The 72,089-nt window shown below is 38.3% G+C and overlaps 5 protein-coding genes across 5 annotated transcripts; 3 read left to right on the top strand and 2 right to left on the bottom strand.

Moving 5' to 3' along the window:
- The first annotated feature begins 1,695 nt into the window (after positions 1-1,695).
- Positions 1,696-2,960, top strand: LOC104086123 (early nodulin-like protein 5). The gene is made up of 2 exons (XM_009590309.4): positions 1,696-1,990; positions 2,531-2,960. Exons 1-2 carry the CDS (start codon positions 1,810-1,812, stop codon positions 2,878-2,880), a joined length of 531 nt encoding a protein of 176 aa, XP_009588604.1. The 5' UTR covers positions 1,696-1,809; the 3' UTR covers positions 2,881-2,960.
- A 2,897-nt stretch (positions 2,961-5,857) lies between these two features.
- On the top strand, positions 5,858-7,832 carry LOC138908594 (F-box/LRR-repeat protein At3g03360-like). Its single transcript, XM_070199272.1, has 2 exons — positions 5,858-6,808; positions 7,656-7,832. Exons 1-2 carry the CDS (start codon positions 5,858-5,860, stop codon positions 7,830-7,832), a joined length of 1,128 nt encoding a protein of 375 aa, XP_070055373.1.
- Positions 7,833-13,986: 6,154 nt separating this feature from the next.
- On the top strand, positions 13,987-30,616 carry LOC138906897 (uncharacterized). Its single transcript, XM_070196568.1, has 10 exons — positions 13,987-14,134; positions 14,236-14,385; positions 14,800-14,865; positions 15,107-15,229; positions 15,632-15,709; positions 17,710-17,859; positions 18,121-18,189; positions 18,341-18,463; positions 18,632-18,712; positions 30,356-30,616. The coding sequence occupies exons 1-10, from the start codon at positions 14,032-14,034 to the stop codon at positions 30,448-30,450; spliced, it is 1,038 nt and encodes a 345-aa protein (XP_070052669.1). The 5' UTR covers positions 13,987-14,031; the 3' UTR covers positions 30,451-30,616.
- Positions 30,617-61,003: 30,387 nt separating this feature from the next.
- Positions 61,004-63,280, bottom strand: LOC138908595 (uncharacterized). The gene is made up of 5 exons (XM_070199273.1): positions 63,228-63,280; positions 62,414-62,486; positions 62,152-62,311; positions 61,579-61,958; positions 61,004-61,282 (listed from the first exon to the last, which is right to left on the bottom strand). Exons 1-5 carry the CDS (start codon positions 63,278-63,280, stop codon positions 61,004-61,006), a joined length of 945 nt encoding a protein of 314 aa, XP_070055374.1.
- A 226-nt stretch (positions 63,281-63,506) lies between these two features.
- LOC138908596 (uncharacterized) lies at positions 63,507-64,088 on the bottom strand. Its single transcript, XM_070199274.1, has one exon. The coding sequence runs from the start codon at positions 64,086-64,088 to the stop codon at positions 63,507-63,509; it is 582 nt and encodes a 193-aa protein (XP_070055375.1).
- Between the last annotated feature and the right edge of the window lie 8,001 nt (positions 64,089-72,089).

Here is a 72,089-nt window from a genome sequence, read left to right on the forward strand (position 1 = left end):
ATGTAAAACACTTACATACATTAAAATAAAAGTATTAAATGTATTGTCAAAAGATAGCGAGAAGGAAATTACCAAATAATATTCCGATGGTGGATTTTGTTGTCCCTTCTAAAGATAGAAAATTATTCAAAAATTTTGTGGTCGAAAAGTGGTTGGTGCATTTCGTAACTGTAGTATAATTGCTAAAAGATATTTTCAACTCCCTGTGCATAGATAAATAGGTAGAATTAGCAACCTTCGCGTGACCATTTATAATATTTTATAAAAAAGTACTATTTGAATCTTTGTCCACTATAAATTAATTAAAAAATAATTTTAGATTAAATAAAAATAATATGAATAAGTAATAAATTATATCAAAATAAATATACAAAAGAAGTCTACCTCTTCGTCAACAAATGTTAAATGCCAACGGAAACCCTCTCCTTTGCCGTTCTTATATTTTATTATTGGTCCTCTTCAAATAACCAATACCTTAAATTACCCATTCAACATCATAAAATTTAAGGTTATTTATTGGGACATATTTTTTGATTCCATTACGGTGCATGAAATACCTACAATATATAAGTAAAAAGTGCAAAATATTATGTAATAGCTGAAAATTAATATTGTTACACTAACATTAGTTGAAATAACACAAACCATTAATCTCTAACGATATACAATTTAAACATAATACTACGTCAATGTAAAAGATTTTGATATCTAAAACTAAACACTATGCCGAAAAACAAAGAAATACGACACAAAAAACAATTACAATAAAAGCTAAGATGTCATTGTTTTTCTCTCTGATTCATATACACGATCCTAAAGCATTACTCAATTACGAAAAACAAGAACTTACTCAATTACGAAAAACGGAAATAATAGAGAGAACTAATAATAGAAAATTGCTTCGTCATACACCAAAATATTAAGCATTGAACTTACTCAATTACGAAAAACGAGAACAATAGAGAGAACTAATCATACCTTTGGAAAAAATTACTTCGTTCTACACTAACTTTTAGAGAGTAATGAATAATATGGAACAATGACATCTTTTATATAAACAACTGACTTATTCTTTTCCTACATGCATTCGTGCAATTAAGTTGAATTATGTGGGAGAAGATTAAATAAGAAAAAATATTATTGTCAAAAAAGGAAAAGGCTTGCAAAAAAAAGTTGGCGGTGAGGAGAAACTAAATAGGCCATATATTGTCCAACAAAAAGTAGGATAGCAAGAAGAAGTATGCCGCAGAGAAAAAGAATTTGACCCAAAGTCGGCTATGTAGCATTGATGTATGCGTAGTTTAAATGAAAATAAAAATTAGCCTCAGGTAATTTATAATTATATCATTAAATTATACAAATAATTAAGGTTATAAAAGTCAATCAATATTTCAAAGCTATTTTAGTCGTTTAACATTTAACATAAATTATTCGTACTTTTATAATAAATATAGAAAGATAAATATAAATATAGATATAGATAAATATAGATAACCTAGCTAGATAATGATCACGCGAAAAAAATATTTTCACCACCTTGGATTTAAGTTTGAAAAACAGTAATACCGAGTCAAACGAAGAACTACTCCTCAACTGATGCCACAATACATGCACCTCAAAATTCTCCACAACTATTTGCTAAGATCACTCCCCCACAAACTCAAAAACTTAACCAACTTCGAAACAACTTTTCCTTTTTAAACAATCAATCATATCACTATTGTTATCTTTCTTTCTTAGCAAATCATTTCACAACTCACAACAAAGCATACAACTAAGGGCTCCCTTCTTTCTAGTCCAAAAAAAATCATGACTTCCTCTAAAGGTTTTCTCTACTTGGTCTTCGTCTTTTCACTTCATTTCTTCACTGCTCTTTCTACTGAATTCACTGTTGGTGGTGACAAAGGATGGGTTGTACCTCAAGCAAAAGATGATCAAGTATACAACGAGTGGGCTGCGATGAATAGGTTCAAGGTTAATGACACCTTAAGTAAGTACATCTTCATCTTACCACTATTATTAAACTTTAATATGCTTACCCAAAAAAGAGACATCCAACATTTTTACTTAGTAGATACAGTGACAATCGTACCCTTTTTTTTTTTTTTTTTGTTGTGGAAATAGTTTCAGAGTTATAAATATATTTTGAAATTTTCGTACTGCCTGTACCAACATTCTGCTGTCAATAGTCGCAGTTTTTTGATAGATTCCATTATCGATCTATTTTTTTTTTGTTTGAATGAGACTAGGTTCCAGATTTAGTAAGTACTAGCGAAGATAGATTCTCATATCAATATGAAGCGGTGTCATTTGACTCCTAGTCCGCTGATCAACTTGATTGTACAATGTTACACCGTACAAACTATATTTGTTAAAATAATTTCAAAGTTCATATAATTTATTTTAAAGGAAATTTTTATAGTGGATGCACCGACACAGTCCTTTCAATATATTTACACTGTGAATATATATAAATTAAATCAATATGTCACATTTATTATCCAACACTATTGTGGGTTTCTATGAGTAGGGTTTGAGTACAAGAAGGACTCGGTGTTGGTGGTGACTGAAGCAGAGTACGAGAATTGCAAGTCGGCACATCCAATTTTCTTCTCCAACAATGGAACATCCATCTACAAACTGGACCGACCCGGCTTGTTCTACTTCATCAGCGGGGTATCAGGACACTGCGACAAGGGTATGAAAATGATTGTCAAAGTATTAGAAAAACCAGAAACCCCACCTCAGGTTTCTAATCAGACTACTGGTGGAACATCATCACCTACTAAAAGTGGTGCAACTCAGTTGTCTAACGTTGTTGCTTCTCCAAGTTATGTTATGGTGTTTCTGGTTTCATTCTTCGGAACTATTTTTATTTAGTTTATAAATCCTGAAGATTACCATTTGTTTTAAAATTAGGTTATGTAGTGTGATGCAAGGGCGACACTAGTTAGGTTTTTTAACAGATTACCATCGACTCTTGGAACTATTGCCACTTTGATGTTTCGGATAATTATTTTGCTTGGATTGGAATTTTTATATAACATCACCATTTCTCTAGTCTTATGTGATAGCTGCAACTAATTATGAGAGCATCAATACGAGAATCTCGAGCTAGTTGAAATTAGCATGTATATTTACAATAGTATGAGCCCGTTTGGATTAGCTGATTGTAAATAGCTGATAAGCTTGTAGTGCTAAAAAAAAATTTTAATGCTGAAACTGATTTTTAAAATAAGTATTTACGTGTTTGGATAGAAGTGCTGAAACTGATAATAAGCAGTTGATGTGTTTGATTACAAAATACTGATAAGCTATTTTTTGTTAAAATGACTAAAATACCCTTGAATCTTTTTCAAAAGATTATAAATTAAAAATTTCTTTGTAAAGAAAAGAATTAATAACGAATATGGAATGAAGAGAAAGTTAAGAAATTTATTTTGGGAAAAGTATTTTGTGAATTAGAAAATATTATTAAGGATAAACTAGTAAAAGTGTTGGTCAAACTAAAAGTGCTTATAAGTTAAAAAATCATAAGTTGGGGGTGACCGGCTTATAACTTATGGCTGATTTTAGCTTATAAGCACTTGGCTTATAAGCACTTTGAGTGTTTACCAAACGCGTAGATAAGCCAAAATGTGCTTATAAGTTAGTTTGACCAGCTTATAAGCTTAGCCAAACACTCTCTATGACTAGTTAAGTTTTGCAAAGTATTGTGCTGAATATTTTTGGTCGGCCAAAGTGATATCGTGAATGTCCACTTCTTTATAAAGGAAAAATAATTTAAGTTATACTCCTATATACTAAAAAAATGTAAAGATTTTTTAAATAAAATATACCGGTATATTTTGACAAGTTTATACAATCAGGTCATTTAAAAAGCAATTACGGATAACTTTACTTAATAACATTGACCGATAATATTTTATAAATGATAAGTAATTTGTCATATTAGGTTAAATCGTATTGATATGGTATAAACAACTTATTACATTTTCAACGCATGTAATGTAAATTCATAAATAAATAGACCCATTACTTTTTAAATGACATGATGGTGTAATTTTCTTTCACCACTAATGCATAAAACTTTGGGAAGTTTATATAACTACAACTTTATAGATAGTATATTTCATCATGTGTAACTAGTTATTTATTTAATTTTTGTACAATATTGTTATTTTTATTTTATATAATTAATGAATGTTCAAAGTTAAAAGGATCTCTTTTTTGGGGAGGTTTTCACCCTGTGTCCGGTACTCGCATTGAAACTCGACTATATCCAGATTCACATTGCGTAAGGCCCATTTAAAGAGGAAGCGCTCCCTAGTTAACAAAGTTTTTTTTTCATATACAGGGCTCGAACCCGAACAAGATTTTTTCCATATATATACAGGGCTCGAACCCGAGACTTCTGTTTAATGATGGAGGAATTCCAAAATTTTAGCAAATTTAATAGAATCCTTAACATTCCCTACATTTAATCCTAAGCAAATTGACTACAATTTCAAATAATTAAATTTTCTTTAAAATCTCTAATATATTCACCGTATACGTATGTACTAATTAATATACAATTAATTAATGGAATATTAACATACTAGTATAATATATGAAATTGATTGAGTATACTAATATATTATATTTACAAAAAATATATATAATATAGTTCTTTACATATAATAATTGTATATAAAATATACTATAAACATATTGTATGCGGGTGAAATCAAACTCATGGTACATCCCGGTCTACGACAAAATAGGCCAGGCTCGAGACATGGCGGCAAGGGACCGAAATCGAACCAAAGTCCCACTGGGCCAGAACCCGGGGGCATGACGCCTGCCCTCGAGAATATCGAGGCCATGATCCCAGAATCGATCCTAGCCTCGAACGACTTCGAAGAACATTATCAGACAATCCAGCATAGCCAACAAAAATCTAAAATATTCGTGACCGACCGAATATTACGGCGGGGATCTCGACACATATCGATAAGGAACCGGCAATCAGTGAATCGGAAGATTTTTTACCTTTTATAGAGTTGTACCTAAAGTAGGACTGCCATACTATATAAAGGGGGTCTGATAATTCATGAACGGTATTGTAACACACTCTTAAAAGTAATATATTATTATTTTCTCTATCTTTAGCTCTTGTTCTTTTTCATCTGTACCGGTCGTGGTGAGCCCGGCTCGAGAGTGGCTATTTCACTAAGGCTGAAACTATCCAACTCGTGTGGTTTGAATTTATTTTATCTATGTTTATTCAATAGTAACTGAATTTATCGCTTTGTATCAAGTTAATCCGCGTATCCTTAAAACCACTTACAAATTTAATTGTTATCCGATTTTGAGGGGAAACACATATAATATTGGAAGATTAACAATATGTGGGATTATTTAGAATTTAAGAGATTATGTTTTGATTGGCATAATCCCTATTTTCAAGTTCCAAAATGAGATATTTTAGGATATCAAAAGTTGTATTCAATTTAATTTAAAACTTAAAAAATTGTAATAAATTGTATGTAATGTGATTTTTAAAAGTTCTTATAAATAACTCTTTAAATTTTGTATTCTTGGGCCAAGAAATTTGCTTGTTTAGTTTCTTGTGGTGCACTACAAAAGCCCATATAATTAATTGGGCATAACATGAAAGTTAGCTTCGAATATAGAAAGGAAAAGGAAGGAAGGAAGCCCCTTTGTGTCACTTATGATTAAATCACCACCGTACAATGTCGATCTTGACAAGGGCTTTCCTTTTATATTGCGTGTGAAAATTACATACTTTTAGTTTCAGAATTAACCAAAACCTAGATTAGGGTTTTTTTGTTGATGGTTCAGTTCCCACGCCATGGCTGATGAGCTTTGCCGCATGTCTCAAATAGTTGAAGAAATCGTTAAAATGCCAAAAGTTTCTCCTACTAATTATTCCGAGTATCCAACGTTGCGATTGCCGGATCCTCTTCTCCGTTCGATATTTTCCTACCTTAGATGTCGAGACCTAGTTAATGTCAGCCTTGTTTCCAAGAATTGGCATAGTAATACACTTTCATACTTTGCTTTCGACTTTGAAGAGTCCCTTTTCTTCATAAAAACTCGTACAGCCCTCTCCCTTGCAGAAGCACATAACCAGTTCATGGACTGGATCCGTTCTTCTCTTGAGACTTGTAAAAGTAAGCTAATCAAGGCTGAGAAAAGGGTATTGCGCGTTCACTTTAGTTATCATGAGAATATATACGATCTAATGACATTGATGGACGAAAATAATTTTCATGAGGTATATTTGAGATTTGGATCTTTGTACGACTCATTGCCTTATATTTTTCATTCAACACACCTTACTGTTCTTCATCTAACTCATTGCACCATTAATGAAATAATTTTCCATGGTGAAGAAAAATTTGTTTCTTGGCAAGAGTTGAAATTGGATGGCGTTGCGTTATCTGGAGAAACACTATCCAAGTTTATTAGTAAATGCCCTAATATTAGAGAATTGAGTTTGGAGGGATGCAAGGATATAAGCTTTATAGTATTACCTAAATTATACCGTTTGAAGAAGCTGCATACTTATAATAGAATTATCAACATTGAAGTTATTGCCCCGAATTTACAAGTCTTTCATTTTGTTGATCGGAGTGTTAGCAAATTTGCAGTTAAAATGGATATTCGTGCTTGTAGAATGTTGCAGGAATTTCACTTGGATTGTTTGAAATTTCCTACTGGTCTTGACCATGAAAAATTCTGTTCGGATTTTCCTCATCTTGAAACTTTGTTGCTTGGTCCTTGTGAGACAAAGAAGCCTGTCAAAATTTCAAGTCCATCTCTCACAAACTTGAGGTTATGGTTCACACGGCTATATATTTATTCAAGAAAAAGTGTAGTTTTGGCTCCCAATTTATGTTCTTTCGAATATACGGGTAGGACATTTAAACTATCTTTAGCTCCAAGTGATACCTCAAAGCTTTTAGAGACCAGTTGTATTGAATTGGTTCCTCAAATAAAGAAGATCAATAGAGCTTAGTTCCTCAGATTGAGAAGTCAACTTAAAAAAATTAGCAACTGTATTACATTGGCCTTAAGATTTGGTGAAGAGGTACGTGAACACCTATTAAATCTTCTAATTAATCAGCTTTATTTCGCCTCTTTATTTTCATCATATATTTATATATACTGATGAGTCATATTTTTATAATGCATGAATGAGGAAGACAAGTTTTTCTGATTTGGGCAAACATGGAGATCTATGGAGCAATCTAAATGAACGAGCTGCAACTCAGCCGCTACATCATATCAAACATTTGAAGTTAGACTTGACGCAGCTCAAATTTCCACAGGAAAATCATGAAAATATGATGAAATATATAATTGATAGCTTATTTTGGATGGCTCATCCATTGACATTGACTCTATCATTACCGACAACTAGTTTTAATGCTCTTGCATATGTAATGCCCTAATGAAGCATATCTATTTTCATTTCAATTCCTTATTAGACCATTTATAAAAGAAACGTACATTTTTGTATTTGAAAACAATTTTATTTTTAAACTTTTTAAATTTTGTTCTTTATGAGAAACTTTTACGGCAACACAAATGTTATGAGATGTCTAATTTTAGTCCTTTTATCATTTGCTAATTTTTTTGAACAGGGACTCTGCAAGATATTGTTCCGCAGAACGGACGGCTATTGTTGTGCAGATACTACTCAGGACAAGTGCTGGCGCCATTTCCTAAATCAAGTAGTGCTTATGGAAAAATGTGATACTGATGAAAAGGACAAGATGAAGAAGCTCATTTTCGTACTTACTTGGCAATTCATTAGTTAGGTCACTTCTTTTTCGGATTGGTGGAATGTCGTAGCTTTCAATCGAAAAAACTTTTTAGGAACGAGGCCCCTCCCTCTTATGTTGTAAAAGGCCGCCCCTGAATCCACAAGTACTGGCTTGATGCTGAAATTGTGTTTATTTTTATTTTTTATTTAATTTTGCTAGATGAGTTTTGGTCCGCGCTTAGCATGGCCAATATGTGAAAGCTGGAATAATTGCTTATTGTGAGCTTTATGATTATCACTATTTCTGTCCTCTTATCTTCAAATTGCTTTCAGTAATGAACTTCTCTATTGTTGTTGCAGAAGCCAAATGTATATAGTGTGAATGAGTCACAATTACTATACCCAAAATTATGACAATCACTAAATAATAAACAAGACAATAACACAACAATAAAAGAACACTAGAATTTACGAGGTTCGGCCATTTTGCCTACTTCCTCGGACACAATCAATATTTTATTCCACTCAAAAATTACAAGTGAAATAATACTAAAGAGAGAAGATACAAATGCCTTAAGAAGATAAAAAAGGCAAATGAGAGTTGTGTCTAAATCCTAAACATTAGGCCTTCTTTTATAGGATTAAATTCCCATTCAAAATTGTCATCCACCGATGTGAGACTTTTGACAATTTCAACAAATCTCCACCTTTGGCAAAATTCCACATCTTCAATTTTCTCTCAATAACAAATTTTGGTTGTGTCTTCATCTTCAATCTTTAGTGTTCAACAATGTTGATCAAATCTAAACAATGTTGAAACTTGACTGCAGTCACCACTTTTGTCAGCATATCAGCAGGGTTCTCCGTAGTATGAATTTTCTTCACCGTGACTCCACCTTCTTCTATAATTTCTCGTACGAAATGATACCGAACATCAATGTGCTTCGTCCTTGCATGATAAACTTGGTTCTTCGCTAATTGAATAGCACTCTAACTATCACAAAAAATTATAATATTTTTTTTGTTCAATACCAAGCTCCTTTAGCAACCCCTGAAGCCAAATTGCCTCCTTCACAGCCTCTGTAATAGCCATGTACTCTGCCTCTGTTGTAGACAAAGCAACTGTTGACTGCAAAGTAGACTTCCAACTAACTGGTGCCTTTGCAAAAGTAAACACATAACCAGTAGTTGACCTTCGTTTGTCCAGATCACCCGCAAAATCTGAGTCACAATATCCAACTACAGACCGATTGCCTTCCTGCTCAAAAACTAACCCAACATCTACAGTACTATGAATATACCGTAGAATCCATTTCACAGCTTGCCAATGCTCCTTTCCTGGATTATGCATATATCTGCTAATAACTCCAACGGCTTGTGAAATGTCAGGTCTCGTACAAACCATTGCATACATCAAGCTACCAACAACATTTGCGTATGGTACCCTTGACATATACTCCTGTTCAGTTTCATCCTTTGGCGACATAGTAGTACTTAGCTTAAAATGGGGAGCAAGTGGCGTACTAATTGGCTTAGTCTTCTTATCTATGCCAAAACGCTTTAGTACTCTCTTCAAATATTCTTTCTGAGATAAACAGAGTTTCTTTGAACGTCTTTCTCTTATTATCTCCATGCCAAGAATTTTCTTTGCCTCACCCAGATCCTTCATCTCGAACTCCTCCTTCAGTTGAATCTCCAACTTATCAATTTCTTCCGAATTCTTGGAAGTTATCAACATATCATCAACATATAAGAGAAAATATACAAAGGAACCATCATTAAGTTTGCACAAATACACACAATGATCGTATTTGCTTCTCTTGTACCCTTGCCGCAACATAAACTTGTCAAATCGCTTGTACCATTGTCTAGAAGATTGTTTCAATCTGTAAAATAATTTTTCAAGTTTGCATACTATAATTTTTTTTCCAGCAACTTTGAATCCTTCTGGCTGATTCATGTAGATTTCCTCCTCCAAGTTTCCATGTAAAAATGCAGTTTTTACATCCATCTGAACTAGTTCCAAATCCAACTGTGCTACCAAAGCCAACATAATTCTAATGGAGGAATATTTTACAACTGGAGAAAATACTTCATTGTAATCAATTCCCTCCTTCTGAGCATATCCTTTGGCCACCAATCTTGCTTTGTAGCGAACATCTTCTTGGTTAGGAAATCCTTCTTTCTTTGCAAATACCCATTTGCACCCAATTGTTTTCTTTCCCTTCGGGAGATTGGCCAATTTCCATGTATGATTCTGATGAAGGGACTGCATTTCTTCATTCATGGAAATCCTCCACTTATCTTCTTCTGAACTTTGGATTACGTCTTTATAAGTGGTAGGAACACCATCAGCTACAATTGAGGTTGCGCAAGCAACCGTCTCTATGAGATGAACAAGTTTCGTTATTGTCCTTTTTGGCCTGCTGGTTACTATTGATTCAAGTTGTTGTCGAGGTTCCTGAGTTGGAATCTCCCTCTCTACTGGCTCTTCTTCCAGAGGGTAATCTTCATGAGTTTCCTCCTCTGCTTCTTGTGTAGGAAAAATAAATTTTCCCTCAAACTCCACCTGCTTTGATGCACCACCAGTTTGTTTGACATCTTCAACTGTCACCTTATCTGTTATGGCAGATTCATCAAAGGTAACATCTCTGCTGAATATAATATTCCTTGTCTCTGGACACCATAAGCGGTATCCTTTGACTCCAGAAGTAATCCCCATAAATATAGCCTTCTTTGCTCTCGGATCCAATTTTGACTCTTTCACATGATAGTATGCAATTGAGCCAAACACGTGCAAAGAGTCATAATCTACAGCAGGTTTTCCATACCATTTTTCAAATGGTGTCTTGCCATCAATAGCAGCAGATGGTAGACGATTAATGAGGTGGCATGCATATGTAATTGCCTCAGCCCAAAATTCTTTGCCCAAGCCAGCATTGGACAACATACACCGTACCTTCTCCAGTAAAGTCCGGTTCATACGTTCTGCCACTCCATTCTGTTGTGGTGTATTTCTGACAGTGAAGTGTCGGACGATGCCATCATTTTCACAGACCTTATTGAAATGATCATTTTTGTATTCACCTCCATTGTCTGTGCGAATACACTTGATCCTCCTGCATGTTTGATTCTCCACCATCGTCTTCCATTTGAGAAAAATTCCCAACACTTCATCTTTCCTCTTCATTGTATACACCCACTCTTCGGGAAAAATTATCAACAAAGGTTACAAAATAGTATTTCCCACCCAATGAAGGTGTTTTGGAAGAACCCCAAACATCAGAGTATACATAATCCAAAATGCCTTTAGTATTATGGATCGCTGTACCAAATTTAACCCTTGTCTGTTTCCCTTTGACACAATGCTCGCAAAACTCTAAGTTACAAGTCTTTACGCCTTTTAACAATCCTTGATCAGATAGAGCTTTCAAGGATTTTCCTCCAGCATGTCCCAAGCGCATGTGCCATAGCCTGGAGTTGCTTCTGCCTCTTTGTCATCACTGGATGTCACTGTCGCTGTCCCAATAACTGTACTACCATGATAGCGGTACATGTTATTGTTCTTCCGATTGACCTTCATTTCCATTAGTGCACCGGAGCATATTCTCATCACTCCATTTTCTGCAATGATTTTGAACCCTTTTGATTCTAGGGCTCCCACAGAGATGAGATTCTTCTTCAAACCCGGTACATATCGAACATCTGTTAATGTTCTGATCATTCCATCATGGCTTCTTAATCATATTGAACCAATGCCATATGAGGTAAGAGGGATGTTATCCGCTGTGTGGATGACTCCATATTCTCCTTCTTGAAAATTCACGAACCAGTCCTTATTGGGACACATATGATAGCTACAAGCCGAGTCCATCAACCATATGTCTGATGATGTTGATAACTCTGTTGTAACTAATGAGAAATCTGAATCATCACAATCAGCTACATTTGAATCCATAATGGCCTTTCCATTGTTATGTCTGGCCTTATTCTTCAACTTCGGACAGTCTTTCTTCCAGTGCCCCTTTTTTCGACAAAAGGCACATTCATTTTTGCTAGGTCTAGATCTCGAGTTGGATCTTCCCTTCTTAGTCCTCGTTTGATTTTGAGGACGAACCCTCACAATTAGTGTTTCTCCTTCTCCGCCCTTCTGTTTTTCTCCCTTTCTTTGTTCATAGCTGTACAAAGCCGAGCAGACTTCTCTGAGAGAAATTTCATCATTTTCATGGAGTAGAGTAGTTTCAAGGTGCTCGTACTCATTAGGAAGTGACCCCAACAACATCAAGGCCAAGTCACCATCATCAAAAGTTGCATCCATATTTTGCAAATCTGTGACCAACTTATTGAAACTGGTGATATGGTCATTCATTGTGGTACCAGGAACATAGGTGAAGCAAAACAGTCTCTTCTTCATGTACAATTTATTTTGACTGTTTTTCTTCAAAAATTTATCCTCCAGTGCTTTCCATAATTTACTTGCAGAAGTTTCCTTTGTGTATGGATATTTCTGCTCTCTAGCAAGGTAGGATCGAATGGTACCGCAAGCAACACGATTGATAATTTTCCAATCTTCTTCTCCAATAACATCTGGCTTCTTTTCTTCAATGGCAAGATCTAGCCCTTGTTGAAAAAGAACATCTAGAACCTCGCCTTGCCACATCCCAAAATGTCGTGACCCGTCAAAAATTTCTACCGCAAATTTCGCATTTGACACAATTCTTGTCATAAGCGAAGATGCCAACGATGACGTATTATTGACACTTGATGTAGATTCTTCTTGTTTATTGTCTTCCATTTTGACACAAATATTATTTAGTAGCTGACGACACAAATCAAGATTATTTCCTTTCTGGTGTGGAAGATCAGACTAAGCTGCAACCACAGAGCATACTCAGACAGAACCTTGACTCAGTTAGGAAGTAAGATCTTTTCTGATGTGGAAGATCAGACTATGCTGCAACCACAGAGCATACTTAGACAGTACCTTGGCTCTGATACCTATTGTTGCGGAAGCCAAATGTATATAGTGTGAATGAGTCACAACTACTATACCAAAAATTATGACAACCAATAAATAATAAACAAGACAACAATAAAAGAACATCAAAATTTACGAGGTTCGGCCAATTTTGCCTACTTCCTTGAACACAATCAATATTTTATTCCACTCAAAAATTACAAGTGAAATAATACAATAAAAGAACATCAGAATTTACGAGGTTCGGCCAATTTTGCCTACTTCCTTGAACACAATCAATATTTTATTCCACTCAAAAATTACAAGTGAAATAATACTAAAGAGAGAAGATACAAATGCCTTAAGAAGATAAAAAAGGCAAATGAGAGGTGTGTCTAAATCCTAAACATTAGGCCTCCTTTTATAGGGTGAAATTCTCATTCAAAATTGTCATCCACCGATGTGGGACTTTTGACAATTTTAACATCTATTGCATTCAAGTACATAGATATACTTCATTCTTAATATGAGATAGTCTTTATATTTAATCAGTTATTCCCAAAATATGAGAGCCATTAGATATTTATATCTGTTTTGCGTTTTCCATTTTGGTAGATATTTGCTACTACTCCTTGGAATAAGTTTGATTTCATAAGTTCTTTAACAATTAGATTCGATAAAATGAGATGATGACACATAAAATGAATTCAAGGCTAATTTCTAAACCAACTCACGCGCTAACGTCTGAAATACGAAAAGAATTAAAAAGTTTTAAGTTTGAGACGCTCAATTTAATTGGAGGAACAGTCTCTTTTAAACTTACTGTTCTATTAACTTTACGAATTTCCTTGTGGAAAAAGAAAGGGCAAACCTTAATTGTTCCTCGTGTTTGACAAATATCAATGGGTATATTTTGGAGGCAGTGACAATATGAATGAGAAAACAACAAAACGGTGAAGAAAGTAAAGTAAAATTAAGAAAAGTAACTTAGTATCATAAACTGAAAATTTAAGAGGAATATAAATTATGGGACAAATTTCATATCATAAAAAAATACTTCCTTATATCTGAAAAAACAAAAAGTAAAAAAATTAAGGGGGAGAAAATACAAGAATGTAGCTTTCAAATGGGGCAATAAACTAGGCGAGGTTCTCAAAGCCTCAGTGGTCAATCCAATACAACTACAACCTCATGCGGATTATTGGGCCGCTAAATTTTGTTATAAATGTTGGAATTGCTGGTAGAAATAGAAGAAAGTTTGCTGATCAATTTCTGATAGATAGCCCAATTAAAAAGAATGAGAAATTACACTATGGGTTTTACTCTCAATATCGTACTCCTCGGCATTTTCATCTTTATATCCATCTTAAATATTGCAACTACTGCTAATGAATCTGCAGGTATAGATGATATTATTTTGTTATAGTTTATTACAATCCTCTATATATATTGACTAATGATATTAAGCTTGTGAGTCCTTTGTTAATATTTTAATGAATAGATGGAGTATGTGAAAATGTGGACTGTGTAAAAGGAAAATGTGTAGAGGGAGGACGTTTTTTGGGACTGGGATTCGACTGCGTTTGCGATCCTGGTTGGAAGAAAATGGAATTTGGCCCTATTAGTTTTCCAGCATGCACTGTTCCCAACTGTGAGTCTCTTTGCATTTTGATTTAGTACCAAACTTGCAAAATATGTTGTATTTTTGTCACAAGTGTTATGAAACTATAATAGTTTGGATACAAACAACATTCATATGGTTAGGTCATTTAGTTTTCTAAATAAAAACTATTGATAAGAATATTTTTACCTTATCTTTGATTTCTCTTTCCAAGTCAATAAGAGATCATAGTTTTGCAAATAAAAATTATTGATAAGAATATTTTTGCCTTCTACTACTACTTTTGTTTATGGGCCGAGTTTATAGTTTCTCACAGCAGAAATACTGTTACTAATACTCTTAAAAAACACTTTTTATTTTCGGCCAAATACCTAAATCTCCCAAAAAAATACTAGGTGTTTTTATTATCTCAATTACTTGACAATGTGGAGCTGTGACTTGTAGGTACGCTCGATTTCGGTTGTGGAAGTCAGGCACCCTTGCCACCTCCGTCAGCTAATTTTTCAGACCGTAATTTACGTTGTCCCTATCAATTTACATCGTTTCTCTATTATTTCCCCTTAATTAATTGGTACTCATATCATATTAGTAGTACTTTGTAAAATCTGTGCTAATGATAAAGTTAGTAATTTTGTATATTTGCATTTGTTTTTTCGTCAAGAAATAGTAACTTGTTATATGAACACTTGAAGGCGAATAACACAAAGTAATCCGTTTTTTTGTTTGTTTTTATTTTTATTTTTTGTCACAGGGTGCAGTTTAGTATGGTGTGGTAATGGAAAATGTCAAGTTAACGGAACGGGATATTACTGCCAATGTAATAAAGGTTCCACCCAATACTTAAATATGTCTACGCTACCCTGTCTCGATAAATGTAAGTTTCATTTTCCAACCCAATTCTCTCCCTTTTCAAGAATAAAAATTTGAAAATCTTAAATACCAATTTATTTACCATATGAACAATAATTTTTTCCCCAAATAATTAATTTCAAGGAATAAAAAGGCTATGGACTATGGAGATTCAAGCTTTGTGACATAATAATTTATTGTGATTATAGTTTGAAATTGTGATTTCTCAGCCACTGAATTCTTAGAGTACATGATAATTATATCATAATATCAACTCTAAAGAAATGGATGCACCTCTATTCTTTATTGTCAAGTGTCTACCATGTGTTCAACACTACATTTAAAACTAATTTAATTATTTTTTCTTTTTTAACACTTAATATTTGACTATTTGAGTACCTAAAATAAATAGTTCTTAATAGAACAGGCGTTTTCGGACCAGATTGCAAAGGATTGGCGCTGAGTCCCCAGCCAAGCCTTCCACCCCCTCCTTCTCCAGGGCATGGTATGTTAACCTAATGTTCTTTTCTCAATTTTAAGTGATATAAATATGTTTATAACATTTATATTCCTGATAATCATGACAAAACACGAATCTTATTTTAATTAGTATTAATTTGTCTTAGAAACATCGGTCGAATTTAAAAGATAGAAGACAGAAAAAAGAAAAGTTTTGATTCAGTGAAACCGAGGCTCCGTACCCAACCTAAAAGCGTATTGAATAGGAAATGCAACAAAATTGTCTTAGAAAATTCCACTTTGATTTATAAGTTTTACTATAATATGCTTATTTAATGATTAATCTCATTTCTCTTCCCTAAATGGTAAGTCAGACAAGAACTCCTTTTCATACGAATTCATAACTTTTAGTCTAAACTTTAATTTATTTGTGTAAAATCTAATAGAATTGTTGAAATGATTAAATTATAAATCCAAAACTCACACAAGGTGATAAGTTTAGTGTTTCAAACCCTCCCAGTTCTGACTCATAATAGTAAAATTCTCAATCCGACTATATTTATACTAGCTTTAGGGAAGTATTGTAATGCCCAAAACTTCTGTTTTGTTGTGTCACGAAGATTGAAAATGAAAGAAAGACAAAGAAGGGCAAAAGAAAGAGGATCCATTTTATTCTTGTTTAATATTCCTCCTGGCAAATTTCGCCTCCTATTAGGTACGTAGTTTAAAGCTTCACGATGAATTTAAATACTACATCAGCCTTACTATTTGAAAGTCAAATAGAAATTTCATTGATTACAAAATTTTAAAATATTCACAAATACTTTAAGTATGAAATCTTTTGTTGTATTATATATATATATATACTCCAGTTTCTAAATTCTAGAAGTTATTTTGTAATAATTGAGTCACTGATGTCCTACTTCACACAGCATTTGAACTTTGTGTATAATTTAATTCAATCTTTCTTTTTCATACTAAGAGGATAGAAATTTTAAAATAAAAATATTGGTTCTTAAAAAGGCTTGGATCTCATTGGACACTAGTACATGTACTACACGGGCGTTTACTCGATCTAACTTTTTCCTTTTCTTTTAAAAAAAAAACTACTAATTATGTCAATTTATAAGTAGCTCATTACCAAAATTAGTCCATTCATAAAATATTATTAATATTAGCCAAATATTACTAATGTTAGCCAATTAGCTATTTGTAACAAAATAAGGTCAACGTTTTGATTTCTTTTGAGTGAGTGTTGTTATAATAGATTTGGTACATCTTAAGGAGCTTGAATCTCATTTTTTGGGATGATTCGGTGAAGTTTTGAGGTGGTTTGAATTAAAAATTCGAAATAAAAACTGAACATGAAAAAAATGATATGTGTGTCACATTGTGTATCATTTGTGTATCACGTATGTATCATATTTGTATCAATTGTGTATCACATGTATATCTCTGTGTGAGATACATGCATGATACATGTGTCGGAGAAACATTTTTGAACTCGATTTAATTACGAATTTTGATACAAAACCAGTCTAAATCACCTCCAATCTTCCTCAAATTTTGTAAATTGACTTATCTATATGTTTTCAATTAATTTAAACTATACCCATTGAAAAAGTTCTTTTTTTGCTTAGATTTTTGGCAATATTATAATTTTTTTTGTTGTATTCCATCACCTTATTTGCTCCCTCATCCATGAAATTTCCTTTCCGTCTTGCATCTAATGTTGCTAATCACGTTTAAAAATATGGAAGGAGATTTATGCATGTGATTCTTTAAAAGAAATAACCTTATTTATTTGGTTTTTCAATTTTTATATGTGCTTGGCTAGTTTTGATAAGTTTATGACTAATGACTAGAGGTTGGTAAGTTGAGACTTATTTGGGAAGTTTTTGTAAGTTTTCCTTTTTTTAATATATTAACGAACTACGACTATGAAGTCCGATCTAATTTTGATAAGACTATTGAGATTTAAACGTGTACTCTATATGCAATTGAACCTATAATCTTTTTATTATTTGATGAATATATTATATACAGATGGAGCATGTGAACATGTGGACTGTGGAAAAGGGAAGTGCGTAGAGGAAGGAGGTTTTCTGGGACTGGGATTCCAATGCGTTTGTGATCCTGGTTGGACACAAATGAAATTTGGCCCTCTTACTTTTCCTACATGCAATGTTCCCAACTGTGAGCCTCTTTCCATTTAGTATACCTTAATGTTGTTCTAATCAGGCGGAGTCAAAATTCTTAGTTTATGTATTTTTTGGATCACAATTCTTTTTGTTTGCTGGGTTCTAACTGGATTATAAATACATATCCAATAGTTTTTTTAACCAACATACAGATTTCGAGTCAAAACTATTGTGTTTAACTAAACCTATAACTATAACGATAACTCCGTCCCTGATTCCAATATCAGTTAATGATGGGGTTGCTATGAATTTGTAGGTACACTCAATCTAGGTTGTGGGACTCCCTCGCTACCTTCGGCTCCAGCACCCTTTAACATTTCTGACCGTAATTTCCTTTAATCTTCCTATCAACTCTTGGCGTTTTCTTAAATTTTTCCCCATAATAGTCGTATCTCTGTTTGAGGAACTAATCTCAAATTAATGAACACTAAAGATGAACAAAACAAAGTAAATCAATTTTTTGTTTTCTCTCACAGCTTGCAGTTTAGTATGGTGTGCTAATGGTAAATGTGAAATTAACGGAACGCAACACTACTGCCAGTGCAATGAAGGCTCCGAAAATTTGTTTGATATGCCTGCGCTACCTTGTCTCAACGAATGTGAGTTCCCCTCTTAGAACACGGGTCGACTATATCACACTTGAAATTTGAACATGTATTTTCCTTATTTCAAGAGAATTCAAATTTGAATTAAGTAAAATTTATTCCTATCTGTATAGTATAACACCCAAAATTTAAGTACTTAATTAATAATCTTGAGTGAAACAGGTGTCTTTGGAGCAGATTGCAAAGGAGTGGAGCTGGGTGGTCACCAGCCGAACCTTCCATCCTCTCCGCCTCCTGGAGATGGTAAGTTCACTTAATTTTCTTTCTTAATCTTAGATAATGTATGTTTACAACATTTATATTCGTAATTAGTGACAACCCTAATAAATTATCAGAGAGAACCAGTACTTAAGTTGGAAATAAAACCTATTATTCTTCTTTTTGTTTGTTCAGGAGAATTAAGTTTTTTTGGGGGATTCTATGACGTTTTTAAACGTGAACTAATTCTCAAGTCACTTTTCAATATGCGCCTTTACTTGGTCAAGTTTAATTTTTTCATATTTATATATTAACGAATCAATATTAGTAGGTGTATACGGTCGAAATAGTTTCAGTCCTCCGTACGTTTGATCGAGTTCGAATGGTAAACGATCGAAGTGAGAGCTCGAGACGAGTTCCGAGGATAGTACAAACAAGCCTCGAGCTCCAAATCGAACCAGAAGGCAAAGAGAAGGTTGTCGGAGATGCACAGACCGATTGACACTCACCCCGAATGTTGAACTTGAACTCAAGGCCAAGGGCTCGACCCAATACCGAGCTCGAGCCAGTATCGAGCTCGCAGACAGGAGACGTTGCAACCGCACTAGGGGAGAGAATCTTGGCAGGAATCGACGAATAGACAATTCATCACGGGTTCTCCACTATATATTTTTTATTATAAATAAAGTAAGATCCATCTACTATAAAGGGGGAAATCCTTGTAAGCACAAGCAGGTTCACCTATTGTAATAAAAGACTACTTCTATTTATTGAAGAATAAATCTCTTAAGCATATTTTACTGAGTATACTCACTCTTCTAGTTCAATAATTTATATCCCATTTCTATAGCCAAGAATCTAAATATTGCAACTTCTACGTACGACTTATGTCAAGCTATATCACATATCCTTATACTACTTATAAATTCAACTATATCCGATTTTCCGGGTAAACAGTTTGACGCCCACCGTGGTGCTAAGGATAACAGTGGTCGTTTGATACAAATCCACAATACGCACCAGTTTACAACTCCAGATCAACAATGGTAAACCCTTGATTCATGGTTTTACCTATCGACCACGAAGCCGACCTTCAGGATGAAACCAACAACTTGATACCCAAGACCGGAAGACCACTTAACGATGTCACTGAAGCTTGAATCGAAGTACCTGAAATCCACTAGATGTCAATTTACAAGTGGCTATTGAGGCGAACTAACGTTCCGAACCAGAAAAAAATATTCAGAGCACTACTCGATCTGTGGCTCAAGACGCCCATAACATAGAGGAGATCAGAGTCAGCTTACAGATGATCTTCGAGATGTTACAAGCCCAGCAAAAGCGATAGCTTAGTTGCAGAGCCAAACTCAGGTACAAAGCAAGTCGGAGCCCGATCCGCTTCGGGAAATCACCCACAGAACGGAGCCAGCCATAATGAAGTCAAACGAGCAAGAATCGGGGACTACTCCATAAATTACTAAATTGCTCGAGGAACTCACAAAACGAGTCGAAGCCAACGATAAAAAAGTAGAAACATATAATTCTAGGGTCGATCAGATCCCGGGAGCTCTACCAATGATAAAAGGGCTAGATTAGAAGAAATTCATCCAAAAGCCTTTTCCCTCGAGTGCAGCCCCAAAACCAATCCCCAAAAAATTCCGTATGCCCGAAATTCCCAAATATAACGGTACGACCGATCCCAACGAACATGTCACCTCTTACACGTGCGCCATCAAGGGTAACGATTTGGAAGACGACGAGATCGAATCCGTGTTATTGAAAAAATTCGGAGAGACTCTCTCGAAGGGAGCGATGATTTGGTACCATAATTTGCCCCCAAATTCCATCGATTCTTTTGCCATGTTAGCAGATTCGTTTGTAAAGGCACATGCTGGTGCCATAAAGGTTGCAACAAGGAAATTGGACCTCTTCAAAGTAAAGCAAAGCGGTAATGAAATGCTAAGGGAGTTCGTGTCTCGATTTCAAATGGAACGCATGGAATTGCCATCGGTCACAGACGACTAGGCCGTCCAAGATTTCACCCAAGGGTTGAACGAGCAAAGTTCAATAGATTCACGTCAGCTAAAGCAAAATTTGATCGAGTATCCAGCAATAACTTGGGCGGATGTACACAACGTATATCAATCAAAAATCAGGGTCAAAGACGACCAGTTGGGAGCTCCTTCCGGATCCATGCACCAGAACATGGCAGCTATTAAAAACCAGTGGGATATCGACAGAGAACGAAGGTCGAACAGAGACCGATTTCAACCGTACGTCGCAGATCGAATGAACAACGACTCAGTGCGCAATTCCGCTCCGAACAATCGAATGAGTGATTAAGGACAAAATTCTCGGGGAATTCTGAGGAAGAGTGGCTTTGATAAATATGGAAATCCTATAGAGGTACCTCGGCTATCGGAGTATAATTTCTACATCGACGCATCGGGCATTGTATCGGCAATAGGAAGAATCAAAGATACGAGGTGGCCCAGATCCATGCAAACCGACCCTTCCCATAGAAACCTGAGATCGATTGCAAGTATCATGGAACGCATGGCCATAGGATCGAGGATTGCAGAAAATTAAGAGAAGAGGTAGCCCGCCTATTCGATGAGGGCCACCTTTGAGAGTTCCTCACTGACCGAGCCAAGAATCACTTCAGAGAAAGGGACGCCAGCAAAAAGGATAAACAAGAGGAACCTCTGCATATCATTCATATGATCATCGGTGGGGTCCATACTCCACAGGGACCCGTGCTCAAGTACGGCAAGGTACTGGCCACAGGGGGAAAATGAACTCGAGGTTATGTACCTGAGGACACTTTATCATTCGGAATTGAAGAAGCCGAGGGCATCTCTCAACCTCACAACGACGATCTGGTAATTTCTATCATATTAAATAAGGCTCAAGTTAAATGTGTTTTAGTGGATCCAGGTAGCTCTACGAATATCATCTGATCTTGGGTAGTGGAGCAGCTCGGTTTGTAGAATCAAGTCGTGCCCGCAGCTCGGGTCTTGAACGGTTTCAATATGGCAAGTGAAACGAATAAATGAAGATTACTCTGCTAGTGAATGTAACTGGAGCCATCAAAAATACCAAATTCCACGTAATCGAAAGGGATATGAGGTACAATGCCCTACTCGGAAGACCTTGGATCCACAATATGAAGGCAGTGCCTTCGACCCTGCACCAAGTAATGAAATTTCCTACGCCGCACGGCATGAAAACAATATACGGGGAGCAACATGCTGCGAAGGAAATATTTACGGTCGATGAGTTAACACCGATACCAATGCTATCGGTCTCGGAGAGATCGAGCACTAAAGATAGACGAGAAACCAAATAGCAATCACAGCCACCAGTCTCGACCGAACTGGTGGAACAGGAAATAGAGGATGACGAGGAAGAGTTTCTGACACCTCGAGCTTTCATCATCCCCGACGACTCCGACGCCACCAAATCTACAATCGAAGAACTGGACTAGGTTATATTAATCGAATATTTTCCCGAGAGAAAGGTATACCTGGGAACGGGATTGACCCCCGAACTCAGGGAAAAACTCATTCAATTTCTTATCAATAACATAAATTATTTTGCTTGGTCCCATTTAGAAATGGCAGGGATCCCACTGTCGATAGCAACGCGCTGGCTGAGCTTGGACCCTAGGTTCAAACCGGTGAAGCAAAAAAGAAGACCTCAGTCCGAGGTAAAACACGCATTTGTAAAGGATTAGGTAACTAAACTTCTCAAAATAGGGTCAATTCGGGAAGTAAAATATCTCGAGTGGTTAGCCAACGTAATTGTAGTCCCTAAAAAGGGGAACAAACTTAGAATGTGCATAAATTATAAAGATATAAACAAAGCATGCCCCAAAAATTCTTTTCCACTGCCTAGCATCGATCGCATGATCGATGCCATAGTCGGCCATTGGATCCTTACTTTTCTCGACGCCTACTCTGGGTACAATCAAATTCGAATGAACCCGGAGGACCAGAAAAAGACTTCATTTATCACCAAGTACGAAACCTATTGCTATAATGTAATGCCATTCGGGCTAAAAACACAGGAGCTACTTATCAACACCTAGTGAATAAAATGTTCAAAGGACAAATAGGTAAGTCGATGGAAGTGTACATTGATGACATGCTAGTATAGTCCCTGCGCACAGAGGACCATTTGACTCATTTGAAAGAAACATTCAAGATCTTAAGGAAATACAACATGAAGCTCAACCCCGAGAAATGTGCTTTCGGGGTTATTCGGGCAAGTTCCTTGGTTTCATGGTATCGAATAGGGAATCGAGGTCAACCCCGAAAAATTTAAGGCCATAGAAGACATCACCATCGTGGATAGCGTGAAAGCAGGGCAAAGGCTGACCGGGCGGATAGCAGCCTTAGGCCGATTAATTTCGAGGTCATCAGATAGAAGCCACAAATTCTTCTCTCTACTCAAAAGGAAGAACGATTTCGCCTGGACCCCGGAATATCAACAAGAACTAGAACAATTGAAGTGGTACCTATCGAGCCCACCACTACTTCACACTTTGAGGACAGATGAGAAGTTGTACTTATACTTGTCGTTATCAGAAATCGCGCTAAGTGGCGTCCTAATTCGAGAAGAGCATGATACATAATTTCCTGTTTATTATGTAAGTCAGACCTTTGGGGAAGTAGAGGCTAGATACTCTCACTAAGAGAAATTAGCACTTGCACTAATAAGCGCCTCTAGAAAGTTAAGACCATACTTTCAATGTCACCCCATATGTGTTTTGACCAATTACCCACTTCGTAATATTTTTCACAAGCCCGAAGTATCGGGTCGATTGACCAAATGGGTCGTCGAACTCAGTGGGTACAATATCGAATATCAACCCCGTACGACCATCAAGTCCCAAATTTTAGCGGACTTCGTGGCCTATTTCACGCCAAACCTTGTACCCGAAGTTGAAAAGGAACTCTTGTTAAAATCGGGTACGTCGTCGGGGGTTTGGACCCTCTACACATATGGTGCTTCAAATATGAGGGGGTACGGGCTTGGCATCGTACTGAAACCTCCCATAGGTGGCATTATTAGACAATCCATCAAAACCACTAGGTTAACTAACAATGAGGCCGAGTACGAGGCCATGATTGCAGGTCTCGAGCTAGCTAAAAGCCTGGGAGCAGAAGTCATTGAAGCCAACTGTGACTCTTTACTAGTGGTGAACCAAGTAAACAAAACTTTCGAGGTTCGAGAAGATAGGATGCAAAGGTATTTGGACAAATTACAGGTAACTCTGCACCGTTTTAAAAAATGGACCCTACAACATGTGCCTCGAGAACAAAAATGTGAGGCCGACGCACTCGCAAATTTGGGGTCGTCGGTCGAGGAAGATAAGATCAATTCGGGGACTGTCGTTCAACTCTCGAGATCTCTAATCGAGGATGGACATACCGAAATAAATTCCACGAGCTTAACCTGGGATTGGAGGAATAAGTATATTGAATATTTAAAGAAAGAAAAACTCCCATCGAACCCTAAAGAATCGAGGGTTCTACGAACCAAGGCTGCTCGATTCACACTGGTTAAAGATGGAACATTATATAGAAGGACGTTCGACGGACCACTGGCGGTATGTTTGGGACTAGGAGACTCCGATTATGTTTTACGAGAGGTCCATGAAGGCACTTGTGGAAACCATTCCGGCGCTGAACCATTAATCCACAAAATCATCAGAGCAGGGTACTACTGGGATAGCAAGGAGAAGGACACTTAGGAGTTTGTTTGAAAATGTGATAAATGTCAAAGGTTTGCACCGATGATCCATCAAACCGGGGAGCAGCTTCATTCGGTCATTTCTCCATGGCCATTCATGAAATGAGGAATGGATATCATCGGCCCTCGGCTCCAGGTAAAGCTAAATTTATTTTGTTTATGACTGACTATTTCTCTAAATGGGTTGAAGCACATGTATTTGAAAAAGTAAGAGAAAAAAAGGTTATAGATTTCATCTGGGACCACATCGTGTGTCGATTTGGTATACTAGCAGAAATAACATGCGACAATGGTAGACAGTTTATCGGCGATAAAGTGACGAAATTCCTCGAAGACCATAAAATAAAAAGAATATTATCTACACCATATCATCCTAGCGGGAACGGACAGGCCGAATCAACGAACAAGGTTATCATCCAAAACATAAAGAAAAGATTGAACGAAGCTAAAGGAAAGTGGCGAGAAATTTTGCCCGAAGTCCTTTGGGCATATCGGACAACATCTAAATCCAGTACATGAGCAACCCTATTTTCCTTAGTGTATGGATCCGAAGCTCTAATTTCGGTCGAAGTCGGGGAACCAAGCGCAAGGTTCCAACATACATCGGAAGAATCGAACTATGAGGCAATGAATACTAGCCTCGAATTATTAGATGAAAAATGAGAGGCGACACTTGTTTGAATGAATACACAAAAACAACGAATCGAAAGGTACTACAACAGAAGAACCAACCTTCGCCATTTCAAGACTGGGGACTTGGTCCTAAGGAAGGTCCGCCAACACTCGAGATCCTAATGAAGGGAAGCTCGGCCCAAATTGGGAAGGACCCTATCAGGTCCTCGATATAGTCGGGAAAGGGTCTTATAAACTTGGAGCAATGGATGGAAAACCATTACCAAACAATTGGAACATATCGCTTCTCAAACGATATTACTGTTAAGGTATGATTTTCTCCTCTATCGTCTATATACGTATATTCGACACTAACTCATTGCAGGAATTTGACGAAAAACATCAAGATCTCTAGTTTCAAAGCACGTGTTGTACTCTTTTTCCCTTAAGTTCGGATTTTATCCCAAATGGATTTTTCTGGCAAGGTTTTTAATGAAACAACAACTATGTGCAACACGGGGACAAATCAATAGTATCTGAGGCTCCTTCATAATCAACCTCGAATACTGGAGGGCTACCAAGAGAATAAATCAAGTTCGGCACAAGAAAGTCGCTTCATATCAAATTCATGACAAACAAGGTCTCGATAGAGAAAAATGTAAGGGCCAATTGGTCAAAACGAACCATGCCTACGTAGTTTTGCTCGAACTATGGCACAAGATACAAACACATGTGTAATGACTTATAAAGGAGAACTTCTTTTTCATATGTCTCACACTTTGAAAAGATTTTCCTGCTTCATGATTCAAACAGGATTAAAGGCCAACCACCATCAAAGGGATATTCGATACAAGCGATCATAAAAAGCCTACGGGCTAAGATATTCTGAGTTCGAGTTCGTAACAATCACTCACTCAATTATTAAAGACTAAGGGCTATCTTACTTCGAGTTCGAGCAATCACTCACTCGGTCATAAAGATCCTACATGCTAAGATATTCTGAGTTCGAGTTCGAAACAATCACTCACTCAATTATTAAAGCCATAGGGCTATCTTACCTGGGGTTCCAGCAATCACTCACTCGGTCATAAAAAGCCTACGGGCTAAGATATTCTGAGTTCGAGTTCGAAACAATCACTCACTCAATTATTAAAGCCTAAGGGCTATCTTACTTCGAGTTCAAGCAATCACTCACTCAGTCATAAAAAGCCTACGGGCTAAGATATTCTGAGTTCGAGTTCGAAACAATCACTCACTCAATTATTAAAACCTAAGGGCTATCTTACTTCAAGTTCGAGCAATCACTCACTCGGTCATAAAAAGCCTACGGGCTAAGATAGTCTGAGTTCGAGTTCGAGTTCGAAATAGTCACTCACTCAATTATTAAAACCTAAGGGTTATTTTACTTCGAGTCCGAGCAATCTCTCACTCGATCATAAAAGTCTACGGGCTAATATACTTTGAGTTCGAGCGTTCACTCGACTACTAAGCTTGTGGGCTACTTTTAGTTTTCGAGTTCGGCCAAGCGCCCACTCGACCACTAAGCCTGTGGGCTACTTTTATTTTGAGCTCGAGCGAACACGCACTCGGCCGTAAAGGCTACGAAGGGAGAATTCGATGAAATCACCTAAATCCTCATGAAAACATCCGCAAGGCATGAATGAAATCTTCACGAAGCAAGTCAGTAAAAGAAAAAGATATTTGTATAAGATATACACGGATGGTTTACATAAATAAATGCAACATAGAAGAAGCTAAGGGCTAAGATTCTGAGTTATCATCAAGATCGGTCTCTTCTCCACCGGGTTCCCCCATCTTCGGACCCGCTCTTGCTACCATCATCATCATCATCGCCAGCAGAAGCTAAGGCCTCAGCTTTATCTTCGAGTTCTTTAGCCCTTTTTATCTCTTCAGCAAGGTCGAAACCTCGAGCGTGTATCTCCTCGAGGATCTCCCTCCGAAACCGACACTTAGCAAGTTCAGCAACCCAATGTGCTCGAGTGTTGGCAGTATCCGCAACCTCTCTTGCCTCCATTTGAGCAGCCTCGACATCGGCCCGATACATAGCAATGGACTTGTCCGCCATGACTTTCGACGACTCAACTTCCGCCTTGGCCTCAGCAAGCCGTGTTTCGAGCTCCTCAATCCTCTTGGCCTGAGCCGAACCCTTTTGCTTGACACTTCGAAGTTGAACATCGGCCGGTAATAATTTGGCCAAGATGGTTTCTTTTTCTGCAGCCAGGCGGTTGATAGTATCCTTCCACCAGTCACATTCGGCCTTGATTTGATCGACTTCTTCCCGAAGCAACCCGATCTTTTCAACCTTTTGCTGCAGCTGAGATAACGAAGGGTTAGCTTCCACAGTTGGGTCAAACCCATACTCTAACAGAACGAGGCTCACCTGCTTATCTAATTTGGCCTCTTCTTCACGAGCCTTAGCCAAATCTGCTTGGAGGTCTTTTATAGCCTCGACCTTTTGGCTGCAAAGAAGCCGCAAAGCATCTCTCTCCCCCGAGACCCTCTGAAGCTCGACCTTACACTGGTTGAGGTCGACTCGAAACCTACAAATGGCTAGCATAGTAGGGAAAAAACACAAGTCAAGTTTAGAAAAGAACAAAGAAACCAAGCACAGTAAAATCATTACCCGAGAAATGAAACGTTGGGCCTCTTCTAGGAGAAGAGAAGCATCACTAATGTCGGAGGCATCATCGACTCCAGTAAAGCAATCCCGAAAAGGGTCCCCTACACTAGAGCCTCTGCCCATATCGGGGGTCTTCAATTCTCGAGCTTCCTTTAACGCCTCCTCAGAAAAGGTCGGAAGAGAAGGAAAATGACCCATTATCATAGTCCCAAGCAAATCGCTCGGGACGCTCTGATAGACACTCGGCGTATCGGAACCGACCCCGAACGGTATAGCCGTCATCGGCTCAAAAGGTCTGGAGACCTCGACAGCTTTCGTAGATCGGATCACCAAAGCCAAGGCATCATCTTCTTCTTCTTCTTCTCTCGGTCGCTGGACCGAGTCCGTCGAAAGAGCGATTGCCTTCCTCCTCACCCTTCGAGTTTTGGGCTTGGGGTCCTCTAACCGAGAGATAGCTTTTCGCTTCTTATCTTTCCCCAGTTCCGGGATGGGGGACTTTGTTCCTTCCTCACCACTCGAAGGATTCAAAACGGCATCCTTGGTTACACCTGCATGAAAGGAAATCGGTAACGAATGGAGCGTAAAAAACATTTCGAAGAACACGAGAAGTGACACTTACCGTGATTCTTTGCCTCGGGGAACGCATCTTCTCTTCCGGAATGAGGTCACGGGTCCTCACCCGAATATAACGGCCCATCCAACCCCGATCCTTGTCTTCGTCGATGCTCGATATTAAAGCTTTCGATGCCCGATGATGAAGCCTGATTAGTCCTCGAAAGATTTGAGGCCGATATAATCATATGAGGTGATTTAAGGTGAAATCGAGCCCCCCCCCCCCCGGCCTTGTTAGAGAAGAAGCGAAGTAATGTTATTATGCGCCATAGAGAAGGATGATAAATGATCATTGGGTCGACGGGACCCAACGTGAAAGGGTAAGTATAAATACTTAAAAACCCCTCCACATGAGTGATGACGCTCTCTTCGGGAGAGGGAATTTGCAACACAACCTCGGGACCCCAGTTGCAGTCTTTCCTCACAGCCTCGAGATAGCCCTCAGTTATCGAGCACATGTACATCGACACATGCTCACATCGACCTGGAACCGACGAAGGATTTTCAACCATAAAATCGATCTTCAGAGTTCACAGGCCAGGAACATACTCATGGGGAGGCGGCTCCACCGGCGCCTTGTCGCCGAACGACCGTGAAAAGGAAGCTTTCTCCTTCTGAGGTACGGTTTTTGAAGTTTTTGCTATTGATGTAAGAGGAAAAAAAAGCAAAGGAAGATTAAAGGTTGATGATGCCAAAGGCTGATGAAGGTGGCTTTACAAGCGGAGAAATACAAGCAGAAAGAGTAAGAAAATTTGGGAGGTTGAAGATGTAAAAGTGGTAAATGATAAATGGAAGGGCTATTTATAGGTTTATACCGTGGCGGTTCAGTATCAGCGGTGGCCGGCCACCGTCTGACGTGCATTAAATACCTTAAAAGACTAAATTGACGAGACAACTATCACATACGTCACGATCGAGCCCAGTGAAAATGTCATCTTACAATCCGATCGGGCCGTCGAAAATCATATCGATTCTCACCATGTTCTTCCTGAGAAATGAGGGGACTATCTGTATACGGTCGAAAAAGGTTTCGGCCTCCATACGTTTGATCGAGTTGAATGGTAAACGATCGAAGTGAGAGCTCGAGACGAGTTCCGAGGATAGTACAAACAAGCCTCGAGCTCCAAGACTGATCGAGGAATCGGCTCGGTATCATTATCAAGCTCATGACCAAATCGAACCACAAGGCAAAGAGAAGGTTGTCGGAGATGCACAGATCGATTGACACTCACCCCGAATGTTGAACTCGAACTCAAGGCCGAGGGCTCGACCCAATACCGAGCTCGAGCCAGTATCGAGCTCGCAGACAGGAGCCGTTGCAATTGCACTAGGGTAGAGAATTTTGGCAGGAATCGAGGAGGAGACAATTCATCATGAGTGCTCCACTATATATTTTTTATTATAAATAAAGTAAGATCCCTCTACTATAAAGGAGAGAATCCTTGTAAGCACAAGCAATTTCACACATTGTAAGAAAAGACTACTTCTATTAATTGAAGAATAAATCTCTTAAGCCTGTTTTACTCAGCATACTCGCTCTTCTAGTTCAACAATTTATATCTCATTTCTATAGCCAAGAATCTAAATATTGTCACTTCTACGTACGACTTATGTCAAGTTATATCAAATATCCTTAGAACTACTTATAAATTTAATTATATCTGATTTTTCGGGTAAATCGGAAGAAACACCAAATTGAAAGTCGAACTTGTACACTATATATATAATTGAGACTATGACATCTGCTTCACTCTGCTATCCCCTCAATGAAAGAGTCAAGGCTAGTGTTAGAAAAGGCACCTAACTTTTCTATTCAATAAGTATGTTTTTCGTTGTTTGGTGGTGGGAGGGGAGGGGAGGGGAGGGGAGGGGAAAAATATCTTTCAAATTAAAAATATTTTATTTCGTGATAAAAAGGTATTACCCGAGGAGCCTAATTAATTAAGCAATGCGAAATGCGAAATGAGAATGGAAAATGGAAATTTATGCTATGCGAATCTATATTAATCAGGCCAATTAAATAAAACGTTTCCTGATAATTAAAGACATTGTTTTCTGGTTGGCAGCATCCAGTGGTGTCCCTAAGGATCCAAACAGCTCGAGGAGTCTTCATGCTTTGACTGTTTTGCTGTTATTTACGATCTTCCTAATTTTAGTGTAGAATGAGCTTATGTAGGTGTGGATGGTGAGAATAATTAAAAGTTGCTGATGGAATTATATTTACTTCTATAAAAACTTTGAGAATATGAGATGCAATTGTTTTTTCCTCTATTCTTTTAATTACACTAGTAGTCGTACCCGCGATACGCGATTAATATTAATTAAAAAGAATTGTGATCGGGCTTGTTTGAACATATTAAATGGTATTGCTTTAATAAATTTGAATTATCATTTTATTTGTCAATATGATATACCCAAAATTTGAATTATCATTTTATTATAATTATCCAATATTTAGTATTTTTAAATTGTTAATATAATTTTTATTAGCATATTACTTTGTTTAATATTTTTGTCTACTACTTTTTTTAATATAATAAAAGATATATATTTTATTACTTTTGAAATATTTTTTATTTTAAATTTTGTCCTATTTTTCTCAATAATATTATATTAATTTTAATGAATAAAATATCTATTAAATTAAAAAGAGTTGTATAATCATTGAATAAATTTGTTGTTATGTATTTTTATTTATTATATTATCCAATATTTAGTATTATTGCATTGTTAATAGAAACTATTATTAGCATATTACTTCGTTTAATATTTTTGTCTGCTACTTTCTTTTTATAATATAATAGAAGATATATATTTTATTACTCTTGAAATATCTTTTTATTTTAAATTTAATCCTATTGTTCTCAATAATATTATCTGAATTTAAATGAATAAAATCTGTATTAAATTAAAGAGACTAATATAGGCATTGAATAACCTTTTTAATTTATACTTTTCTTTATTATATTATCCAATATTTAGTATTTTTGCATGGTTAATAGAAACTTTTATTAGCATATTACTTTATTTAAACTTTTGTATGCTACATTCGTTTTATAATATAATAGAAGATAAATATTTTTATATTTAAACTTTTAAAAAGAAAAACAATTATTAAAATAACATATTTTGGATGGGCAGTTTTTTATTCTTTGTACTTTTAGTTTTTTATTTTAAAATAATTTAAAAACTCTAACATGAAACTACTCTCAAATTTGAACGGACAATTTTTTTTTTTTATTATAATATATTTTATTTTATTATTATAGATATTTAAATTCAAAAACAATAACCAATAACTAATTATTAACTACTTATGCCATGTGGTTTTTTTTCTAGGTTGTCACTTGGTTTAAGGAGATGACTTTTTTCTGAATAATTAATATTTTTATTTTTAAAAACAAAAGCAAAAATTATTAAGAAACAAAGAAATTTTGAATTGGTAGTTTTTTATTTTAAAATAATTTATAAACTTTTAACTGCTCTCCAATGGGCTGATTATTTTGGTACAGTAATATTACATTCCAATTTAATTTAGAAAACTTAATACACGATATTGACGTTATATTGTTTGACCGTTTAATGTTTTTTTAAGCGTCGCATCAAAAATTTATTGTCCAATACTGCGTACGATATTGTTGCTAACTAAACAAACGATCATGGGCAAAGGAGCAGGGTGATGGTCGGCAGGAACTCGTCTGTAGCACATAATTTGGAGATTGAAAAGGTTGTCGGATTGCAAGATAGTACATGTTCCACAGGACAGAATCCCTTCCAATCAAGTGAATAATCACTAGAAGTAAAACCTGCAGTTGTTGGATTTTTATACCAATGATGTGGCTCTCTAAATAATGCAAACCAATATCTCTAAATTTCTGCCGAAAGATTACAAAAGAAAATTTAATATTACTACTATTATTACTATAGTTTATTACAAGTTGTTGCATGAGAAACACAAAAATTCTGAATAGAAAGTATAGAATCCGGCCGTTATGGTAATGATTAAACTGCGGTATATTTATACAAAGATTAGAAGAGCGTCCATATCCTCAGCCACATCTCTGCTAACTGCGCACGTTTGGTCGTCAGCATTTTGTCTCCAAGATCTCATTTCATGTGTAAGATAAACTTTCCGCATGATATGAGATTGATTCAATATTTAAACTTGTCACCACTACTAGAAAATGACAGAATTCCGACTATCAAAACGGTCGGAAATCAATCGAAAATCACGAATTTTTGATTACTTTCCGACCAAAATTGGTCAGTCAGAAAACAGTTGGTCGGAAAATAATTTCCGACCGACTCCGTCGGTAATTTCCGACCAAAGTAGTCGGAACATTCAAAAAGGTCAGACGACCAAATATTTTCAAATTTCCGACCAAAATGATCGGAATTTCACCGACCGAATATGTCATAATAATATAAATAAATAAATTATTTATTTAAAATTAATAATAAAAATATATAATTTCCGACCGAATCAGTCAGAAATTATAATTAAAAAATAAAATTTATTTAATTTCCGACGGAATCCGTCGAAAACTGTTAAATATTAATTATTTTTTTAAAATTTTCGACCGATTCGGTCGGAAATCTGGGCAGCTGTCCGACTGTTTCCTTCGGAAATCAGTCGGAATGTTCTGTAAAACTAGGCAGAATTCTGCTCAATTTTGAGCTACACAACCTGTCAACCTATTACAATACAATAACGCCAACAACCAATCAACATATATAACATCTAAACCAACAATACCAACCATTAACAACATCCAAACCAACAATACCAACCATTAACACAATCTAAACTAACAATACCAACCATTAACACAATCTAAACCAACAATACCAACCATTAACACAATCTAAACCAACAAATCCATTAAACCTAACAATTTTGGACATAAAAACATCCAAATAGTAGCCCATATTCAAGTTTAAAAATAAAACATAAAGTTGTCTCTCACAATCAAGTTTACCAATCAACCAAAACAGCACACCTAAACTACTACACATCAGATTCAGTTTGTTTATCATCATCATCAGATAGATCACGCCCATGTTTTCTCATGAATTTCTACATCTTAACAAATGTTCCGAATTGGGAGTCCAACTGTTGCTTCAAATCACGAATTTCTTTTCTCATATCTTTCATATGTTCTTGATTTTGAGAAGAAGAAGAATTGACTAAGAGTGGGTTTGGATGACCTGTAGGTCCACGTACTCCAAGTCCGTAGACTCTGCCTTTGTTTACTCCACTCGCTGCCTCTGTCCATAATGAAGCCATATCATCATGTGTTGGTTGAGTTGAAGGAGGTTGAGTTTGTTGCCATTCTTTCACCCTTTTATGATAATCATCCTGAAATAAAAACATAACTATTATGTAAACAAACTAATATTAATAAACCATAAATAACTATGAAGTTAGTATTTTACATATGAGTCTGACGCACGCGTCTCCACCCAGTGTTCTCCTCTACCATCCTTCTTCTTTTTCTTATACGTATCCTCGAAAATCTCAGCGTGACTCATATCTCGCCCTCTTTCCTTTTCCTTCATAACAAAAAGTATGAGTTAGACATTACAATCGTAAAATTCTATATGTAAAACTAAGAAAAGTTTTATAAGTAATTACCAATCTTAGTTTATGGGCCGCAAAACTAATCGAACCTCCAGTGTGCAACGAGCCACCTTTACTGGAGGCATGGTTTGCCTTTGCTTGTTCACTCTTCTTCTTCCATTATGCGGTATTCCATTTCTCAAGAAGTTTATCCCAAACATTTTCTCTTAACCACCCAGGCATTTTACCAGCATTCCGAGCAGCGAACAAAGTATCTTTAATTCGCTTAGCAGTCTTCTTCTCGAAAATATTATTTATTTCATTTTGATGCTAAGGATGCCATGTACACTTTGTCTGCAATATAAAAAAGTAACATTATATGAAGACGATAATTATTAAATAAATGTAATCAATTTTTATCTAAAATTGATTCCATATTTGCTCTCTGATGTTGTACGGTATCTGTCTCCAAGAATTCCACGGCTCATGATAAAATGGCTTCATAGAATCCATAACCAAATGTGTAGACTTAAAGGATGGCAAAAACCTTCATTAAAGTTAATATATATATATATATATATATATATATATATATATATATATATATATATATATAAAATTAATAAACATCTTAAAGTTTTAAAAGTTTTAATTGTAAATAAATATTCCTTAATATTAACATATCTAAAAGTACATTCAAAACTTAAAAAATAGTATAAGAACTTTCTTACCCATCATCGTAGGGGACGATTATCAATCGATTATAACTATCAAATTGTACACCCCCTCCAAGATTCTGTCTGCGTCTATAAAATGGTACAGAAGCAGTACTAGATATAGCTGGGCGAGAGCCTCCAATATCCAACCTAGATATGCTGGGAATGGATGATGATGGAGTGTAAGATGATGGAGCAACAAAAGACGAACCATCATGCTGACTACCATGAAAGCTCGGGGATGCAGCAGCTGGTGAGCCAGTATGCTGACTACCATGAAAACTTAGGGGTGCAGCAGTTGGTGAGCCAGTATGCTGACTACCATAAAATCTCGGGGGTCCAGCAGCTGGTGAGCCACCATGCTGACTACCATGAAAGCCCGGTGAAAATGATGGTATAAAAGGTATGGGTATAAAGTTAAAAACAGTGTTACTTTGACTTCCTTTGGCAGGCATAAAATAATACTGAACTGAATTATTAGATGGAGGCGGGATAGTGAACATGGTAGATGGAAATAAAGTCGACTGGGGAGGATGAGGAAGAGGAGGACTCATATTTGACATACTTGAGGTAGTTGGAACAGATTATTTTTTCTTCTTAGATTTTATCTTTTCCTTCCCCTTAGATGTCATATCTGTAATATAATCATAATAAACTACAAAACAAAAAATACAACAAGTGATATTAAATATAAAATAATTATTCTACAAATTAAACGACTAAAGAAATAAATAAACAACCTAACAAGTCATAGAAATATAAAATAATTTTACAACATAATAGATAATTAAAGGAATAACACAAAATGCTTAACATGTCATAAAAAAATATACAACAATTCTTCAAATATATTAAATGATTGAAGGAAGAACAACATAATAAAGAATAACAAGTCAATCCTCATCGCTATCTTCATAGTAATCATCTAAGTCTTCATCATCGCTTGTTTCACTTTCATCTAGTAATTCTTCCTTATCACTTGTTTCATGTTCAACACCTTTATCTTCGTCCTCATTTGGTTGAAGGATAGAAGGATCAAATTATTCATATATCCCTTCATTATGCTGCAATTCATCTGCTAATTCACCATCCACAATTGATTCAACATTTGAAATGTCATTCTGGTACGCCACATCTAATGCATCTTCGACTTCCACTCTACCCACGAGCTTTGTTTTTAAAATTACCCGCCATGCAGACTTATTCTTGCTCAAAGGATAAGGAGCATAATACAATTGTTTCACTTTTTGTGCAATGATAAAGGGATCATAAAGTCTATATTTCCCAATGTATTTAATTTCAACTATTTTGTACTGAGCATGAACCTTTGTACCTCTATTCGGTGTTGGATCATACCATTTACATTGAAAGAGTACCAACTTTTTCTTCGTCCAACCTACAGTATACTCCAATTCCAAAATATCTTGAAGCACACCATAATGATCAACATCTCCATCACCATTCACCCACACCCCACTGTTGTTAGTTTTCTATCCATTAGATCATTCTTCTATATGAAACTTGTACCTATTGACCAAGTATTTAAATATCATTCTGACTCTAGGGTAAGGTCCTCAAGCTATATCACGTAAAAATGGGTCATTAATGCCATTAGTTGGATCATAAACCTATATATATAATTAAATATAATTTAGAATTTTAAAAATACATATAATTAATTTACATATAATAAAAATCATGTTAAATAATAAGTAATACTTACAAATTCTTTAAACTACTCTGAAAACTTGGGATAAATAACATATTACCCATATGTACCCACAAAGTAGCTGCCATTATAAATTTTATTAGTTAAATTAGTGGTAGATCTAATATAAAAGTCTGTAATATATACGAATATATACTTACTTATAATAGGGTTGGACCTCAGGGCAATTCAACAATATATGTGTTGTATCTGACTTTAGCTCCATCTCAGACAACCTTCGCTTTGGACTATGTTTTGGATCTCCTTTACCTGATTGATTAAAAATGAAAAAGGGTGGTGCCCAAGGATCGATTTTGCCTCCATCGTCATATCGATTCGGTCTATTTCTCAAACATGGCATATCATGTTCAAAATAATATGAACAGAAATAAGATGTTTCTTTAGCCACATATGCCTCTCATATCAAACCCTCAATTCTTGATCTATTTTTTATGGTCCGTTTACATTTGCCAATAGTCCTGCATAGTGTTATTTTTAGACGAAACAATATTTAAAGCAAATACAAAAGGTAAATAATTAAATGTCATTACCTCTTGAAGGGATACATCCATCTATATTGAACTGGCCCTCCAAGTCGTGCCTCTTGTGCAAGGTGAATTGGAAGATGTTCCATTACATCAAAAAAACCAAGAGGAAAAATTTTTGCCAGCTTATATAAAGTTAAGATAATATTACTCTCCATATAAATTAGGTTCTTCACCCTCAATGTGCTAAAACACAAATCCTTGAAAAAGAAACTTATCTCTGTAATCAGTTTCCATATTCGATCAGGCAATGCATTGAACGCAATAGGCATTAACGCTTCCATGAAAATATGACAATCGTGGCTTTTTATTGACGCCAACTTCCCTTCTTTCATGTTAATACACCTGGATAAATTTGATGCGTACCCATCAGGCATCCTCAAATTGAAAACCCAACTACAAATCTCTCTTCTCTCATCCAAGGTGAACGTGCAACTGCCTTTGGGCTTCTGAATCTTGTTGTTAAAGTATGTCAGATACAACTCACTTCGCCTACAATATTCCTTTAGGTCCATCCTGGCCTTCAAGTTATCTTTGGTCTTGTTAGTAACATCCATAATAATATTAAACAAGTTGTCATAAAACTTCTTCTCGATATGCATGACGTCCAGATTATGTCGAAGAAGATTGTGCTTCCAATAAGGTAATTCCCAAAATATGCTCTGTTTAGTCCAGTTATGTGTGACACCATAACCTGGTATCTTAGATGGTGGAGACTCTGTTACTTTAGGTAGATCCCTTACTTTGTTTCAAATTTCTTCTGAACACAAGCAGGCCGATGGCTCCTCAAAATTAGTTTGTTACTTCATAAATGCACTTGTATTTCGCCTAAATTCATGATTCATTGGCAAGAATCTATGGTGGCAATCGAACCATGTATTTTTACCTTCATATTTTAAAGTAAATGCTTTTGTGTCTTACATACAACAAGGGCAAGCTAAATTTTCAGTAGTCGACCACCCGGACAACATTCCATAAGGAGAAAAATCATTTATAGTCCACATTAAAGCAGCATGCAATCTGAAGTTTTGTTTAGTTGATATATCATATGTTTCCACACCTTGATGCCATAATAATTGTAACTCATAAATCAAAGGCTGCAAGTATACATCAATTAAATTTTTCGGATTGCGTGGACCTAGAACAATATAAATTAGGAACAGATATGGACTTGTCATACACATCTTGGGCGAAAGATTATACGGGGTAACAAACACTGGCCAACATGAATATGGTGCAACAGAGACAAAATGACTACAGATAATACTACTAAAAATCAGAAATACTATTAAGACTAAATAATGAATTGACTCCAATTGATACAAACGAGAGCTGCAAACTTGATACAAACAGCCTACTTAAAAATGCATGAGTTTACAATCGCACAAACTTCATATTTTTACATATGCAGTACTCTAACACTGAATATTTTAAAATTCATCATATTCTTAACAAATTCAAAATTAGATTTAGGATTTCTTAACATATTCTTGTTTAACAAAAAAATTCAACAATACCTAATTCAACATATTCTTCTCTCTTTTATTTTATATTAAGTATCATTAAAAAACTAAAATCCCTAATATTTCAACCATACCTACTTCAACTAACTTGAATGTTTATATATAGAAAATTACTACAAATTTGACAATGAAAACAAGATATATATGTCAAGAAAATACTTATCTCGACGGAAAAAATGCGGGAGAAGTCGACTGAGGAGTTGCTGCTGCCGCCGCTGCTGCCAAACACTGCTGCAAAACGGATAAAAAAATTAATAAATTAAAGGGAAAAGGGATGAGGAAGGAGTGGGAGAAGAGAGAGAGAGAGAGAGAGAGAGAGAGAGAGAGAGAGAGAGAGCAAACATACATTTAAATTCTGTTCTTGGGGACGGGGGAGAAGGACGAGAGGGAGAGAGGAGGAGGATGAGGGAAGAAAAGAGAGGTTCTGTTTTTTGGGGACGGGGTGGGGTAGGGTTTTTAAAAAATAATTCCGACTGATTGGGTCGTAATTGTCAATTTAATTTTTCTTTTTAAAAGTACCGACCAAATCGGTCAGAAATGAAGTCAAACTAAATTTTCCGCCAAAAGTTGCGATCGATTTGGTCGAAAATGTGGTCGAAAGAATTTTAAAAATATATAGGAGATATTTTTTGAAAATTCCGACGGATTCCGTCGGAAATTTCTGACAAAAATATTTAGTCGGAAATTCTTGATTTTTTAATAGTGCGCGAAGTTTAGTTTTTAAAGTTTTTATGGTTAAAGTAATATATATATAATTTTCAATGAAAGTAGTCATCTATTAATTCATAAAGGCATGATATATATGTCCAAAGGAAAGTACAACATAAGTTGAAATTTAGCTTGAGAACATTGTATGCGGGTGAAACCGAATCTATTAAGAACCTCAATTTTCTGAAGAGGCAAATGGAACGAGGATGTGACTGTAAGGAATCCGAATCAAAGCCAGGAGCTTCTTATATCAGGGTCTGAATAAAACACATGCCCTCGGAGCCATCGAGACCACGTGCCCCGGGTCCGGTTCGAGTCCCAAAACTTCGGAGAGCATTACCAAACGACCGCACACGACTAACAAAGAGCCGTGATATTCATGCCCATCCAAATATCATGGCGTGAATCTCGGCCCGTATCGACAAAAAATCAGTGATTAGCGAAAAAGAAGATTTTAACCTTTCTTAGAATTATACCTAGGGTAAAACTCCCCTACTATATAAAGGGGAAGCTAATTATTCATTACACACACTGTCCAATGCAATATACTTTTGTTCTCCCTAAGCTATTAAAAGTTCTTGTTTTCGTTCATAAATTCTTCATAAGTGCAAGCTCGAAACCAAAGGCAGGTTCTTAGTTAAGCCTTTAACCGAGCTCGGATTCACTATCGTCATTGGTTTGGCTATTTACTATATCTTTTATTTGCTTTATCTAACATCATTAATCACTTAAATTGAATTAGTCCATATATTCTTAAAACCACATATAAATTTAATTATTATATATTTTTAAGAGAAAATAGTTGGGCGCCCACCGTGGGGCTAAGGATAATAGCAGTAATTTGATACAAATTTCTATAATGCACTCTATTTTACGCTTGTTCTTTGAGATTTTAATTTCAGGTTAACTTAATATTGTCAAACTCTCAATCTGCTCTCGTGAACGTTGATACTGAGTCTGGCCACCATGGAGAAAACAATAATATAACGCCCAGCAACGAGGTACCCCTTGTTAACCCAATGGAGTCCCGGTTGCAAACCCAATAGATGACAACTCACATGTGTCCATCGATGAAAACTTGCCGACCGACCCCGAGAACAGTGTTCGTGAAGGAGCCGACCAATAGCCTGGGGTACGTACGACGGTGAAGGCGATGAGATCAATTTGCGGGTAATCTTCGAAATGTTACAAGCTCAATAGGTGGTGATAGCCCAGCTGCAGAACCAAAGCCGCGCCCCCAAAAGAGTTGAGCCTGAACCATCCCGGGAAAACACTTGAAGAAATGAACAAACCATGGAAAGGCCAGGTGAAGTTAAACCCGGGACCAACCCCGAAATAATAAAGATGCTTGAGGAACTGACAAAGTGGGTGGAATCGGGGGAAAAGAAAATCGAAGCCAACGATAAAAAAGTGGTGTCCAATAACTCCAAAGTTGATCAAATCCCAAGAGCACCGCCGATATTGAAAGGCCCGGATTCCAAAAAATTTGTCCAATCTCGAAGAAGTCCCGTATGCCAGAAATTCCAAAGTATAACGGAACCACGAATCTAAATGAACACGTGACCTCCTACACATGGGCCATCAAGGGAAACGACTTAGAAGATGACGAAATCAAGTTAATTTTGCTGAAAACGTTCGTAGAAACCATGTCGAAAGGAGCAATGATATGGTATCACAAATTACCCCATAATTCCATTGATTCATTTGCTATGCTTGCAGATGCCTTCGTAAAAGCTCACACCGGTGCTATCAAGGTCGAGACCAAAAAGTCAGACATTTTCAAAGTGAAACAAAGAGATAACAAAATGCTCAGGGAATTCGTGTCGAGGTTTCAAATTGAGCGAATGAACATGCCTCCGGTTGCAGACGATTGGGTCGTTCAGGAATTCACTCAAGAACTCAACCCCCAAAGCTCATTGGCTTCACAACAACTGAAATAGAATTTGATAGAGTACATGGCGGTAACTTGGGTTGGCGTCCATAAGAAGTACCAATCAAAAATTAGAGTCGAGGATGATCAGCTCAGGCCCCCCTCCGGGTCCATTTATCCCGTCAAAACTAATGACATGGAGGCACTGAGAGTATCGAAATACAACTTTAGTGTCGATGCTGCCAGCATCGTAACTGCCATTGGGCATATCAAAGATACCAAGTGGCCTCGGCTATTGCAGCACGATCCTACCCAAAGGGACCCCAACCTGATGTGTAAGTATCATGGCACTCATGGCCACAGGCCCGAAGGCTCCCGACAACTAAGAGAAGAAGTGGCTCGGTTATTCAATAACGGACACCTCCGGGAATTTCTGAGTGATCGAGCCAAATATCACTTCAGGAATAGGGACTCTAACAAACTAATAGAGCAAGAGGAACCTTAGCACATCATTAACATGATCATTGGTTTAGTCGACGTTGTCACGATCCCAAATTCCCTCCGTAGGATGTCGTGATGGCACCTAGTCTCTAAGACTAGGTAAGCCTATCAATGCGGAATAATAATAAATATCTGAAATAAATAAACTATAATTCAAACAATTTTAACTCCCAAAACCAGGTAGAAATAAGTCATAAGCTTTTAAGAATTTATTCTCAATGTCTTTATATGTCAAGGTCTAAATAAAATATAAGGAAGCAACATAAAATGATAGAAGGGGTCTCCGGAGTCTGCGGACGCTGGCAGATATACCTCGAAGTCTCCGTGCGCAAGTAACTCACTGACGTCTAGGCTGGTAAAATATACCTGGATCTGCACAAAAAGATGTGCAGAAGCGTAGTATGAGTACACCACAGCGGTACCCAGTAAGTGCCAAGCCTAACCTCGGTAGAGTAGTGACGAGGTCAGGTGAGGCCCTACTGGAATATAATAATGGCATGGTAAAATGTTTATCAATGTAGTAAAATAAAATGACATTGAAAATGAATCAAATAGTATGTCACATTTAATGACACCAAATAATTGCAAATAATATCTCGTGGAAATCAAAACAGAATTTCCTTCAACTTTATGAAAATCACAATAATAATCAAAGGCAACTACGGCCATAAATCAATATCAACAAGGGCACTCCCGAGGTACCGCCTCGTAGTCCCAAATCATAAATAACCGCGAGAGCCTTCACAATTTATTTAAAGAAAACATTTTTTCCGAGGGAACAGATGCGAATGTGAAGAAGGAGAAAGCAGAATTTCGCGAACGTGATCATGCGAACGCGAAGAACAATGAATTCCTCCTCAAAAATTACTCTTCGCGAACGCGAAGGAAGGGAAACAAACGCGATTAAGGAAACCAGATGACAGAAAACAGCAGTTCAAAAATTGAAGGAAATGGTCCAAAACACACTCGAGGACCCCGGGACCCTGTCTAAACATACCAACAAGTTCCATAACCTAACACGGACTCGCCAGGGGCCTCAAATCATATCAAACAATGCCGAAAATACGAATCGCACCACGAATCGAACTTATGAACTTCCAAAACTTCCAACTTCGAAAACTCGTGCTGAAACCAATCTAACCAACCCGGAATGACGTCAATTTTTGCAGGCAAGTCCCAAATAACATAACGGAGTTGTTCCAACTCTTGGAATCACATTCCGACCCCGATATCAAAAGGTCCACTTCCGGTCAAAAATTTCAAAAATTTGACTTTTGCCATTTCAAGCCTAAATGAGCTACAAACCTCCAAAACACAATCTGGACACGCCCCTAAGTTCAAAATCACCCAAAGGAGCTACCGGAACCGATGAAACTCCATTCCGAAGTCGTCTTCACATAGTTCCGACTACAGTCAAAATCCTAAGGCTTAAACTTCCGTTTTAGGGACTAAGTGTCCCAAATCACTATGAATCACCCGGTAATTGAATTCAACCACACACGCAAGTCAATACACATAATACGAAGCTGATCAGGGCCTTATGCCGTCGATCAGGACTTAAATTCTCAAAATAATCGGCCAGGTCGTTACAAAGACCAAATAGTGCCTGCAGTTCGGGTTTTAAATAGATTCAACATGGCATGCAAAACTACTAAATGGGAGATAACCCTGTTGGTGAACACCGTTGGGACTATTCAGGAAACAAATTGTTATGTGATTGAAGGGGATATGAGATATAATGCTCTATGCGGAAGGCCATAGATTCACAACATGAGGGCAATACCCTCGACACTACACCAGACACAGAAGTTCCCGACACCGAGAGTGATCAAGACGGTTTACGGATAGCAGCCGGCCGCAAAAGAAATATTCACGGTCGATGAGGTGATCCTGATGTCCACACTCTCTACATCAAAGAACTTGGAGCCGACTTGGAAGTTTAAAACTAAATAGCAATTACCGACACCGGCCTCGACCAAATCGAAGAAGCAAGAAGCAGGTGAGGATGATGATTACAGAAATCCTATGTCGTTAATCACCCCTAACGATTCCGACGCCACCAAATCAACGGTCGAGGATCTGGAGCAAGTCATATTGATTGAATATTTGCTCGATCGGAAGGTATTCCTAGGCACAGGGTTAACTCCCGAGCTCAGGAAAAAACACATTAAATTTCTTATAGCTAACGTAGATTGTTTCACTTGGTCTCATCTTGATATGACAGGGATCCCGACAGAAATAACCACTCATAAGCTGAGCTTGGATCTAAAGTTCCACCCGGCTAAATAGAAGAGGAAGCCTCAGTCCAAAGTCAAGCATGTATTCATCAAAGACGAGGTATCCAAACTCCTTAAATAGGTTCCATTCGGGAAGTTAAGTACTCGGATTGGTTTACTAACGTAGTAGTAGTGCCTATGAGGGAAATAAATTACGAATGTGCGTAGATTATAATGACTTGAACAAGGTGTGACCCAAGAACTCTTTTCCTTTGCCTAACATCGATTGCATGATCGATGCAACAGCCGGGCACGAGATACTCAGCTTTCTCGACGCCTATTCAGGGTACAACCAAATCCGGTTGGACCCTGGAGATCAAGAAAAAGACTTTATTTATTACTAAATTCGGCACGTATTGTTATAACGTAATGCCATTCAGACTAAAAAATGTCGGTGCCACTTATCAACGCCTAGTAAATCGGATGTTCGAAGAACAAATAGGAAAATCACTGGAAGTTTATATTGACGACATGTTAGTTAAGTCTGTGCGAGCAGAGGACCTTTTGAAACACTTGCAGGAAACTTTCGACATACTAAAGAAATACAATATGAACCCGAAGAAATGCGCGTTCGGGGTCGGATCCGGGAAGTTCCTTGGATTTATGGTGTCCAATCTAGATATTGAGATCAATCCGATAAAATCAAGTCTATAGAAGACATCATCGTGGGGGACAGTGTCAAGGCCGTTCAGAGGCTAACCATGCGCATAGCCGCCCTGGGTCGGTTCATATCGAGGTTTTCTGATAAGATCCACCATTTCTTCTCATTATTGAAGAAGAAGAACAACTTTTCTTGGACCCAGGAATGCCAACAAACCCTAGAAGAACTCAAGCAGTACCTTTCGAGCCCACCCTTGCTCCATACTCCGAAGGCGAATGAGCAGTTGTACCTGTACTGAGAAGTATCTGAGGTAGCGGTAAGTGGAGTCTTAGTTTGGGAAGAGGAAGGTACGCAATTTCCTATCTATTATGTTAGTAGAATTCTAGGCAGGGGCGAAACAAGGTACCCTCTCCTAGAAAAATTGGCGCTCGCTTTGCTAAGCGCCTCCAGAAAGTTAAAGCCGTATTTTCAGGGCCACCCCATATGCGTCATAACTTCTTACCCACTATGGAACATAGTGCATTAGCCCGAGCTTTTGGGCCGGTTGGCTAAATGGGTCATAGAAATTAACGGGTACGATATCGAATATCGACCCCGAACCACTATCAAGTCACAAATTTTGGTAGACTTTATGCCGGCCTTAATACCCGAAGTCAAAAAGGAATTGTTGCTAATATCGGGAACTTCCTAAGGAATCTAGACCGTCTTTACGGACGGTGCCTCAAATGCAAAAGGGTCCGGAAACGGCATCGTGTGGAAGCCGCCCACGGGTAACGTAGTTAGACAATCTATTAGAACTGTGAAATTGACTAACAATGAGGTCGAGTATGGTCGAAACTAAGTGTGACTCCCTCCTTGTGGTAAATCAGGTCAATGGGATGTTTGAAGTAAAAGAGGAACGAATGTGATGGTATTTAGATAAATTACGGGTAACGCTGCATCGTTTCAAGGAATGGACCCTACTGCACATACCCCGGATCAAAATAGCGAAGTTGATGCTCTGGCAAACTTGGGGTCATCGGTTGATGATGATGAATTCAGCTAAGGAACATTCGTACAACTCATGAAATCAGTAGTGGAAGAAGGCCATGCCAAAATAAACTCAACAAGTTTAACTTGGGATTGGAGAAACAAGTATAGACTACTTGAAAACTAGAAAGTTGCCCTCAGATCCTAATGAATTGTGAGCTCTACGCACGAAGGCGGCCAGGTTCTGCCTATACGAACGTACTCTTTTCAGAAGAATGTTCGACGGCCCGCTCGCTATATGCTTGGGGCCGAGATACACCAAATATGTTTTGAGGGAAGTTCACGAACGCACCTGCAGAAACCATTCGGGGGTAGAATCTTTGGTTCGTAAGATAATCAGAGTCGGATATTACTGAATCGACATGGAGAAAGATGCAAGGGACTTTGTACGAAGATGTGATGACTGTCATAGGCATGCACTGATGATCCATCAGCCCAGAGAGCTACTACATTCGGTATTGTCACATTGGCCATTCTTGAAGGGGGGAATGGACAGTGTAGGTCCCCTACCCTGGGCACCCAATAAGGCTCAATTCATACTATTTTTGACAGATTATTTTTCTAAGTGGGTCGAAGCTCATTCGTTCGACAAGGTCCGGGAAAAAGAAGTCATCGACGTCATTTGGGACCACATAATAAGCCGGTTCAAAATACCGGTCAGGATAATGTGTGATAGCGGGAAACTATTCATCGGCAGCAAGGTAAACAAATTTTTCGAAGACCATAAGATCAAAAAGATCTTGTCAACACCCTATCAGCCTAGTGGGAATGGATAGGCAGAATGAACAAACTAGACCATACTTCAAACCCTAAAGAAAAGGTTGATTGATGCCAAAGGGAAATGGAAGGAAATTCTGCCCGAAGTCTTGTGGGCATACTGTACAACCTCCAAATCTAGCACCGGGGCCACTCCATTTTCTTTGGTCTATGGCGTCGAAGCACTAATACCAGCCGAAGTTGGAGAACTAAGCCTCAGGTTCCGATATGCGACCGAGGAATCAAACGTTGAGGCCATGTGCAGGAGCCTGGAACTATTGGATGAAAGGCGCGAGGCCGCTCTTGTCCGGTTAGTCACCCAGAAGCAGTGGATAGAAAGGTATTACAACTGAAGAGCCAACCTCCAACACTACATATCAGGGACTTGGTGTTAAGAAAAGTAACAATGCATACCCGGAACCCGAACAAAGGGAAGCTGAGGCCAAATTGGGAAGGACCATATCGAGTCATCGGGATTACCGGTAAAGGTTCATACAAACTAGAAGCGGGAAACAGTGCATAGCTACCGAACAACTAGAACTTGATCCACTTAAAGCGGTACTACTGTTAAGGTATGACTTCATTCACCTTTTTATAGTATTGCGAATCGAACTAAAACTTGCAGGAAACAACTAAAGGAGAATGTGACTATTAGGTCTGAAAGCACGTGTTGTACTCTTTTTCCCTTGAATCGGTTTTGTCCCAAATAGGTTTTCCGACAAGGTTTTTAATGAGGTAACAGTAAATCGTGCTAACTTATAATACAAGCTTTTACACGCTTTTGATCTTGTACTTTATACACATAAAGGAAAGAAAGTTTCTACCTTGCTATTACGTATTTTTACCTCTTAAAACATCGAGCCTAAGGGTTATCCCTACCCGAGGACTATCAAGCCCAAGGGCTACCCCTGTCCGAGCCTAAGGGCTACACCCACTCGAGGATTGTCGTCCGAAATAAGATCGGGCAGCTCGGGTTATCAAAACCCAGAGGCACAAAAACTAAATAAGATCGGGAAGCTCGGGTTATCAAAACCCGAAGGTACAAAACCTATTAGGTAGTACCTAAACCTAAAAGGCTACGGCCGCCCTAAAAAAGGCTCGGAGACATCCAAAGCCCGTAATCAAAATGGAAGGCCTTCAATAAAAAGATCTAAACCTGCTAAAAGGTTACCCTCGACAAAGTCATCATCTAAGAATACTTAAGCATCTTGGGAAAACTTCATCTCGGGAAAACATCCGGTCACTCCGAGTTTTCAAACGTTTCGAGCAAAAATTGCATCGAGGTCAGATTATGTTCGGACCTCCCAAAGATAAATGACTTATTACTACGTTTGATTCTATTCTAAGGCATTAGAAATATTTGCAATTATGAAAATATACTAAAATAGTAGAGACTTGAAATTGCCAAAAGGGGAAATTTCATATATTCCGAAATATCTTTACAAAGGCCCAATAAAAACGACCTCAAACTGAATAAAAAATATGACAGAATACAAAAACTAAAAAATCCTAAGGCATTTACGCTTGGTCTTCACCGGAGCCCGATTCGTCACCAGAACCATCGGGGACTTCGGATTCTTTGGAGCCATCCTTACCTTCGGGTTCATCTAGCTTCTTCGCCTCGGTCTCAAGTCTTTTTTCCTCCTCGATCTCGCCAGATAGGACAAAGCCTCGGGCATGGATCTCTTCGAGGGCCTCCCTTCGGGATAACAGCCTCACGTACTCAGTAGTGGTCTTCAGGCGAGCATCGGCTGCTTCAAAATTGGCCTTGTATTGAGCCACCATTTCATCAAACACGGCCAAGGTTATCTCCAACTTGAACTTCGTTACTTCGAGCTCTTTTCCAAGAGTGTCCTGTTCAACGATGGTCGAGCCTAGTTGTGTTCGGAGATCCTCATTTTGCTGAGCCCGTTTATCGGATTTCTCTTTCGTCACCCGAAGTTGAACTTCTACTGAAGACAACTTGGCCTGGGTGGTCTCCTTCTCTGAGGCCAGCATATCCATCTTGCTTTTCCACCCATCGGCCATTACTTGGATCTCGTCCAACTCCTTTCGGAGTTTGTTGATCTTCTGCTGGACCTGCGAGGTATTGTCGTTAGCCACTGCGACCGAATCCTCATTTCTAACTGCAAAAACCTTTACCTTTTCAACCAAGTCGGCGTGCTCCCGCCTTAGGACCGATGCTTCTTTTTGAGCCCTATCCAGCTCAGCCTGAAGGTTCTTAATGACCCCTTCTTATTGCTCGCTAAGAATCTTGTGCATGTCCCTTTTCTGGGCAAGATCTTTGATCTCGAGCTCAAGTTGATTGACCTCGACCCGGTACCGAATGAATCTCTCGTGATGAAGTACCGAGGCCTGCAAAAAGATAAAAACGTGAGAAATATCAAACCCTAAGTAAAGTATGATGGAAAGTAATTATGCCTTACCCAGATCAGATCCTGCTACGCTTAATTGAAAAGGCACGGCACGTTCACCTCATTCATTTTTGCCTGGTCCTCCTCGGTCACCAGGAATCGGAGGCAGATAGTTATCTCCACAGGAGCATACAAAACCTGGGCATCCTCCGGGATGGTGAGAATAACCAATCTCTTGCGACCAGGGTCCACACTCGGAGCAGGGAACTGGTTGATTAATTTTTGGCTCGAACTCGGCAAGCCAGCATCCGAGGATGTGTCCTTCTTTGGAACTTCCAGGTCGCCCAGCCCGGAGAAATCTTCCAAAGAAGACGAGTCCACATCATCGAAAAAGGAATAAAGGGGATCGTCCGCACCATGGACCCCTTCATTGGACTTCTCCTTTCTTTCTTGGGCCTCGTCGAGCATGGACTCAATGTAGGAGGGCATCCCCAAAATCTCTATTATACCGGGCGCTTCCTTTGGAGCAGATCCGGCATCTTGGGGAGTCCCACCCCGGGTCTCCACATCGATCTCTTGAGTCTGAGAGGGTCGACCTCACGAGTCTCCCCCTCGGATGCCTCCTGCTCCCCGGGAAAGGTCGTCCTGTGGGTAACGAAAATAAGCTCATCATCCGGCTCATCCCTAAGTCAGAGGTGAGAGTTGGAGTCCGGCACCCGGGAGCTAGAGCTCCTCCTTGCTTGCATGCCACCCTCCTATTTGGTTTATTCACCTCGGAGCCTGGGGAGCCCGAAGGTTTTCTTTCTTTTCTTCTTTTCCTCCATGAGAGCCCCAGGTTGCCCAGTAATTGAGGAATCAGCGGGCAAGGACACGTCCTCGTCCCCTTCCAAAAGCCTAAGTTCGGTGGTCTTAGGAAGGCCTACAGTAGTAGAGGGAAAGGTAAGTCAGTGTATTGAAATATAGAAGCATGGTATTAACTATTTTGAAAGAGGTCTTACCATGAGAACGAACCTCCTATCGGCCCTTCGATAGCCCGCATCATGTGCGCTCAAAATATGTCATCTGAGTACAGATGCCCTCGATCTATTCCTTTAGTCGGGGGACCGTATTTGGAACCCGGGCGACAGGTGCACAAACAAAAGTATGAATGAGAAAAAAGAAATTGAAGGAAAAGAAAATCTTTGACGCTTAAAGAGAAATTACACTTATGAGATGTGTTCCTCTTCTCAGGGAATGGCATGCACTCGGGGGGAATCAATTCTTTGGTCTTCACCCGAACGAAGCATCCTTACCAGCCCCGATCTTCGTCCCGGCGAGTAAGCTTGGCCAGTCCCCTTCGAAAAATCCGGGGACTGTATAAACGAAGTAGGTGATCGATCGTGAACCATTGAGATTTGGTCTTGTTCATGAAGTAGTGAAGGAGGATCATGATCCTCCATAAAGAAAGATGGATTTGCCTGAAGCACACCTCGTACCTCTTGCAAAAGTCCAAAAAAATCGGGTCTACCGGGCCCAATGTGAAGGAGTAAGTGTGAACACTTAAGTACCCTTCCACGTGGGTAGTAATGGCGTACTCGGGCCCGGGGACTACTACATCCTTGCCTTTCCAATTGCAGTCCTTTCGAACTATGGGAAGAACTTCTTCGGTCACAGAGCATATGTACCTTGATACTCATTCACCTCGGTCCTGTTTGCGTGAGGGTTTCTCGACCTTAAAGTCGTCTGCAATTGAGCAGCCCTCGGGAATGAACACTTTCAAGGGAGGCTCGGGGGCCAGTTCGTCAGCAACCACATCGGGAGAAGCAGTTTTGAGGGCAACTGTTTTAAGAGCCACCGCCTCAGTACCGATGATCGGTTGGGAAGATGAAGAGGCAAGTTATTGAGGAATAGATTTGGGTGTTTTGGCCATTGTTATCTGGGGAGGTTTAAAATTTTTGAAGAAAGAATACAAAGTTTTTGAAAGAACGAGTTTTGAAGATGAAGAACAGAATATGAAGATTTGAAGGAAATCTGGGTAAAAACTTGTAAATCACTATAAAAATTGAAGAACAAGAATGAAAATATAGAGGTTTGAAAGAAGTTTGATAATAGCCGGAAAGCTCGAAGGTAATAGTTTGGTTGAAAAGTAGAAAAAGAACAAATGATGGACGCTTTTGTTGGGAAACAGGCGACGCTTCGCATTTGGGGGCAACCAGCCGATGAGCGATACGCATTCGAAGTCAGAACGATACGACTGATGGGATGTTTCGGCTCCTTCGTCGTAACGTACGAAGGAAGGAACCGGAGAGCATCTATCGTTTCCTATCGTTTCGGCAAACCTACTCTCTGATAAACGAGAGGACTATCTGTATACGGGTGAAACCGAGTGTAATAAGCACCCCGATTTCTCGGAGAGCCAAATGGAACGAGGATGTGACTGTAAGAAATCAGAATCAAAGCCACAAACTTCTTGTATCAGGGCCCGAACAAAACACCTGTCCTCGGAGCCATAGAGACCACGTGCCCCGGGTACGGTTCGAGTCCCAAGACTTCAGAGAGAATTACCAAACGGCCGCACATGACTAACAAAGGGTCGTGATATCCGTGCCCAACCATATATTATGACGTGAATCTCGGCCCATATCGGCAGAAAATCAGTGATTAGCGAAGAAGAAGATTTTTACGTAACTCGCATACCAAGGAAATATGCTTCTGTTCTCCCTAAGCTATTAAAAGTTCTTGTTTTCGTTCATAAGTACAAGCTCGAAACCGAAGGCAGGTTCTTTGTTAAGTCTGTAACCGAGCTTGGATTCACTATCATCATTGGTTTGACTATTTACTATATCTTTTATTTGTTTTATCTATCGTCATTAATCACTTGTATTGAATTAGTCCACATATCCTTAAAATCGCGTATAAATTCAGTTGTTATCCATTTTAAAGAGAAAACAAACATATTTTTTCCGAAAAAAATCATGTACCAAAGAAACAAAGATCTTTGTTAAGTTATGAACAACAGAATTAAAAGTCCTAGGATTATGTACCACAGCAACATGTTCTGAAGACGAACGCATGTTCTAAAGCTTTCCTAATTGCAAACGATTCAGCAATTATGGCCTTCCTATCAAATTAAACCGGGGATTCATGGACGTGAAGCAAAGTACTCTTGCTACCCATAGCAACTAAACCTATAGTTATCTTCGTTTTAATATATAGCTCTGTATCTACAAATGAGCAAATTCCATCTTCGGAGATAGGTAGCGAAGACTCAAATTTTCTTGTGAGTTACCATTACATGAGTTAGCAAACATTTCAATAAATTCATAGCCCACAAGACATTGCAAAACAAAAATTCTGCAGCCATAGGCGGCAACCAATGGGAGACTACGATCTCTTCTAGCTATTGTCTTTTTCTTGAGTAATTAATAGAAAAAGTTCAGAAGTATGGGGTTAAAAAGTGAAATTTGGATGATTGTTATCAGCTTTTTGGAAGATAGTATGATTTCTGCGGTGGCTTCCGCCACATATAGACGATTATTTATTGTTTATTTATATGAAGACTGCAGTAGGCAGGATAAGAATTCCTTGCCGCCCCAAAGGCTAACCACATTATTAGGAAGTTATCTTGTTTCCACACTTTTGTTTTCCTCTTACAATTTCTTGGCAGTTTCCATTGGCTTGCCGCCATTTGATTTATTTATTTAACAAGAAGAGCTCGCTCTAGTATTTTATACAAATTCATAAGGTGGGTTATTTCTTGTGAGCAGGTTAGTGGCCGCGTGGTTGACAAAGCTCTGCGAAGAGTTACTAGTTATCCGGCAAGAGGTCGAATATGTGAATGTGGTTAGTGATTCAGAGTGTTCATGAAAGGTCAGGATTTCGAGGAATTGAGCGAGTTGGTTGTGCAAGATTGGTTCAACGGTGAAGAAAGAATCTTGGCGGGTTCTAGAGTTATGCAATGGTAGCTTCAAGCTAAGTGGGAGAGTTCCACTGCCTACGATTGAATTGCATGATCGTTTATTTGTGAGATTTCTGGTTATCGGCATATTAGTGGGATATTACAACTAAGGAATATGGTCGTCAGTGGTGTGGTGATTTGGGCAAAAGAATTTGAGGAATGTGCGTTACAATTGGCCTTATCCATTCGTGTTCGGGCTTTAGGAAGACTTAGAGTTTATGTTATATTTAGATTTTTACTAAATGTGTGGACGTGTACATACGTGTGATAATGCCATCATTTTGTAGCCTCACAGTAGAAACATAGGAAAAACTGGAGGGTCTTTCTAGTTGATAGTTATAAGAATAAGACTTCTAACTAATAATCACAAATTAAGAACTTATTATTAGTAAATCATAATTTAGTGGAGTTATTTCATCTATGAGTAATAAAGACATACGATAATGTTTGAAAGGAAATAAAATACTGGAAAAATGCTTACCAACATCATACAATTTTAATAAACCAATCCAATTTGACAAAACAAATAACAGGGCTAAGTTTTATATCTCATATGTAACTGTTTGTAAATAGCTCTTAGAAAAATATAAAATATATTAAAAACTGTTTAATAAATCAATCCTCATTTCCTTCACTTTTGGCCGCAAATAAGAAAATGGAATATGGATTTCTAGTGTTGAAGAAATTATTTTTCAAATTTTCATATTAATAAATGAATAAGCACCACACTGTCATCCAATACTACTATTTGGCAGAGATAGATTCATAATTTTAATTTGATGGATTTAATCTTTAAGTTTTTACTATTGAACCTATTATACTTAGAAATTACCAGTTGAAAATGTAATAGTTTTTAAAATTTAGTAATTTTTACAAATATATTTATATTCCGTGCTGGACTCAATTATTTGCACTCTATATTCGCCTCTGATCTGTATTTGGTGGACAACGACGGCCACAAGAATTGCCATTTCTGAATCATATAATTAATTCCTTTAAAAGGAAACCGAGAATTGACCACTCATGGAATAAAGTCAGCACGATACAATATTATGTTTTCTTAGGGTTAGGTTTAGTTAATTTTATACATTGGACGAGCCATTTTCCATTGGTGACTAAGACGCTATAGGCTTCTCCAATAATGGAAAAAAACAGCGTTTTGGAGATGTCATTATCGACTGGCTATAGGCTTCTCCAATAATGGAAATTGGAATCATCAATCACTTGTAACCCTTCTTAATTAATTACTGTTTAGTTACATTTAACAGTATAAGTACTGTTAGTAATGATGATTGACCCATTATTACCTCTATAATTTCACCCAAAAAAAAAGAATAATTACTTGAGTGGAACTCTTAAAATATAATTAAATATTAAGATTACGTAATCTATTTAATTATTAGCAACTTAGGCACCATCTTATATATATGGACCCGTTAGATCTAAGACCTCTGATTTTTCCAGAGATTGAAGATATATATTTATGTAAATGATTGAAATTTTGTGGCACTACATATTGATGATTAGAATCTTCGCTCATGAATAGATAAACTATGAGAGAGACAGTGATAGAGAGAGAGCATCTACAATGTCATTATTATTATAGAGTAAATAAGGACATATGGGGCATGTATTTATTATGGCCAATGAAAATTGGAACTAACTGAAAGAAACATATTAAAGCGCGCATATGTTTAAGTTGTCTCTATTAGCTTAAAAGGTTAAAGATAAGAGGGTCCATGAACCAAGTTTTGAGAAGATTTGCCTCTATTTATTTATTTTTTGTCTTTTCTATTATGGAGGTAACATCTTTTTCTCCCAAGAATCACTTTTGCATCAAATTCTGCCTTAATTAGTTTTTTTTTTATCTATAGGATGTATTTAATATTAAGCTAGCGTTTATATATAGATTTACTTGAAATTTGAAAATAAAAAAATCTTGAGACGAAAAATAGTTTTTAAAAGTTAAAATTATGTTTGGACATACATTTTATGTGTAAAGAAGTTGAAGCTTTTTGAGTAGAAAAACTAGAAAAAATAGTCTACAATGAAGTACTTTTGCTACTAGTTTCTTCTACGTCAACAATGTAGTAACCTTTTTACCCACAGATTGACTGAACTTCCGGGATCAAAAAGTGTGGTTGTTGGCTCAAATAATTAAATCTATATATTAAAGGGTTAAATCTAATTAATAGTGATATTTTTAAATGTGAGTTATGAAAGCGTGATTAATGTTGAACAAATTCTAGAAAAATAATAATGGTGTGTGACCATCATTCCAAATAATGTGAGTAATAAATGAGCATTAAATAGCAATGAACATTAATAAATGGTTTTTGGGTAAATAAAGAAACGATTCACCCAATAATGGGGAAGCTAAATATTATTCCTCCTTACAATGATGAATGACAGACAAATCCTTAAATGTTCGAATTATCCTCGGATCTGATGGAAAGTATGGAATAATGTAGATAAGAATCTTGATAAAAATGTGTTGTTTGTATCTTGGTAAGAGAGAGAATCTTTTTATCAAAGTATGTTCTTACAAATGAATATCACATGCCCTACATCATTATCTCTTTTCCTATATATATATATGAGACATATCCCTAACAAACTCTAATAGTACAAGTACAGAGAATATCCACTAGTATATTCTCTTTAATAACCTATTTTGAAAACTAGCCGTTACAGCTCTGTTAACGGTACTCAACCTCGACCATTGTTGACATTTCGACCACGAATCTCGCTGCTTCCTAGTCGACCTCGACTATCCCTTTCCTTAGTGCTATCTTGCCCTAAATATTCTAGGGCATATTTTGACCTATACAGTTAGCCCCCGGCTTATTGAGGCCGGCCTCAGACGGCCTTGATGAGCGGATTATGTTTGTCGTGGTCGAGAAGATTGGACGAGTGGGTCGGGTCGTGATGTTTGAGACGAGATGGCAACGTGGAATTTTGTGAGCCGCAACTTTTGGGGTTACTGTTTAACCAAAACATAAGATTCTCGACCAAAACCTATTTTTAGAAGAACTCGGGTTACTGATAACCAATAAATTCCGTACTTTCTCAATTATATGAAAGGAAATAAACTTGACAAGAAATATGGAAATAATTGATTGAAAATAAAAGAAAGTAATTGTATTCCAGTAAGAATCAGAACGTGCCTTTGCAAGTGAAATTCGCTTCCCTTATATAGGGATTTACATTAATGACATTAAATGAACCGTTATAATTGGCGATCGTAACTGTCCATGAAGATTCTATAACGGTTCCGATTCTTCTTCCTCATTAATTGGAAGTTCGTGAATCTTCCCTTTTTATTGTCTTGATTCATTTCATTTGTGTCTCTTCATTGAACAATTTAGGCTCGAGCAACTGCGTCATTTCATCTCGTGAGTGATTTGTTCGTACCTCTTGTAACCCGTGCATCTTTTAGTTATTACACTCTTGTTATCATCTTTTTAGTGATCCACGTATCATGCCCTGTCAGCCACATATAATTCCACGTGTATTATTTATTTTCTACCAATACAGATAGCTCCCCTCCCCCCCCACTTACCGTATATTCTACAATTAAATATTTGGGAAGTGGTACATATTTATGGCGGGAATTTTTTGCCATCGTTTCCCATGTATCATTGAGTCTTCTTCAGAACCAACGTGTCGCATGTCTCTTCGATTTAATGTATGTGCCACATGGCCTTCATCGATTGGGTGTATGACTCTTCACCGGTTTTGAAGGCTTTCTTGCGGCTGCGTCAGTCACGAAGTGACTGTTTCATTATGACGTTTCCATCATGACTTACTTTACATGACAATTGTTTTTTTTTATAAATACCTCATGTTCTTTTAGTTTCACGAAACCTTCAATCTACAGTGTTCTTCTTCTTTAATCGTTCTTGTTCTTCAGGACGCATTATTTTATTATATAACCATGTCTTCATCAAACCCCGATCCTCGCAGAGAAGTAACTGTAGATGAATTTTCCTCTTCAACTACTCCTGTTAGAAGTAGATGAGGTGGTAAATTACGTAGTTTAGGATCTGTATCTATTCGTGGTTCTACTTCCCAAACCAACATTATTACTCCTTCTTCAAGGACTAGGGCTTCTTCAACCCATAGATCTTCTGCCAGAAATAGGGAATCAAGTGAACCTATTCGAGAACCAACGGTTGATGAAATCGTTCCTTAAGAATTTTCTTTCTCTACTAATCGTGAATCGATTAGGAACCAAGTTACTTCTATGACTTCCCATGATCGTGCCGATGTCTATCCCTCCTAGATTACTAATGGCTTGATTTCTCTTGTGCTAAGAGAATGCCACTGGAAATCTGATTTTTCAGTTTTAGTTCCTGGCTTAAACCAAAGGATAACCTCGTACCAGGCTGATTATTTTTTTGTTTACACATATCCTTTTACCTTAGGTTTTAGACCACCTATTGACCCAGCGATCATAGAATTTTGTCGTTTCTTTAACGTTTGCTTAGGATAGATTGGTCCTATTGTATGGAGAGTTGTTGCATGTCTATGATTCCTATCTAATTTGGCTTCCTTGCCCTTTACCTTTCAACACTTGCTTCATCTTTATTCCCCTAAGTTATTTCGTTCAGGGATCTTTACTCTCGTGGCCAGAAGCAAAAGGGTTTTGGTTAGCCCTGAAGATGATAGAGATCGTGGTTGGTATGCCCATTTTGCTGTTGCTCCCACAAATGGTTTGGTGGGTGAGAAGAACATGCCTTTTCCAGAAAAGTGGAATTTTGCACGTAAGTTTTTTTTTAAGTATCTCTCTTCTTCTTTTATGAGGAAAGAAGACATTTACGATCTCGTGGCTTTTTTCCTTTTTTTTTTAGCAACCATGGAAGTTTTTGAAGAAATACCAAACTTCCGTGTTTAGGTAGAGAAATTGTTGTCGGTTGCTCCTATGGAAGGAATGTCTTGGAAATACCTTTCTCATAGGTTTGGTTGGAAAGTCAAGACTCATGGTATCCTTCTCTTTAATTTTCCTCCTTTCTTTTATATTTACTTTGAGGTTACTAATGTTTTCCTCTGCTAGGGTTTCCCATTCGAGGTGCCAGTGCCGTATCTATTACTTCATCAAGACCCTCTTTGTCCCTTGCTCAAGAGATGATTTTAAATTCTTCATCAAAGAGAAAAGCGGAGGGAGGTCGTGGCTCGGAGGGTGAAGAGGAACAAGAATAGGATCCTTTAGTATGCAGGCCTCAGGCTAGGAGGCGCATTATTTCGGATGATGAAACCACCCCTCCTCCAAGTTCAGTTCCTGTGAATGAGCCTGAAAGTGCTACTTTAGTGAGTTCTGATGAAGAGATGAATGTTTCCCCTCGTGACTCTACCGATCAATTGTTTTTCCGTAGTTTTGATAGTGGAGATTTTGGTCAGGCTTCCGAAGAAGTACCTATTGCCTCTTTTCCAGTGCTAGTTCCTATTGATTCTCAGATTTCCGCTCCTGTTGTTGCTGCTACTACTCCTCCCGTGGCTGTATTCACTTCCTCAATTGTCCCTATTGCTACCACTTCTCATGTTGAAGTTGTTACTTCCAATAGTAATAGGATGATGAAAAAGGTTACCATAGAAGCCCCCGAGGATAGTAATCGTTTTTTTAAAATCTGGTCAAGCCGACGTATGGCTAAAACCTATACTTGGCCCAGTTGAGAAGTCAAAGTTGGAAAGCCACAGTTCCTTGACGTGGATGAAAGATATTGTTCATTCATCTTTGAAGGTAAAAGTCTTAACTCTTTCCTTTATTTTCCTCGTGATTTTTTATCTTTGTTTGATAATCACTTCTTCTTTTTCTTTTGTAGATAAACTTGATAGGCACAGAGCTTATGAAGAAAATTTCCCACACTGAACAGCTAGTCAACAATTATCGTACGGAGGCGGACAACTGGAAGGAACAATACGAGGGTCTTTAGTTGGAGAAAGAAGTTTTAGATGAGGAGAAATGTACTTTGGAACAGCAAGTAAGAGTGATGGTGGCAGAATTGACAATTGAAAAATCCTCTTCCAGTCAAGTTGGCAAAGATAAAGACATCCTTGAGTCTTCATTTGCAGAGCAACTTTCCAAAGCTACCGAAGAGATTATGGGTTTGAAAGAACTCCTTAATTAGAAGGAGACCTATATCGGGGAGCTTGTTCAAACACACACTCAGGCTCAAGAAGACCTTCGTGCCTCTACTGATAAGGTCCAGTTCTTGGAGAGATCCCTCGCCCCTTTGAAGGCTTCTTATGATGCATCTTTGACTTAAAAAGAAGAGTTGAAGGCTAAAATTGAGCAATGGGAGAAGGACTATGAGGCTCTCGAAGATAAATCAACTCTTGACGTAAGCTGGGTTTATCTGAACACACGTCTCGAGACTTTGATGGAGGCTAGCCAGGAAGGCTTTGACTTGAATGCTGATATTGCAAAGGCTAAGGAAACTATTGAAAAAATGCAGCAAAGTCAGAACATTTCCTCACTTGACGTCGGAGTTCCCTAAGGTGATGAACTTACTCCTCGTGAAGTTGGTGTTCAAGCCTCTTCTGCTGAAGTCGAATCTTCTCCCGCTGTTGATGATGCCATATTGGATTCTGCCTCTCCCGCTACTGATAGTGTTGCTTTGGATTCTGCCCCATAGTGTTCTTAGTTTGTTTCTTGAACTTTTTATGGGAAGTTTGTTTGTTTGTTTTTGTTTTTTATTTTTGGAATGATTGACTAGTTTTTACCCCTGGTCCATTTTGGGGTTTGTAATCAAACTAATACCTTGGTTTTAACTAAGTTTATACTTAGTTTTAGCCAGGTTTATTATATAATATTTCATTTGAGTTTATGTTTTACTTTTTGACTTGCATTTTAAAAATGCTTTAGTATTTCGTGATTTTGGTATAGACACGAATTTCATAAAAGAGGGCCCTTTTATAAACGACACTAATGAAGAAGACGTCTCAACGTCATATTGGTGTAAATATATGAAAGAAGTAGAAAAATACATGTTTTAGAGAGATTTCTTGAATAATTTAAGGAAGTTTCATATTTTGAACTTTCAAATTATATAACACTTTACATGTATTCAAGTAACTTTTTGTACAACATCTACAACTCTTTCATAATTGTTTTTCTTATAACAAATTTCACAAAATTCTAGGGTATATTTTGCAACCCATGACTAATCATTGCCCTTAACCCAAGTACTCGTAGGATCTTGTAATTTACATCCGCAATTTTACCCTTTATCAAATCTTATTACAAAGGTTTTTGAATCAGGCTTTTTTTTTTGCTCTTGATTAGCTCTTGATTTTTGAATTTTGGGTTGATCCAGGCTTGAATTGAATTCTGACTCTTTTAGTCTTCTTTCACTTTCAGTCTTCTTTGCCTTCCATAGTCCCCCAAGTGTTAGAGTTTTGAAGTATGAAATCTCGAGCATTTGATTATTCCTTTCATATGGTCCATTTCCTGACAAGGAAAATACATACGGGACTCAGAGGTATATTTTTAGATGATGACAACTTAACCCTTTTTATTTCCATCAATAAGGTTGTAACCCAGACCGGGAATAATTTTGTATCCCGTGTGTCTTTCAGGTCTAATATCATCATTTGGTGTGGGCTAGCTTTTTGCCTATCATCTAAAATTGTTAGTATAATTTAACTGAACAAAACAAAATTGTAGTTAAGTGAAAACTGACCGTGGGTATTTCCCTTACTTAGAAACAATATTTCTTCAAATGAACAGCATTCTAATTCGAAGGTAACACCTTGTCGTCCATGGTTTCTAATTCATATGCAACTTTCCCAGCGATACCTCGAACTTTATAAGGACATTTCCCAATTTGGGTTCAACTTTCTTGCTCCAGTTGTTTTTGTTGATTGAAAAAAAAAATTGAGAACGAAGTCCCCAATCTTGAAGTATCTGAGATGAGCCTTCCTGTTGTAGTATCGTTCAATGGTTTGCTTCTATGCTGCCATCCTTATTAGAGCTTCTTCTCTTCTTTGCTCGAGTAAATCCAAGTTCGTTCTTAAATCTTCATCATTTGATTCTTCTGTTGCTTGTGTGAATCTCATACTTGGCTCTCCTATTTCAACTGGGATTAAGGCTTCTGAACCATAAACAAGTGAAAATGGTGTTTCTCCTGTGCCTATCTTTGCTGTTGTTCGATAAGCCCATAATACTCCTGGTAACACCTCGGGCCAATTGCCTTTTGATTCTTCTTATCTTTTCTTCAAATTATTAATAATAATCTTGTTTGTTGACTCAGCTTGTCCCTTTGCCATGGGATGATAAGGTGAGGAAGTTCTTCGTTTGATTTTCCAACTTTGAAAAAATTCGGTGACTTTCGAGCCTATAAACGGTGGTCCATTATCACATACGATTTCTTTTGGCACTCCGAATCGGCCTATAACATTCCACCAAATAAAATCCATTACTTTCTTTTCTTGCACCTGTTTGAAAGTTCCTGCCTCTACCCATTTGGAAAAATAATCCATTACTACTAACAAAAATCGTACATTTCCTTTAGCTTATGGCAAAGGACCCACTATATCCATTCATCCACTTCATAAATGGCCACGGGGAAATAACCATGTGTAATAATTCTGCTGGGTAATGCATATTATTGCCATATCGTTGGCATCTATCACACTTTACTACAAAACTTTCTGCATCTTCCTCCATTTTTAGGCCAGTAGTATCCTGCTCTAATTAGAGTTTTTACCAAAGATCTACCTCCTGCGTGATTTCCACAATGCCCTTCATGCACTTCTTTCATAACATATTCTGTTTGAGCAGGTCCAAGGCATCTTGCTAAAGGTCCACCAAATATTTTTCGATATAGATTTCCTCGAATTAAACAGTAACGAGCAGCTTTTCGTCGAAGCGACTGAGACTCTTTTTTGCCTTCAGGTACGGTTCCGTACTACAAAAAATTAACAAGCTCGTTTCTCCAATCTCAAGTCAGATTATTGAAACTTACCTCATTTTTATCTCGGTCCAGTGCTGAATGAAATAAATGTATTACGGTAGCATTTTCTGCACTTGTTATTTCCGTAACTTATGCAAGATTCGTTAGTGCATCTGCTTCTGCATTTTCTTCCCTAGGTATTTCACAATCTTCCATGATTGGAATTTCCTTATCAATTCTTGTGCCTTTTATAAATATTGTTGCATCCGTGCATCTCTAGCTATATAAGTCCTCTGCATCTGATTGACTACCAGCTGAGAATCACTTTTAATCACGATTTTCTCTATGGAGAGTTCTCGTGCCAGTTCTAACCCTGTAATTACAGCTTCGTACTCTGCTTCATTGTTAGTAATAGGGTAACATTTAATTGCTTGTCTTATACTTTCTCCCGAAGGTGGAATTAAAACAATACCCAAACTTGCTCCTTTAATATTTGAGGAGCCATTAGTAAATAAAGTCCATGTACCAAGATTAGATCCGGTGAATATTTGTAATTCCTTTTCTACTTCAGGAACTATTTTTGTACTAAATTCTGCTACAAAATCTGCTAAAACTTGTGATTTTATTGCAGTTCTAGATTGGTACATGATATCATACTCACTGAGTTTTATTGCCCACTTGGCTAATCTACCTGACAATTCTTGTTTATGCAAAATAATCCTTAAAGGATAAGCAGTTATTACGGAAATAGGGTGACATTGAAAGTAAGGTCTCAACTTTCTAGATGCCATAACTAATGCTAAAGCAAGTTTTTTCTAAATGAGGATATCTAGTCTCAGCATCCAATAAAGATTTACTGACATAATAAATTGGAGATTGTTTACCTTTGTCTTCTCGTATCAAAACTGCACTTACAGCCATTTCTGAAACTGCGAGATAAACGAACAACCTCTCACCATCTTTTGGTTTACCCAGCAAAGGAGGATTTGATATGTATGCCTTCAAAGTTTTGTGGGCTGGTTGGCATTCTTCAGTCCACTCGAACTAAATTTGCTTTTTTAGCACTGAAAAGAATTTGAAACTTTTATCTGAAGACTTAGAAATAAATCTTCCCAGAGCTATTATCCTTCCTGTCAATCTTTGTACCTTTTTTTTGTTCGTGAGTATATCAGGAATTTCTTCAATAGTTTTGATCTGTGCAGGGTTTACTTCAATACCTCTATTAGATACAAGAAAACCTAAGAACTTACCTGAAGCTAAGCCGAAGGCACACTTTTCTGGGTTCAATTTCATATTATAGCTGCAGAGGATCTCGAAGGTATTTGAAATATTTTTAAAATGATCTTTCGCTCGTGCAGATTTGACTAGCATATAATCAATATATACTTTCATAGTCTTTCCTATGTGTTCTTGAAATATCTTGGTCACCAACCTTTGATATGTGGCTCCAGCGTTTTTCAAACCAAAAGGCATGACTTTATAATAATAAGTCCCCCTGTCCGTAATAAATGAAGTTTTTTCTTCATCTAAAGGGTCCATTTTTATTTGATTATAACCTTAATATGCATCTAAAAAAATCAATAGCTCATGACCTACGGTAGAATCAATCAATTAATCTATATGCGGTAAAGGGAATGAATCTTTTGAACAAGCTTTATTTAGATAAGTATAATCTACGCAAACTCGCCATTTACCTTTTGTTTTGGAACTACCACAGTATTAACTAACCAATTAGGATATTTTGCCTCACATATTGAAACGATCTTTAAGAGTTTTTGTACCTCAACATGAATCACTTGATTTTTGAGTGAACTTTGCTTCCTCTTCTTTTGCTTGACAGGTACGTATGATGGATCATCATTTAATCTATGAATCATCACCTCCGGAGGTATACCTGTCATATCCAAATGCGACCAAGCAAAACAATCTGCGTTAGCTTTTAATAATTCAACTAACTTACCTCTCATTCATGGGCTCAACTTTTCTCCAATATAAACTTTTCGATCTGGCCATTGTTTGAATAGTACAATAGCTTCGAGATCCTCAATTGTTGTTTTGATGTTTTCATTCTCCTCTGGTTCTTGAATTGCATCCGCTCTCGAATCCATATTAGTTTTCTTTGATACATTTTTTATGAGATTTGATTTACCACGTCTTCCACGAAATCCTCATTTGTATCAATGATTTCCTTGTGTGACTGCACCACTGAATTGATATTATTAGTAGTTTGTTGGTCTCCTCAAATTTGTTGAATTCCCCATTTTGAAGAAAACTTAATAACTTGATGTAACGTAGATGGCACAGCATCAATGTCATGAATCCATGGCCTCCCAAGAATTACATTATAGGCCATGTCTGTGTCTATTACTTGAAATTTTCTCTCTTTGATGACTCCTTCCACGAATGTAGTTAACATTATCTTACCCTTCGTAATAACGGTTGAATTGTTGAATCCAGATAAGGAACGTTCTTTTGATATCATCTGGTCACCAATTTGCATTTCGTTCACCACTCGCAATAAGATAATATTCACGGAGCTACCTGGTTCAATCAAAACTCGTTTTATATTAGTATCATGTATAAGTAAAGATATTACCAGTGCATCATTGTGAGGAATCATTAAGCCATCTGCATCTACATCATCAAATGTTATGCTATCTTCTTCCAAGGTTTGTCGAACTCGCTTTCCGTGGGTTACTGTGAATTTTGCCGTTATTTTCGCAGCTGTGTACGTTACATCATTGACTTCTTCTCCCCCACTTATCACATTCACTGTTCTCTTTGGAGATGGAGGTTTTGGAGGTTCTTGTCTATTTTTCATGTAAGTCTATTTACCTTTCTCGCTGAACAGGTCTATCAAGTATCCCTGCTTCAACAAATATTCTACCTCACCTTGTAACAGTCTGCAATCTGATGTTCTATGATCGTGGTCATTATGAAACGCGCACCAGAAATCTGGATTTCTTCTGTTTTGATTTGATCTCATTTCCTTTGGCCATCGCACCTTATCTCTCATACTCCTTGAAGCAGCTACCAACTCAGAAGTATTGATATTGAAACTATAGTCTCTAATCCTTGCATTTGCGTTGGTATCCTCATCACGCACATCTCGGTCTTTTCTGAACCTAGATGATGATGAACCTGAATATCTGTTCCTCAATCTATGGTCAGATCGTATATTTTCTGGCTTGGAATGTGTGTCTCGCCATGAGGGTCCCATATAAGGCTCGTACATGTGTTTACCAGACCTCATTTCAGATTCTGACCGCCTCGATCATGTTCTCTCATCATCCTTTGACTGAGCAACGATGTCTTCTTCAATCCGCAACTTGGTACTATACATGTTATATACGTCATTCCATGTTGTGACAGTGAATTCTCGTAATCTTTCTTTGAGCCTCCTCGTGGCTTCTGAAATTTTTTTGTTTCGATTACTCGCGAACGCCATGGTTGCCCAATTATCAGGTACTCTTGGTAGCATCATTCTTTCACGCTGGAATCTATCTACAAATTCTCTAAGCAATCCTGTATCTCCTTGCTTCACTTTGAAGATATCTCCATTCTGTTTTTAACTTTTTGAGCCCCCGAGTGTGCTTTTATAAATAAATTTGTAAGCTCAGCAAAAGAGTCAATAAAATTTTCAGGTAAAAGAGAATACCATGTTAACGCCCCTTTCGTGAGTGTTTCTCCAATTGTTTTGACCAACACTGACTCCATTTTCTGCTTAGTTAAATCATTGCCTTTAACTCCGGTGGTGAATGCAGTGACATGGTCACGTGGATCGGTTGTTCCATCATATTTTGGGATGTCGGGCATTTTAAACTTCTTGGGAATGGGCAATGGAGCCGTGCTTGGTTTCCAGGGTTGTTGCAAATATTTATCGATATCCACTCCCTTAATCATAGGTGGTACGCCAGGTATTTGCTCGATGCGGTCGTTTTGTTCTTTCACCTGTTTCTGCAAAGTTAGAAGTAAAGTTTGTAAATTAGAATTATTTGGTGTACCTGGTCTCCCATCACGTGACTCATTGGGAGTTCCCCCGCTTCCTGAATTAGCAAGCCCTGAGCGTGGGATTTCCACAGTTGCAGTATTATTTGGGGGAGGAGTTGGTGGTACAGTTGACAGTCCCCTCACGAAAGCTTGGAGAGCATTATTCACATGTTCAGCGATCAACTATTTCACAGCTTCCTGCTCAACGATCTGCTCAACGATCTGCTCATCTCCATGTTGTTCATTCGTGTGAGTAGCAGATCTTTCATGTTTTCCTTCTCGAGAAGTGCGTAGAGATCCCCGAAGTGATAGAAATGGAGTTCCTTCTACCTGTTGATTGTTGTCATTGACAATTGACATGATTTGGTTGTGAGAGAGAAAGATTTGGAAAGTAAAAATATTATCAGATTCCCGGTAACGGAACCAATTTGATTAACCAAAAAATAATATTCTCGGTCAAAGCCTATTTTTAGAAGAACTCGGGTTACTGATAACCAAAAAATTCCGTACTTTTTCAATTATATGAAAGGAAATAAACGTAACAAGAAATATGGAAATAATTGATTGAAAATAAAGAAAGTAATTGTATTCCAGTAAGAATCAGAACGTGCATTTACAAGTGAAATTTTCTTCCCATATATAGGGGTTTAAAAATATAACGTTTCATTCCTTTTATGTCTAAGTCATTATGAGCATTAATGACATTAAATGAACCGTTATAATTGGCGATCGTAACTGTCCATGAAGATTCTGTAACGGTTCTGATCCATAATTGGTGATCCATGTATCATGCCCTGTCAACCACATATAATTCCACGTGTATTATTTATTTTCTATCAATACAGTTACATCGTTTCTGGATAAAAGAAGACGTCATGGCATCATGCGTCATTATGGTGCATTTTCCTGATACTTTGCGTCGTTTTGCATGCGTCTGTTGATTGGCTCTGCTGCTTCAATACCTGTGCTAGGTTATAATGGCATAATTTCTTGGTTTCGATGCCTGCATTATAAATAGCGATGTAAGGGCATACATTCGCGTTTTACAGATTTCCCTGATCGAAACTGTGTGCCTTCTTCTTATTATTCCATTGTTGTGTATCTTCTTTTCCCGCTCTAGCGATCCCTGTTACTTTTAACATTTCGTTACTCGAATACCCTCTCTTTCTTCAGAACTATGGTTAACGTATCTTCTTGTCCCAGCGAGGGAAATAACTCGGTTCCCTTGGCGATGATTTCGCCTCCTCACGCGGAGTGCGTCTCTGTTGTTGTTGAGGATGAGAACTTCCCCACGGTGGAGGAGATAATTCCTCGTGGTGACAAAGTCAAGTCTGATTTTACAAAGGCGCGTGAAGTTGATCCCGAGATCTCCGAGTCGACGATGAAAGAGGCCGATTTATTAGAGCTTAGGGCTAAATTTGACAATCCCAGCTCACATATAGTTGGTCCATTCAGCGCGAGATGTGGTACAAGTCCACCGCCCCGGGTATTATGCATTCTACGCCTACCCCTTTTTATGTTAGCTACACTCTTCCCCTTCTCCCCTTGGCGGAGGAGTTTTGTCATTTCTATGGTGTTTGCCCGACTCAGCTCGCGTCGTATATCTATAAGCTCATTAGGATGCTTACTACGTTTGCGTAATTGGCCGGGTTCGAGATCACGCTCCGGCATTTGATGAATCTCTTCGCCCCTAGTTTCTATAAGGGAACAATGTTAAACCTTCGCCATCGAGGGGGCAAGTGCCTGGTGGTGAAGATGGATGATAAGATGAGCCGACAGTTCTGGCACAATTTTTTCTTCGTCAGAACCAAGGACGTGATGGTCAACGCAGACGGCTTCCCCAAAACTTGGAATTATACTCGTAAGTTTCTAACTTCTCTTCGTTAAGGTATTTGATTTACTTGCTTAGTCGTGAGTTCTGATCTCTTACTTATGTAACTAAGACTGTACCCCCTCCTTTGGCCGGGGACATTTCTGATTGGGTTAGCCGTCTCCTCCCTCACATTGCGGGAATTCGTGAGTGGATGAGCTTTTTAAAGAAGTTTGGGCCTGCTCCCTCCTTAACTGGACAACCTATTTATTTTGTCCTCTTAGTCGCTTGCCATTTTTTATTTTGCTTTGGCTGACCCTCTTTTCTTTTGCGTTTCTTTTAATTCCAGCCCGAGGGCCTTCGAAGAGGCCGAGAGCTCCCCCACCTGCATTCCATTAGAGGAAATATGCTTCCTCTTCGGCGTCTGCACCCTTTATGACTGCGGCAAGGTATGCACTCCCTTTGGCTTCTGTCCAGTCTACGACCACAACTAGGCCAGCTCACTCGTCGATCCCACCTACTGCTACTTCAACATCAATCTCTTCTCCACCTGTGAATATTCTGACGGCGGAGCCTCCGGCTTCCCCTTTTAACTGTCTTGTGGACGAGAAGGAGGAATCATCACCAAGTGACAGGGATTTGGTGCCCCGTAAGAGGAGATCAGTGGACATTGGTGACGGGGCTACCCGGACTGTGGATTCTGTGATAGATGATTTTACTCTCCGTGAGACAGCGACCATAATTCTTGAAGGCAACGTTGAGCTGGCGTCTGAGGTTCCGAGATCGGTGGAAGCCGTAGAGATTATCTCTTCCTTCTGCGATGATGGCAGTCGAAGGGTCGACCGCTAGGGTTTCTGATACTTCGCGACAAGAGGGGCCATCGACCTCGCGGTCGGCTGATGGTGCTTCTTCGCTAGCTGATGAGAGAGACAAAGGTGTTACCAAGGATGGCTATGAGACAGGCTCAGACCTCGACACTACAGAGCAGAAGATGATGAAAGAAGGATTTACTCAACACGAGGTGAGGTTGGAGGGGTCTACACGGACCATCGCGATCCCATGGATCGTGATATGTTGAAGAGCACAAAGAACATGGTCCCTACCCTTGGTCCCCTTTGCTACTGCGTGGAGGGTGAAACCCTCAAGGATCTGGATGACGTAACCTTATCTAGGAGAATAGACGACCTCGCTCTCAGGGTAAAATTTTCAAGGCCTCTATTTCCCTATCTGTTATATTCAAAGTTTTGGACTTCATTTTAGTGCTTTGCCCTTGTCAGCGGAGGCGTTCTTATTTTTTGATTCTTTATCTTTTTGTGACTACATACCATGATCTTGGAAATTGAAAGCGCCCGAAAGGAAGATAGGCGCAAGGCTATATTCACGAAGCTGCAACGCAAATACTTCGAATACTGTGGCAAGTACCGGGAGATCCACAGGTGGTTTGGTGATGGCGGCAATTTGCAGGCCCTTTAGGACAAGTTTAAGAAAGAGGTTGACGAGCTGGTGAAGGTCATCGAGAAGTGCAATGTCCTTGAGGGGACGTTGAGAAACATGGATGAAAAGCTCGAGGTCAGCGGGGCCGTAGAGGTCCAATGCTGTGACCTCCAGACACAGGGGGTCAAGTTGCGCAGGTAATTGGAGGAGTCTCGCATGAAGATGGAGGTTCTTCATGATGAGATCACCGAGAAACAAAACGAGTGGCGGAGTTCGCTCGGTAGAAGGCTTCAAGGAAGATGGAGGCCCTTGAGGTGGTGAGCCAGAATCTCCGTTCTGAGCGGGAGAACGACTTGGAAATGGCAAGGCTAAAAGAAGAGCGGCTTGATGAGAGGATCAGAGAGTTGGAGAAAGAAACTTCTGACCACTATGACCGAGTTGCTGCTCTTGAGGTCGAGAAGGCCCAATTACTGGCGCAACCGTCCTCTTCCCATACCTCGAACTTTCCTAACGTTCCTCGAGAGTTGTACGATGAGTGGATTTATGCCGAGGCCCAGCTAGATGTTTTTTGAGATTTGCATACGGTGGGATTTGTGTCTGGGGCTGCCCTTGAAGATGCTCGTGTTAAGGCTCGCGAAGCTCAAATCGCTTGCAGGTATGACCCTGCTACGCAAGAGGCCGGCGGGAACGAGGGGGATGGAGGTATAGATCGGCTTGAGCAGAATGCCTGGTATGATGTTGCATATCCTGAGGGCGAAGGCTAGGGTGTTGAAGGTTAAGAGGGAGACATTGTTGAGGGCCAAGTCGGCGAGGATGTCGCAGATCGTGATGGAAGTGGACAGTAGTTTTTTTTTTAGACTCTTTGTTGATTTTTGTATGTAGTTGGTGGCATCTTCATGAGCCTTTGTAAAAAATATTCTAAGTATGAAATTCCAACTTTGTTATTTTCATCTGATTCTCTTCTTGTGGTTGGTATTTGTATGTTTTTTAATTTTGTCGCTTGGTTGCCTTCATTTTTTAGTTGTAATAACTTAGTTCGAACAAGGTCGAACATATCTTAAGTTTAATTATGGCCGAGGGCGGGTAGGTGTTAGTTCGAACAAGGTCGAACATTACCTATATTTAATTATGGCCGAGGGCCGGTAGGTGTTAGTTCAACCAAGGTCGAATATAATCTATGTTTAATTATGGCCTAGGGTCACTAGCTCTTAGTTTAAAGAAGGTCAAACATAACCTATGTTTAATTATGGCCGAGGGACAGTAGGTGTTAATTCAAACGAGCTTGAATCATAACCTAAGTTTGATTATGGTCGAGGGCCGGTATTTGTTGGTTCGAACAAGGTCGAACATAACCTACGCTTAATTATGGCCGAGCGCCGGTAGGTGTTGGTTCGAACAAGGTCAAACATAACATATGCTTAATTATGGCTGAGGGCCGGTAGGTGTTAGTTCAAACAAGGTCGAACATAACCTATGTTTAATTATGGCCGAGGGTCGATAGGTGTTAGTTCGAACAAGGTTGAACATAACCTATGTTTAATTATGGCCGAGGACCAGTAGGTCTTAATTCGAATGAGGTCGAACATAACATATGTTTAGAAAGATATGCCTCTAGGTGCGGAGTTTGTCGACATCGTAAACTTTAAGAATTTTTGCCTTGGTTGTACACTTGGAGAAATAGAAAGAAACTTCATGCATTGCTGCTTTGTTCATACACTTGGAGAAATTTAAAAAGTTTTCGGTGTTGGCTGGCATTCTAGTCCCAGTCCCACCCAATCAAGTCCCTTCATTGGTCGTCCTGGAGAGTGCTTGAGAGGCCGAATAATGAACTAGTCGTCTTGTGCCTCCATCTTTACATACTTCGACTTGAAGTGTTCCCTTCGTCGCCTCGTCAAAAACCTCCTTGAGAAAACCAAATTAGGACAAAACTCAAGTAAGGGAAAAAAGAATACGACTTGGGGGACATTTTATCCCTTAGAAGTCGAAGTACTTGAGGTGGGTAATATTCCAGTTATCTGGTAGTAGCTTTCCTTCCATTGTTTCTAGTTGGAATGACCCTTTGTTTGTTGTTGCCATCATTTTGTACGGGCCATCCCAATTTGTTCCTAGTCTTCCTTCCCGTGGGTCTTTGCTTTCTTGTGTTTTAGCTTTAAGCACATAGTCCCCGACTTTGAGTGGCCTGACCTTTGGCTTCTTATTGTAATAGCGTTATACTTGTTATGTTTGGGTGATCATCCTTATGTAGGCCATGTCTCTTCGTCGAGCTCCTGCCTTTTGCTTTCATCGTTCCTAGGTCCGCTCTCGTGAGAGTATCTTAGGCTGGGCTCCCCGACCTCGACTGGTATTATTGCATCAGTCCCATAGACTAAAGAGTAGGGCGTCTCTCTTGTGCTTGTCTTCGGCAAGCCCACATTATTTCTGGTAATATTTTCGGCCACAACCCTTTGGCGTCTTCAAATTTTTTCTTCATGATATTCAGTATCGACTTGTTGGAGGACTCCACTTGCTCGTTTTCCGCGAGGTGGTATGGCGTCGAAAGTATTCTTTTGATATGCCACTTCTCAAAATATTTTTCCATATAAAGGCGATCACTTCCTGTTCACATATTTGGGCGAATGCTCCTCATTCTACCCACTTAGAGAAATAGTTAGTTAAAAACTAGAAGGAATCGTATGTTACTCGCCATACCGGGAGGGGGACCACGATGTCCATTTCCCATTTGATGAATGGCCAAGGTGAGGTGATCGAGTGGAGGTGTTTGCCTGCTTGGTGGATCATTGGGGATTACTTTTGGCATTTTTCAAATCTTTTCATGAAGTCCGCGACCTATTTTTTTCATGGTGGCCCAGTAATACCCTGCCCATATGAGTCATTTGACCGAAGCCCGATTGCCGGAATGAGCTCCACAATGGCCTTCGTGGACCTCTTCAAGGACGCATCGCGTCTAATTTGGGCCCAAGCATTTCGCCAGAGGGCCGCCGTACGTTCTCTTATACATATCGTTGTGGATGATGTTGTACCTGGTCGCTTGCATTCTCTGTTTCTTGGCCTCTTTTTTATCATCTGGGAGTACATCATCCTGCAAGCATGTAACAATACAGTTGCGCCAGTCCCAAGTCAAGTTTATGGTTCTTACCTCAATTTGGTCTAGCGACGAGTAGAGAAGGTGGACCACACTTCTATCACCGGTTGCAATGTCTTTGGTGGCTGCGGCTAGTTTGGCGAGACCGTCTGCCTCGACGTTCTATGCTCGTGGGATCTGCTCGAGTTGACATTCGTCAAACTCGACTAGCAACTTGCAGATCTCGGTCCGATATTTCTGTAACCTTTGTTCTTTAATTTGGAAAGTCTATGTGACTTGGTTGACTAGGATTTGAGAATGACAGCGTAGTCTTAACCATTTCTCCCCATACTTGAGTGCTAGCCTTAACCCTGCAATTATGGCCTCATACTCGGCCTCGTTGTTAGTCATATCCGGGCACCTTATGGACTGACGAATCACTTCGCCATTTGGGACTTCGAGTACGAGTCCCAGTCCGCACCTTGACGCATTATACGCGACGATAGTGTACAGGACTCAAAGGTCCT

The sequence above is a fragment of the Nicotiana tomentosiformis genome, chromosome 3 (assembly GCF_000390325.3).
Source record: "Nicotiana tomentosiformis chromosome 3, ASM39032v3, whole genome shotgun sequence".
In the NCBI taxonomy this organism is placed as follows: Eukaryota; Viridiplantae; Streptophyta; class Magnoliopsida; order Solanales; family Solanaceae; genus Nicotiana; species Nicotiana tomentosiformis.

Coding starts and splice junctions, on each gene's coding strand:
- LOC138908596 (XM_070199274.1), bottom strand. CDS start 64,088: ATGAAAAATAGACAAGAACCTCCAAAACCTCCATCTCCAAAGAGAACA.
- LOC138906897 (XM_070196568.1), top strand. CDS start 14,032: ATGAGAAATTACACTATGGGTTTTACTCTCAATATCGTACTCCTCGGC. Junction 18,190..18,340: donor ACCCTTTAACATTTCTGACC/GTAATTTCCTTT, acceptor TTTCTCTCACAG/CTTGCAGTTTAGTATGGTGT. Junction 18,464..18,631: donor GCTACCTTGTCTCAACGAAT/GTGAGTTCCCCT, acceptor TGAGTGAAACAG/GTGTCTTTGGAGCAGATTGC.
- LOC104086123 (XM_009590309.4), top strand. CDS start 1,810: ATGACTTCCTCTAAAGGTTTTCTCTACTTGGTCTTCGTCTTTTCACTT. Junction 1,991..2,530: donor CAAGGTTAATGACACCTTAA/GTAAGTACATCT, acceptor TTCTATGAGTAG/GGTTTGAGTACAAGAAGGAC.
- LOC138908595 (XM_070199273.1), bottom strand. CDS start 63,280: ATGGCCAGATCGAAAAGTTTATATTGGAGAAAAGTTGAGCCCATGAAT. Junction 62,487..63,227: donor GTTGAGCCCATGAATGAGAG/GTAAGTTAGTTG, acceptor TGTATCTAATAG/AGGTATTGAAGTAAACCCTG. Junction 61,283..61,578: donor TTAAAAGTGATTCTCAGCTG/GTAGTCAATCAG, acceptor AATTTTTTGTAG/TACGGAACCGTACCTGAAGG.
- LOC138908594 (XM_070199272.1), top strand. CDS start 5,858: ATGGCTGATGAGCTTTGCCGCATGTCTCAAATAGTTGAAGAAATCGTT. Junction 6,809..7,655: donor CTTGTGAGACAAAGAAGCCT/GTCAAAATTTCA, acceptor TTTTTTGAACAG/GGACTCTGCAAGATATTGTT.